General features: G+C 36.2%; 2 protein-coding genes and 1 pseudogene across 12 annotated transcripts in view; 2 read left to right on the plus strand and 1 right to left on the minus strand.

Annotated features, from left to right (window-relative positions):
- FAM162B (family with sequence similarity 162 member B) overlaps window positions 1-5,746 on the plus strand; it is a 22,280-nt gene extending 16,534 nt beyond the window's left edge. For 3 of the 8 annotated variants that reach the window (XR_010749861.1, XR_010749862.1, XR_010749860.1), the window contains exons 3-5: window positions 1,619-1,727; window positions 4,907-5,396; window positions 5,539-5,604. Coding sequence is in view for 1 of the 8 variants with exons in the window: in XM_066371803.1 (XP_066227900.1) it covers window positions 1,619-1,727; window positions 4,907-5,005 (208 nt within the window). In the remaining 7 variants the exon portion in view is untranslated. The other 5 variants (XR_010749858.1, XR_010749857.1, XR_010749856.1 and 2 more) reach the window with 5 other exon arrangements.
- Window positions 5,747-8,609: 2,863 nt separating this feature from the next.
- On the plus strand, window positions 8,610-9,121 carry LOC136398149 (ribulose-phosphate 3-epimerase-like; annotated as a pseudogene).
- Window positions 9,122-14,144: 5,023 nt separating this feature from the next.
- KPNA5 (karyopherin subunit alpha 5) lies at window positions 14,145-58,957 on the minus strand. 4 transcript variants are annotated; one of them, XM_066373390.1, is made up of 14 exons: window positions 58,788-58,957; window positions 52,943-53,076; window positions 49,884-49,985; window positions 49,649-49,748; window positions 43,884-43,978; window positions 41,299-41,430; window positions 39,543-39,631; window positions 34,962-35,061; window positions 29,869-30,032; window positions 27,641-27,719; window positions 25,497-25,622; window positions 24,307-24,434; window positions 21,528-21,706; window positions 14,145-17,584 (listed from the first exon to the last, which is right to left on the minus strand). In XM_066373390.1, exons 1-14 carry the CDS (start codon window positions 58,789-58,791, stop codon window positions 17,397-17,399), a joined length of 1,620 nt encoding a protein of 539 aa, XP_066229487.1. In that variant the 5' UTR covers window positions 58,792-58,957; the 3' UTR covers window positions 14,145-17,396. The 4 variants fall into 4 exon arrangements, with proteins under 4 accessions (XP_066229487.1, XP_066229489.1, XP_066229488.1 ...); XM_066373392.1 differs by having other exon boundaries at window positions 58,784-58,957; XM_066373391.1 differs by lacking the exon at window positions 58,788-58,957 and adding an exon at window positions 53,883-53,929.
- Between the last annotated feature and the right edge of the window lie 1,991 nt (window positions 58,958-60,948).

Consider the following 60,948-nt stretch of genomic DNA (forward strand, 5'->3'; position numbering starts at 1 on the left):
CCTATAATTTTTTACCAGACACTAATGATATCTAATAATAACTATACTTTTTCTTGTCCTTTCAGTGCTAAACTAATTTGGTTTTAATAGATGAAAGCCAGATGGATGGGTAAAAAAAAAAAAGCAGATCTTTTAGGTTCCATCTGGAACAAAAGTCAACAATAAATAACTAATAATGTCTTCATATTCACCTGTTTGCAACTAATACCTTGAAACTTACCAGTACATTAATTTGCCTAAAAGCTAAGGCAAACAAGCTCAATATTGGTTTTCTGTGCTCTTCCAACTAGTGAGAAAGATTTTCACTTTTAAGAAAAATCACAACATCTTTTGGGTATTTTTTTAATGTAACTGCATTTTATTTAAATTTGACATCATATGAGAAAGAATACTGCTGAATACATTATCAAGAATCTTTTTAATTAATGTGTATTTATAAACTGCTACTTCATATTATTGTAAATTGTTAAAGTTGACTTCAATATAAAAGGACTACAGGCATGATTAACACTATGCAAGTAGTACATGTAAAATTTTGGACAACTTGCATATAACTTTATTAATGAATATGACTACCATTTTTTCAAGTAAGCATGTAACATTTTAGAATAATAATAAGAAAATGAAGGTATCTTTTCTCTTTTTCCTTAACAAATTATTGATTTTAATAATTTTTTTAAAAACTTCATGCAAAAGCCATGAAGAAAACACCTGTCCTCTATAGTTCTCACAAAAATATATAACAGTATAGTAAGTCATCCTCACAAAATGCGTAATAGTTTTTTTAACTGGGATAGGGTGGGAGGTGGCAAGAAGAGATTGGTAGCCCAATAAAAAAACAAAATTATGAAAAATTTAAAAACCAGCCTGTTTAAAACCGAAAACCAGGGCCTTACCAGGCAGTGGCGCAGTGGATAGAGCATCAACCTGGAGTGATGAGGACCCATGTTCAGAACCCCAAGGTCACCAGCTTGAGCACAGGTTGCTGGCTTGAGCATGGGATCATAAACATGACCCTACAGTCGCTGGCTTGAAGCCCAAGGTCACTGGCTTGAGCAAGGGGTCACTAGCTCAGCTGGAGCTCCGGGGATCAAGGCACGTATGAGAAAGCAATCAATGAACAACTAAATGCCGCAACAAGTTGATATTTCTCATCTCTCTCCCTTCCTGTCTGTCTGTCCTTGTATGTCTGTCTGTCTCTCTTGCTCTCTCTTGCTAAAACAAACAAAAACTTGAAAACAAGAACCACTTAATAACACAGGGACTAAATGAACATGAGTCATAGGACACAGAGGCTTTAACTCTTACCTTTACCCCCAATCAGTGAAGAAAAAAAAAAGGATGGAGAGTCAGGCCATAATCTCTACTAGTTGTATTTTGAACAATTAGAGACCAAATATTACACTGTGGTTTTGTAGTTAACATTATGTAACACTTAAATAAATCCTGTTAATTTGAAATTGGTCAGATAATGACCTGGCATTTCAAAGTCTTTCATATCTGCTGTTTGCTTTCAGGGAGATGTTTGGAATATGTACATTATAAATCATTGTCTGTTAAGCCAGTCAGATAATTATATTGCTTTAATATAATGAACAGAATACATGTCTTGATTTAGGCCGGAAATGATCGATGCTGCCAGGAACAAAGCCCGGGTGAAAGCTTGCTACATCATGATTGGACTCACAATTATCGCCTGCTTTGCAGTGATAGCATCAGCCAAAAGGGTGAGTACCTCTTTAAAAATAAAGACAGACAGAAGTGCAGTAGGTTTTCAACAGGAGTTTGGGCAAAAAACAGACCTGTAAATTTTAAGAAATATTATGAGCTTTGTTCTCAATTTGGAGGTTATTTCTGTTTTTTCAACGTAAGGACAGTTTTGACTTAGACACCTTGAGCTGCCCACGCATGTCTGTCTGTACCAGAAACAAACTTGTTCATGGAAATTTGAGCCAACAAATTACCTGAATGATAAATAAATAAAGCAGGAAGGATAAAGCTTGTTTCCATTGGTAAGATAAACAGAAACAAAACAAAAAACAATGTATTACCTGGCTAAAATTTGCACAAGAAGAAGTTTATTGTGTGAAAATCATCCATATTAGATCATTCTTTAAATTATGAACTTAATCAGCTATCGCATAGAATCATGAAGTAGTTAGAGATGCAGAAGTTGGAAGTGACCAGGAAGGCTAATTTGTATGCTGTATCTGAGCTCCTTTGTTGCTGTCCACAGTATGTGGCTTCCAGGGAGAAATTACGACCTAATTAATTACCATCTAATTTTGTTTCTTGCTTCTCCAAATCCTTCCATCTGCTGATCACTTTTCACCACGAATACTGGGAGATATCTAACACATCTCTGTGAGTCTTCTCCAGTCTTAATTACTCCATCTTTAAAAACTTCCCTCGATTTGGAGCTCTCCTGGGGGCACACTCCAGTTTATAAGTGCCTCTGATCATCATTGTGGCACGTGCAACCCACCGCATTAGAGTGTGATTTTAACTTTCTTGTTTATGAACATTGTGTTTTACTAGTGCAGTGAGAGTTGGAACTAGATTTTGATAGCCACGTTACACATAATAATTTGCTTAAATCTGTACATCTTCACTCTGGGCATGTTTAGCCACTGCCCAGAGAATACTAACTTAGAATGGTGATTTTGCCTACTTCTACCATTCTGTTCTTTACTTCCCAGGTTTTCAAGGGTATTTTAGCCTAGTAATTCACATATGGGGCAGGGCCTCTAAGTTTACTGATGTTATGTACAATATATATTCATTTCTATTATTTTATCTTGGCAAAAAAACTTAATGCTTTGAAATTATTCTCATCAAATGGAAATTTTTAAAAATATTTTCTGGGCTAAACACTTGAATATAGAAATAAAGAAATTTAGACATCTCTTGTTTCTGACCTACCCTAGATAAAATGACTGCCACCAAGTTGATGATTTTCTAGCTCCTAAACAACAGATTGGAGCCTGGCACTGTCTGGATCCTGTTTCATCCCATCTCCTCTATCCACACTAGTTCTTCTCTATTTTTTAATATACCAAACTCTTTCTCCTCTCTAGGCTTTCCTTTCTTCCCCTGTTCTTGCTACAGATGGCTTCTTCTCATTCTCCTCAGAGAAAGCTTTGCTGACCACCCCGCCTATAATGGGCTCTCCCAGGGGCTCACTATTTTATCATCCTTCCAGCTGTTCATGAATAAGTCCTTATACATCATCAATCCTGTTGTCTCTACTTTAAAATATATCCACAATTGGACCAGTCCTCACCATTTTTCCTGAGATCACCCTGGTCTGAGATAACGAATACCTGTGGCCTAGTTTGTTGCAGTATCTTCTAACCTGGTCTCACTGCTGTTCCTCTGGCTTTTCTCCATTTACCTTTCATTTTGAGTCATTAGCGCGTATACCTTTACTAACGTTAGGTGGAGGTGAAGAAAAGGTTAGCAATATGAAATAGGTTTGGGGAGGTACAAAAGAATAAAACTTTGTGAAAAGTTCAAAATGAGAAGAGCAGAGAGAAAAAACAAAAGAAGAGCAGAGAAAATGGAAAAAGGAAAACAGCCCAGGTTTTTTACTTGAACAGCAAGGTGGATGATGATGACATTGGTGAGATGTGTAAATCTTGAGAAAGAACTGGTAGGCATGACAGTCTATTTTGGATACATTAACTGTGAGATGCACATTAGACATCCACCAGTGTCAAATTTTTATTTATTCTGCTAAGGACACTGTACACTCTTCAGTCTGAGAACCTGTAGCTTTCCTCACTCCTGAAAAAAGTCTAATCTGTTGTAACTTCAAATATAGCCCTCCCTCCAGTTTATCTATTCTTTCTCCACCTATTGCAAAGATACATTGGAACTTCTAATTCTATTCTCCATGTCTCTTTAACTTCTCTTTTCTATTTTTTTGTATCTTTATCTCTGTGCTGCATTTAGATTCTTTCTTCAGATGTATTTTCTAGTTAGAGTTCTTACTTCCTAATTATGATGCTAATTTTCTTTTCATAGGTGATTTCTCCCTTTCACCCCCACCTTCAAACCAGATAAATGCCTACTTTTTCTTCCAGGCTGGTGAGAAGAGTTTTATTAATTTCATAAAGGGGTACCTTTTCCTAATACCTCCAGTTTTTTTATTGATAGCTCAGTTCTATGCCCAAGATCCAAATCCTGGACAAGCCTGTTGTTATAGAAGTTAGCGCCCAGACCACAGCTGTTGAAGCCAATATTTTTTCCTTTTGCCCCAGAATGAAACCTTTCCCTTCTGTTCCAGCTTCAGCTTTTCTCATTCCTCACCAACTCATGCCTTTTCAGTTATTTTCATTTCTGTTACGTGAGGATTTCCCTCTCTTTATTTTAGGCTAATATTTTTGTTATTTTTACCCAGCAAATACTATATTTCCCCAGGTATAAGATGCTCCCATGTGTAAGATGCACCTTAATTTTGAGGCCTGAAATTTGAAAAAAAATATATTCCATAAAGTTTTTGAACTCAAGTTTTATTCATCACAAAATTCATACAACTCATCTGCGTGAAAAAGCGGGAAATGCAAATAAAAAAAATCTACAACCACTGTGTACGACACACCTAATTTTTAGACCCCAAATTTTTCCCCAAAAGATGCATCTTATACTTGGGAAAATATGATATATCTATGTGTGCCATGAAAGAGTGGGGCGGATTTCTGACATCAGCTGCCCTGAAGACTGGAAGTCTAACAATATGAGCAATTTTTCTTCTATACCAAATGATCACTTTCTTGGATACTAATTGTGACAGATGTCTTAAATTACTTTTTCCTTTTCAGGAAATCTCTCCTCTATATTTCTATCTAAAACACAAAATATTTCCAGAAAGTTACAATGTTCTGCTTTACTTTTTATGTCCCAGGCTGTAGAAAGACATGAATCTTTAACAAGCTGGAACCTGGCAAAGAAAGCTAAGTGGCGCGAAGAAGCTGCATTGGCCGCACAGTCTAAGGCTAAATAATGCTCTAGTGATGAGAGTTAATCAAGAATATCCTCACTATTATCAGCAACAGTAGAAGATAAGTAAATAGAATATCTAACAAAATATTTGCCATGGGCATTTTTTGGTAACAAGAAACACAAAGTCTTTTCTATTTTTAGGAAACTTTTATTGTAATATGCTTTCTGAAAAGTACACAAAAGTGTATACAGCTTGATAGATTTTTTTATATACATATAATGAGCACCGCAGAGTAACCGCTGTGCAGGTGAGGATGTAGAACGTCAGCAGTGTGGAGGGAGTAAGCGCTGTGCAGGTCAGGATGTAGAACATCAGCAGCGCAGAGGCAGTAACCGCTGTGCAGGTCAGGATGTAGAACATCAGCAGCGTGGAGGCAGTAACCGCTGTGCAGGTCAGGATGTAGAACATCAGCAGCGCAGAGGCAGTAACCGCTGTGCGTCAGGGATGTAGAACATCAGCAGCGCAGAGGGAGTAAGCGCTGTGCGTCAGGGATGTAGAACATCAGCAGCGCGGAGGCAGTAACCGCTGTGCAGGTCAGGATGTAGAACATCAGCAGTGTGGAGGGAGTAAGCGCTGTGCAGGTCAGGATGTAGAATATCAGCAGCGCAGAGTAAGCGCTGTGCAGGTCAGGATGTAGAACATCAGCAGTGTGGAGGCAGTAAGCGCTGTGCAGGTCAGGATGTAGAACATCAGCAGTGTGGAGGGAGTAAGCGCTGTGCAGGTCAGGATGTAGAACATCAGCAGCGTGGAGGCAGTAACCGCTGTGCAGGTCAGGATGTAGAATATCAGCAGCGTGGAGGCAGTAACCGCTGTGCAGGTCAGGATGTAGAACATCAGCAGTGTGGAGGCAGTAAGCGCTGTGCAGGTCAGGATGTAGAACATCAGCAGCACAGCACGGCAGAGGTCTCCTCTTTGCCTTCTGTCAGTCATTACCGTCCCAAGGCAACCCTCACAATGGTGAGTTTTTTCATCATATATTAGTTTCTGAACTTTATATAAATGGAATCACACAATATGCACTTGTGAGCCTAGATTCTTATACTCAACATTATGTTGTTAGATTTATCCACAAATTGTGGGCATGAATTCATTTACTTTTAGTGTTATGATATTCCATCATATGAATATGTCACAATTTATCTGGCTGTTTGGTCCAGTTTTTGGCCATTATGGATAATTAAAATGAACACTGTGCATGTCATTAAAATGTTACTGAACTAAAATCACTCAGATCTCTTTATTTTTTATTTTTTAATGCAACAATTTTTATTTTTGTCAATGCTTTAGTTCTCAAGGAATGTTTTTGAAGTGTTTTTTAATGGAATTTATTGGGCTGTCACTGGTTAACAAAACTGTACAGGTTTCAGGTGTTCTGTTCTACAACACATCATCTATACACTCTATTGTGTGTGCACCATTGGTTAAGAACATCATATAAATTTCATTTATGTAACATCTGTATACTTTTTAAATCATAAATGTAAGTAGTTGAAATGGCATAATTTCTAGCTTATTGTATATTAAATATACATTACCTATATTTTTCATCATAACCATGAAGCAACATAGCTCACTCACTTTATGGAGAATGTCTGCTGTGTAATTTTAAGAAAAAAGCCATTGCTTCTTGTCAAACTGATGAGCCAAATCAGTTTGATTGCTTCTCATATGTGCCTTGATGGGGGGTGGCTACAGCACAGCGAGTGACCCCTTACTCAAGCCAGCAATCTTGGGTTCAAGCTGGCGAGCTGTGCTCAAACCAGATGAGCCTTTGAGACAAAGTCTTACTTTGATTTGAAAATGAAAATGTTAATATACATTCCTGCGATGATAATCTCACCTCTGAATTCAACCTCGGCTAGAGAGAGAAGGCAGGAGGCATTAAGAGTCCACCCGTTGGCCCTGGCCGGTTGGCTCAGTGGTGGAGCGTCGGCCTGGCGTGCGGGGGACCCGGGTTCGATTCCCGGCCAGGGCACATAGGAGAAGTGCCCATTTGCTTCTCCACCCCCCCTCCTTCCTCTCTGTCTCTCTCTTCCCCTCCCGCAGCCAAGGCTCCATTGGAGCAAAGATGGCCCGGGCGCTGGAGATGGCTCCTTGGCCTTTGCCCCAGGCACTAGAGTGGCTCTGGTTGAGCAAGAGCGATGCCCCGGAGGGGCAGAGCATCGCCCCCTGGTGGGCAGAGCGTTGCCCCTGGTGGGCGTGCCGGGTGGATCCTGGTCGGGCGCATGCGGGAGTCTGTCTGACTGTCTCTCCCCGTTTCCAGCTTCAGATTAAAAAAAAAAAAAAGAGTCCATCCGTTGGCTGAACCAAGGCATAGGCTGCTTTAACCTTTCACAAACCAACTCTCTTTGTCCTCATGGAACTCTTTCTCAGGAGCTATCCATTTGTCACTGAGGTTTTTGCACCACAGAAAAAAAACATAAGTAAGGTTCAAATGAAGTACCAAGGAGTTAAACCTATTGAATGCTGGCTGCTATTTGCCAAGGAGGCAGGCACCTGGCTATCCTTGGGGGTCATACACTAGGGAAACTGGCAAAAACATGAGCTGGGGTTCAGTGTTGACAGTGGTGTGCCTGTCACAATCAGGGTTCTACCACAGAAACAGAAGCAGAAGATAATTATATATGGAGAGAAAGAGAAGGGGAGAAAGGAGAATAGTTAGTCAAGTGAAAAAAAGTAAAAATGGTTAAACAAAAAAAATTTACTGTATATTTTTAAAGTATCTAATGTCTAACTTCTTTTTCTTTTTGTGACAGAGAGAGAGACAGAGAGAGGGACAGATAGACAGAAAGGGAGAGATACAAGAAGCATCAATTCATTGCAGCACCTTAGTTGTTCATTGCTTTCTCGTATGTGCCTTGACTGGGGGACTACAGCAGAGCAAGTGACCCCTTGCTCAAGAGAGCAATGTTAGCTCAAGCCAGCGACCTTGGGCTTCAAGCCAACATACCTTTAGACTCAAGCCAGCGACCGAGGGGTCATGTCTATGATCCCACACTCAAGCCAGCAACCCAGCGCTCAAGCTGGTAAGCTTGCACTCAAGCCAGATGAGCCTGCACTCAATAAAAGTAACTTCTGAATCAGAAAAAATATCTAACATGTAAATTGTAGAGTAAGATTCTTGCATTGATTGAGAGGAAGATAAATATGTCAATTAACTTTATTTTATATTTTTTGTTACAGAGACAGAGACAGAGAGAGGGACAGATAAGGACAGACAGGAAAGGAGAGAGGTGAGAAGCATCAATTCTTCGCTGCAGCACTTTAGTTGTTCATTGATTGCTTCTCATATGTGCCTTGATGGGGGGTGGCTACAGCAGAGCGAGTGACCCCTTACTCAAGCCAGCAATCTTGGGTTCAAGCTGGTGAGCTGTGCTCAAACCAGATGAGCCTGTGTTCAAGCCAGTGACCGACCTCGGGGTTTCCAACCTGCGTCCTCTGTGTCCCAATCCGACACTGTATCCACTGTGCCACCGCCTGGTCAGACTAAGTATATCAATTAACTTTAGATCTTAAGTTAAATATGTATGTTGAAATTCCTAGGATAACTTAGAAAAATATGAACTTTCAAACAAGTAGACACAGGACTTGTCCGAGCCCTTAGATGCAAGACTCCAGGGCTGAGTTTCTGCATTTGGATGCATTTTGTTCCCAGCATCACCTATGGTCACCCGTGACAGAAAGCTCCACAAGGAGCAGGCTTTGTCATACACATGACAGTGTTCAGGCTGAAACAGTGAGTAAAGCCAATGGCTCTATCAAGAATCAATCAATATACCTTTAATATCGAGGTTACTGAGAATTTGGGGCTTTAATTAAAGATAGTTGTGAGAACAAGATGAAGTTGACCTTGCCATCAAATCAAGAACTACAGGTGATCATTTGGCACCATGGGCTAACAGATAGAGACAGCCTTGGTTAGAACAATGGAGCCTGGGTTTGGAAAGCAGAAATTCATGGACGATAGGATGCTGAAGGTTCACGGGTTGATGGTGGAGTGTGTACTGACTCTGTCTGTAGATGTATAATCAGGAGGTAATACGACAACCTGGCAATGCCATTATGAGGAATGAAGACATATCTGTCATCAACATGTTAAAAAATGTTTGCTTATAGGCTGCTTAGAGTGTCTGTTATGAAAAACTCAAGAAAGAAGTGTTGGCGAGGATGTTGAAGAAAGGAAATCAGTCACTGTTGATAGGATTATAAATTGCTGCATCCATTATAGAAAACAGCATGAAGGCTCCTCAAAAAATTAACAATAGAACCATATGACCCTGAAATTCCACTTCAGGGCATTTATACAAAGATTCAAAAACACTAATTCAAAAAGATACATGCACCCTTATGTTCACTGCAGCATTATTAACATTCTTTACAGTGCCAAAATATGGAAGCAAGGTAGGTGTCGATGGATAGATGAATAAAGATGATATACAAAAACAGTATAATAGATATTACTCAGCAATAACAAACAATGAAATCTTGCCATTTGTGACAACATGGATGGACTTTGGGGCATTATGCTAGGTGAAATAACTCAGAGAAAGACATACTGTATTATTTCACTTCTATGTGAAATCTAAAGAAGCAAAAATGAACAAAGTCATATTCATAGAAACAGAGAACAAACTGATGGTTGACAGAGGGGAGATGGGTAAAGGGGAGGAATTTTTTTTTACTGTTTCCCCCTTTTTAAAGGAACCTGTATAATTTCCAATCCCTTAAAAAAGAAAAAAGGCCAATAAGCCAGAACTGTCAGTTATATGATACCACTTGAAAATCTCTTTCATATGAGAAAAAGTGGTTCATAGAAATCATCCTCAAGTTTCACACAGAAAAAAAGTGTTATGAGGCTCAAAGAAATTTTCCTAAAGGTATATACTCTAAAGCAGGGGTCCCCAAACTTTTTACACAGGGGGCCAGTTCACTGTCCCTTAGACTGTTGGAGGGCCAGACTATAAAAAAGAACTATGAACAAATCCCTATGCACACTGCACATATTTTAAAGTAAAAAAAAAACAAAACAGGAACAAATACAATATTTAAAATAAAGAACAAGTAAATTTAAATCAACAAACTGACCAGTATTTCAATGGGAACTATGCTCCTCTCACTGACTACCGATGAAAGAGGTGCCCCTTCCGGAAGTGCAGCGGGGGCCGGATAAATGGCCTCAGGGGGCCGCATGCGGCCCATAGTTTGGGGACCCCTGCTCTATAGTATCCCATATGGAAACATTATTCTTTGAAAAATGTAAACTATGATGCAAGTAGGAATATATGTCTATTTAAATATAGTAAGTTATGGCAAGGAAGAACTAAATACAACCGCTAGAAACACAGCAGTATTTTTTTACTTCACATTGATGTATTTTTTTTTTCTATTTGGAGTAAACCTAAAAGATGTGAATGATCTTTATGAATAAAATTGTAAAATTTTGTTGAAATATGATTAGGAAGATCTAAAGAAAGCATGAGCTGTAACTTGTTCATGGATTCAAGAGTTATCATTAAGATGTTAATTCCTCCAAAATTGTAAATTTAATTTCATCCAAAATCCCCATGGAGCTTTTCATGAAATTTCACAAGTGAATTCTACATTTATATGAAAAATGCAGACAGCAAAGACAATCCCGAAGAACAAGATAAAGAATGGCCCTACCAAATGTCATGGTGTAGCCACAAATAGAATGGTATACCGCAAAGAAAATAAAGGAACCACAGATATATTGTTGGGCAGATAAAATGTATTATGCTCACTTTGTTAAAGATGACGCTGCCCATGTGAGGCCGTCACCCAGGTGATATTAATGTGTGTTGAGAATCCTTGTAGCCTGGGGCTTGGTTTTGGGATTAAGCCTTTCCCACCCTTTTTGATGTGGGGTGGTACAATCCAATCATGCCTCAGAAAGTGACTTTGTATTAGAGACTTCCCTATTTTGTATATTGGTTTAAAGGTTTTGAATCTACACTATAAAATAGGGGCAGAAAGGGAGCTTGCTCTTGGTTCCTGAGATTATCATTAGAGGAGAGAGCAGAAAGAGGCCATGTGGCCAGGAGAAGCAGTCAAGTATTGAGTGAGAGGCCAGTTTGTGCAGTTTGACGCTGGAGAAGGAAGGAGATGGGGAACAGAGGTGAATAAGTCTGGTGAGCTAGAAACCTTTGATTCTAGGAAACTCGGATAAGTCAGTAGCTTTGTGAGCACTGAATGTGAGTGGGTTTTGGAACCCAGGGTGTGTTTTTACTTGCCCGCCGGGTGCAAGCTAGAATTAAAGATGACAGCCCATCAGTTCTTGGCTCCATTGTTTCTTTACCGACTGTCCGAATCCAATGCGAACCTGCATGAGCCAGGCTGCTGTGATAGTGACCCTGGTGGCCTTGGCTTCTGGCTTTACATATATGCATCAACATGAATGAAACTCAAAAAAGTTTAACAATGAGCTGAAAAGAATCACAGAATATATACAATATTCCATTTTATACACTTCAAAAACAGGCAATGAAGTTATATATTTTAAAAATACACGACATGAAACAATGAAGCACAGAAATTCTGATAGATCAGCTAATGTAGCTAGGATTTATTAAGTAATCTGAGAATTGAAAAGAGATGAGGTAAGACAGGCAGACATGGGCAGATCACATACCCTTAGCAGTTGTATGACAGTTACACTCTATCACTATCAAAGAGATTAAGTGAACTACTAGTAAGTGGTGGTTTACCCGTGTTGGGAACCCACTTAGACTCTGTCAGCTCTCAACCACTGCACTGTTTCATTTGGTGGGGACAGCAGAATCAAAGAATAAGGTTTGAATCCCTCACACAACACTGATATTACCAGAAATAAAATTATTCTAAATTGCATCTTCAAAAAAGCACAGAAATTATTAATAAAGTCCAGAGTAATGGTTACATGGGTCTGATAATTAAAATGGATGAATACACAGGTGTTCATTTTATTATTTAATCTGCCTTCTTACACATTATTGTGTACATTTTATAATAAAACAATATAAAAAGATGGAATGCTCAGAAAACAGTGAGTCATGTTGATGCCCTAAATAAAGAGTATATTAAATATCACCATGCTTTTTTTTGAGAGAGAGGGGTACAGATGGGGACATATAGGAGGGGAGAGAAATGAGAAGCATCAACTCATAGTTGTGGCACCTCAGTTGTTCATTGATTGCTTTCTCATATATGTCTTGATTGGGGGGGTTTCAGCCAAGCCAGTAACCCCTTGCTCAAGCCAGTGGCCTTAGGCTTCAAGCCAGTAACCTTTGGGCTCAAGGCAGCAATCACAGGGTCATGTCTATGATCCCACGCTCAAGCTGGCAACCCCACACTCAAACTAGTGAGCCCACCCTCAACCCAGCAACCTCAGGGCTTCAACCCTGGGTCTTCCACATCCCAGGCTGACGCTCTATCCATTGCATCACTGCCTGGTCAGGCTCACCAAGCTATTTATAAAAACATGTTAACTATAACTGAATGGGAACAAGAAGGATCCTTTGAAAGTCAAGTTTTCCTCAAGTTTAAAACATTCCATTTTTAAATAACAGGCCTTTTTGGGTATTACATATTAAATTCCCTAAACTGTCTGTTTCCAAGTCAAAATCTACATTAACTACTGAGCATTCAAGTTCTTTAGTTGGTAGGATTGCCCCACCGGTTAACATCTTAGTGCTGGTGGTGCTATACAGCATTGCTTGCCAGTACAATTATTTTAAATTTTTATTTCATAACAGAATGGAAAACTGAAATGATAGTGATAATAATGATAGATATGTCTCCTAAGACTATTGAAACAGCATAAAAATCATTAGATGTGCAAAAAGGATCATGTGCTTATTGAACTTCGTCAACTTTTCAAATATGAAGGATTAAAGAACATATATAAAATTAAGCAAACACATCATTAAAGGGTATACTAAGAGATTTCTGGGAAGTTGAACTCCACAGCTTGCTGAAGTCTATTTTTTGACCCATACATTGCATTTTCATACATTTTAAGTAATTTGCCAGTAAATTACAGACTGCTTTACTAGAAACAATGTACCCCGAAAAATAACTGATCCAATCACTTTCACTACTCTGTGATTAAACAGTTTCAAACACTGAAGAAAATAAAGCCAGCTTGGCCTGACTTATGGTGGCGCAGTGGATAAAGCGTCGACCTGGAAATGCTGAGGTCGCCGGTTCAAAACCCTGGGCTTGCCTGGTCAAGGCACATATGGGAGTTGATGCTTCCAGCTCCTCCCCCTTCTCTCTCTCTCTGTTTCTCTCTCTCCCTCTCTAAAAATAAATAAATAAAATTTAAAAAAAAAGAAAGAAAATAAAGTCAGCCAAAGCAAAGAACATAGGGGCAAAATAAGAAAACAAAAACACTAGGTTAGTAGGGGCCTAAGCCTGGCCACTGTGCGACCTTACGTTTCAGAGTACATTAAGAAAGTTAAACCCTCTGATTTCTATTTATTAGGCTTACTCCTTAAATAAATGCATTGTACTGCATTAAATGAAAAGAAAAAATAATCTCAATTAACATATTAATCTTCACTAATTGCCAAGGTTTAAAATACAAAGATAAATTACTAGACATTTTCCCTATTATACTGAAATATATACCGTATTTCCCCATGTATAAGACGCTCCCATGCATAAGATGTACCTTAATTCTAGGGCCTGAAATTTGGAAAAACAAAAATGCATTACATAAAGTTATTGAACTCGTTTTATTCATCATAAAATTCATACAACTCCTCATCACTGTAAAAACTCCCATCCATTAGTTTGTCTTTATCTGCGATTGATGACAAATCAGTCTTCAACAAGGAGCGCAAAAACAAGTGCAAAAAAGAGGGAAATGCAAGTAAAAAAATCTACAACTGTATAAGACATATTCAGTGTTTAGACCCCAAATTTTTCGAAAAAAGATGAATCTTATACGTGGGGAAATATGGTAGATTCTAAAATAAAAACAACATACTAAACTATTGATACTTTAGATAAGCTACAAACAAAACTTATTGATTTTAGAAAGTAGATGGAATTTTAATCAATGAAGGCATCTGTTTTTGCTCTGCTAGGAATATACATACAATCTAAGTGAGAACAATGAATTAGACACACATATAAATGCAATTGTAAAATAGTGTTTTATTTTTAACAGAGTGCTGTAACATTTCATAACACTGCATACTGCTCAAATATTGGTTTATTTAGTTAGGCAACAATATCCCCCCTTCATCCCACTCCCCAACCAGACCTTAAAGATGCATTATCCTTTTAGGGCCCTACCATATTGGCTCCTAATATGTCACATTTCATAAAACAGTAATGCTATGAACTAAAATGAGTAAAGGCTAACAACACTTTGATTTCAGTTTCACAAAGCAGCCAGTACATTGCTGAATTTAGAACATCAACAAAGCTCCACTAAGACTTTATATTATAGTTACTTTTTCCATAATGCTCCTTCTTAAGAGAAAAAAAATAGGAAGGCAAAGGTAATGCTTCTTTTAGTCCTTTATCAAACAAATCATGCTTTAACCACTAATGGGCTTTACAGTTACCAAATGTCCATAATATGTTATTTCTGTGCCAGCACATTTATTAGTTTTTTTTCTTTTCTTTTCTTTTTTTTTTTTTTTTTTTTTTGCTTTTTTGTTCTGGTGCTACCAGTAATGAACAAAATGACATTAAGAATTAAGTTCCAGGAATACCTTTCGAAAAAAAAACTTACAGTAAAAAAAAAAGAAGAAGAAAAAAGAAATTAAACAAACAAAAAAATAGTCTAGTAAGTGAAGTACTTACAAATATAAAACTAGCACAATTGCATAGATTAATTAGTAAAATTTCAAAATCAGACCAAAAACCCCCCACCAGATTTACTTAAATCTATGTAAAGAGCTCTTTCAAGTATTTTTTTTTATTTTAGCATAAATGTTGCATGTGTTCCCCTTCACAACCTGTTTTCATTTATTTTTGGCACAGTTTCTCTTGGATTTAAATATAATGAATGTTAGGGAGGCAAGTTAAAAGCATTTTTTGCCCCACAAAGGTCAGTGCAGATTAACAAAAATGCATTTTGGAGCATTTTAAATAGTACATTTGAAAGAAATAGTCATATTGAAAAAAAATTCAAGAACAAAGTACTTGCTAGTCTTTGTTCATTAAAGTCATCATCACACCAACAACTGATCCCAACTGTTAGTGTCCCTTCCTTTCAAAAAGAATCAAATTAATAACCCAACCTACAGATCTATGAAATTAATTTTATATTTAAATGATTAAAATATGTTAATATCTATACTTAGCGATATAATGTTTATTTCACTGGCAAACATTTAAGAATCTTTCCCTCACAGATCATTTTATATATGTGTGCGTGTACACAAACATATGTATTATTTTTCCTTCTATAAGAACTATTTTGTTCGAAAGAATATGCTTAAAGATTTGACTACAGAGTCCTCAAAATAAAAGCAGGCACAGCTGGCTAGTTTATGAATTATGCTGCATTATTAAGTTCAATTGAATAGAAAGCGTGGAATACCCTGTCACCTTCTACTTAGAACCATTTTACCACAAAAAAGTGTTTATCTGATAAATTCACCATCAATTTGCTAATCCTTAATAGCTACCCTGTTCTTTTGAACATACATAATGCAATGGAAACGTTTTATACCACATAATTTTCACTACAATAAAAAGGGCACAGATATAATCTCTACTTAATATCAATATAAAAGAGGTTTGGCGGATACAGTCAGCATAACAGACACCATTTAAACCTGTATTTTATAGTTGTAGATTTTAAATGTCTTGCAGAAAGCTTAGTTTCATGATAGATAATTTACAAAGTGTCATACTCCTCAAAAGTACTCATATATATATACATTCTCTTCTTGGAACATGCCTCTGATTCCCAGCAGAAACATAAATGCTATCATAAGTGAAATCTTTCCTTACAGAATAGACTATGAATCATATCAAAATGCTTTAGTTGCCATCTTAAAACAGTTGTAAACTAATTTTAAAATAAATATTTTGGTTATATAAATGGAAATGCACATAGCCTGCATATAACTATAAATGAAAAAACTGGGTTCAACAGTACCATATCTGCTTAGAAAATTCTACCTAGTATAGTACTGTGAGAATAACAGGCACACACATATATATATGTATCCATAAATAAATATATATAATTTTTCTATTGAAACATTTTTAAAGTTTCAGTTTGAAGAGATGTTGTCTTTAATACATAAAACACATATATTATATTGACCAATCTGATACAAATGTAATTTAATACCCTGATTGATAACAAACAGCAGTATGACCCATACCAAAAGAGAAATCCTAATAATAGATTTCAACCATTAATATCTCTTAGTGTCCAAATATTAAGTATATTTAATAAACTTTAGTACCTAAGAAGGTGACTTATTCAGGATAATTTTGTGACTCAAGTACCCAAATTCATTATTACTAAAAGGAAAATGAAACTTTTTAATTACTGCTCTGAAAAATCAGAAAGAATGACAGTATTATTTTTGATATGCAGCACTACTTTAGATTCATGATGGTATCCCTAAAATGATGCTTTTTAAAATGAAGAGTGAAATATTATAAAACACTATTTCAAAATGGTAGCACATTTGGCCAAAATATAAAATACACTAATATAATAGCATTTATATGCTAAAAACACAAATATTTAATGTTGTGTAATCACTTTAATGTGCTTAACATGAAGAACAGCTTCTCTCTTCACAACTGCCACATTTTAATTATCAGTATAATACTTCTGTGTTTTATACATAAATTTTATATTTTTCTGTTGTAATTTTTTGCAAAGTATAACCTACAGCACAGTGATTTATAATTTAAGATAATAAATTATTTTCACATTCTAATTTAGCTTTAACACTATTTAATGCTTCTGAAGCTTTTTTTGTTTATTTTTGCTTCAAGAGAGAGGTAGATTTAGTCGACTGGGCCTGACAGACTTACTGCCAAAATGCAATTATAAATATGCAGCTTCCAAAAATGCTAGGAAAAAAAATCAGAACCATATGTAATACATTTTGCCAAAGTTCTCTTTTTCAAGCTTAAGTTATTAAATAATTTCATAATGTAGTTAACTGTTCATAAACAGATTAAGAACTAGATAAAACAATAAGACATAAATATAGGCACAACAAAATAAAAACAAAACTATACTAAAAGGTTGCAGCTGAATGGAAACTTTTGTTTTGCTTTAAAAAGTGCATCAACTCTCTTTTTTACATAAAAACACATCAAGCATTCTTACTGACAGGGTAACAAAGAGAAGATATCTGAAACTACCCTTTCTAGCCATTACTTTCTTCCTCCAACCAAGTTAAAGTTGGAACCCTTCCATTGGTGCTTCCTGCTGCTGAAATACAAACTGTTGTTGGTTTTCATCCACCTGAGGTACAATGCTAGGGTCATCGTCTTCTACACCAAAGTAATGTTCAATCAGATCAAAAGCCTTTTGGTAAATTTCTTGATTTTCATGGCTTTGCAGAAATTCAATTTTATCCAGACCTATTATTCAAAGCATATATATAAAAAATTGTTACTCAAATTTCAACAACTGTTTAAATAAAATAATGAATTAATAACATCCATCAGTCCACTAGCAATGTGACTCTTATTTTTATCTAATTTTTGCACATACTGATAGCCAACACCTATGCCTTTTACTTCAAAAATCAAGAGTATAAGGGAGTGCGTCAAGAGGAAGTAGCACAGGCCTGAGAGGAAGAAGATCCCAGACCCCACTCTGCTAGCTGTGTGATCTTGCCCAAGGAAGTTTGGTTCCTCAGTACTTTAGTCTCTCAATTTCAAAATGACAGTTTATATAACTCCTCAGGTCTTTTCCAGAGTAATTATGCTAAATAAAAAGCATAACAAGGGAAAACAACAAAACAAATACAAATGAAAAAAAGTAAAACGTGTGCAAACACACACATTCTCTCATAGAATTAGCTAGTGAGTATCAATATGTAATAAATGGGTACTGTTTGCAAATCCAATATAGGCTACTGTATAATTTACAAACAGTACAACCTATAAGTGAAACTGATATGAGAATCTATAGCTCACAAGAAAAAAATCTGCACATAAGTCTGGGTGATGCTGGAGATATTTTCATATAATTACAGATAAACATCTTCAATTATATTATTGCAGGATGGAAAGAATTAACAAAGTAATCATATCTATAAACAATCACAGACTAGCCCAAACTCAGGTCAAAATAACTATAGTAAATAAATAATTTCAAATCAGTGATTAATATCTTACAATTATATAATGTGTTAACCAGTCACATTATATAATTTAAATAAAGACAAAGTACTATCCCAGGCTAGGTTTAAGAATCATAAATAAAAGCTTGACTCAACAATATAATATAATGGAACTTAAGACAGACATAAATATTTAATATATTCATTAAAAGAAAAAAATCAACTTAGATTTATGCCTTATCCTAAAATAGAGTCCATGTGAGTTAAGTTGAATGTTTTAAAAATCTAATTAGAAATAGCTAGTCAATAAAGCAAAATTCATCAAATCTCTATATGGGCAATGACTTTGTAAACTTCGCAGGGACAGGAGATTAATGCATTTATTAAATATTAATAAACATGGTTTATCTTATTAAAATAAAAAGGTAAAAAATGGGAGAAAAGCCAATTTAAACAATCATAAAATGAAATTAATGAAATTGCTATGATAATAAAATTAAGGGTAACTTTGTTCTTCTTTTCTTTTCCAAGTGAGAGGAGGGAAGATAGAGAGAGACTCCCTCATGCACCCTAACCAGGATCCACCTGGCAACCCCTGTCTGAGGCCAATGCTCTGCCCATCTGGGGCCATGCTCACAATTGAGCTATTTTTAGTGCCTGAGCTATTTTTGGAAGCCATCCTCAGTGCCCAGGGCTGATGCACTCAAACCAATAGAGCCATAGCTGCAGGAAGAGAAGAGAAAGGGGGGGGGGGGGGAGGCAGATGATGACTTCTTCTGTGTGCCCTTACTGGGAATCAAACCCAGGACATCCACATGCTGGCCAACACTCTACCACTCACCAACCAGACAGAGCAAAAATTTAAGGATAACTTTTAAAAAATATTTTTATAAAACTGGAGGGGGAAAATGTCTATGGAAGATAATTAAGAACTGACTAACTCTCAACAAACTGGGTACAAAGGGAATGTACCTCAACATAATAGAGGCCATATATGACAAGCCCACAGCTAACATCATACTCAACAGTGGGAAACTGAAAGCTTTTCCTCTAAGATCAGGAATAAGACAAGGGTATCCATTCTTACCACTTTAATTCAACATAGTATTGGAAGTCCTAGCCAAAGCAATTAGGCAATTAAAAAGAAAAAGACATCCAATTCAGAAAGAAAGAAGCAAAACTGTCAATGTTTGAAGATGATATAATATGATATACAGAAAATCCTAAAGATGTCACTAAAACACTGTTAGAACTACTCAATGAATTCAGTAAAGGTTCAGGATACAAAATAAATATGCAAAAATGTGTTATATTTCTATACACTAATAAACTATTAGAAAAAGTAATTATGAGAACAATCTCATCTATAATTGCATCCAATATCTAGGGATACATTTAAACAAGGAAATGAAAGACATGTACACTGAAAACTATGATAAAAGAAACTAAAAGACACAAATAAATGGAAAGCTATTCTGTGATCATGAATTGAAAGAATTGTTAAGGTGTCCACAGAACCCAAAGCAATCTACAAATTCAGTTCAATCCCTATAAAAATTCCAATGGCATTTTTCACAGAAATAGAACAAGCAATTCTAAAATTTTTATGAAAACACAAAAGATACCAACTAGCCAAAGCAATCCTCAGGGGGAAAAAGGCACTCTAATTTCAAATTATATAACAAAGCTATAATAATCAAAACAGTATGGTACTGGCGGAAAACAAACCAATGGAACAGACTAGAAAGCACAAGAATAAATCCACATATATGACAAGTTAATTTACAACAAAGAAGCTTAGAATATACAATGGGGGAAAACATTGTATACAATGGGCCCCGCGTTCGGCGCGACGTTCAATTAACAGTGCTGAAAAAACTGTACAGCCACGTTAAAAACAAATAAATAAATAAACTGGACCACTATAATTCACCATACAGAAAAACTAACTCTAAATGGGTTCAAGACTTGAACATAAGACTTGAAATCATAAAACTCCTAGAAGAAAATATAGATGGTGAGCTCCTTGACATTGGTCGTGGGTGTGATTTTTTTGTATTTGACACCAAAAGCAAAGGCTACAAAGCAAAAATAAACAAGTGAAGCTACATCAAATGAAAAAGCTTCTGCACAGCAATAGAAACCATTGAAAATATGAAAAGACAACCTACAGGAGAAAATATTTGCAAATCACACAAAATATATAAAGAATTCATACAACTCAAAAGTGAAGAACAAACATATAAGAAACCAAATTAAAAATGGGCAGAAGAGCTGAAAAGACATTTATCCAAAACAGACATAATGGTACATAAAAGGTGGTACATCACTAAACACCAGGGAAATACAAATCAAAATCACAATGAGGTATCACCTCAGACCTGTAAGAATGCCTATTATCAAAAAGACAAGAGGTAAGTGTTGGTAAGGATATGGAGAAAGCAAAACCTGTGCACTGTTGGTGAACTGGTGCTCTAGTGGGAAACAGCATGAAGATTCCTCCGAAAAACTAAAAACAGAACTACCATATATAATCCAGCAATTCCATTTCTGGGTATTTTTCTGAGGGAACAAAAATACTAATTCAAAAAGATATATTCATCCCCATGTTCAGTGCAGCACTATTTAATATAGCTAAGACCTGGAAGCAACTTAAGTGTACATTGATGGATGGATGAATAAAATGTGATGTATTTTTACATGAAATATTATTCAGCCATAAAAAAGATAAGGAAATCTTGCCATCTGTGATAATATGAATGGACCTCGAGTATTCTGCTAAGTGAAATAAATCACATAAAGACAAATACTTTCTCGCTAGTATGGAATCTAAAGGAAAAGCAAACAAACTGAGGTTATAGATACAGAGAATAGACTGGTGGTTGGCAGAGGTTTGGGGTGCAGGGTGGGCAAAGTGGGTGAAGGGAGCCAAAGGATACAAACTTCCAGTTATAAATGAGTAAGTCACAAGATGTACTGTGCAGAATGGGGGCTTACAGTTAACAACACTGTATATTTTAAGGTTGCTGAGAGTAAATCTTAAAAGTTCGTATCACACAAAAAAATTTTTATAGTCATGTATAGTGACAGATGTTAACTAGACTTACTGTGGTGATCATTTCACAGTATATACAAATATTGAGTTATGTTGTACATACCTAAAATCAATATATGTCAATTATAACTCAATTTTAAAAAAATTAATTACAATTATAAAATTTTAACTGACTGCTTACCATATGCTTCTTCAATAAGAGCACAGTACGGATTAATACCCATCCCATTCTGCTTCGATTCTTGTTCTCCAAGACGTAAAATATTTTCAAGTCCATTTAAAGCCACTTGGACTATTTTAGAGTCCATAACAGTCAATAGGTCACAAAGTGGTTTGATGCAGCCTAAGGCTACCAAATACCTTCAGAGTAATTTAAAAAAAAGAAAAAGGTGGGAAGAAATAACATTGAAAAAGACTGAAATATTGTTTTTATAGCAACATAAAAGTATTCTTCAATGAAATGCTATGCAAACAATTAAGTATTCCTAAAAACCCAAACATTAAAAACAATTAAATATTCACTTACATAGAACCTGAAAACATTTTTTACTCTCCTGTTCTCATAATTTAACATAATTAGTAATAAATGATATTACAAATATTACAAAAATGTGCATGGAAGACATGCAAGCAAACTGGTATTTGGGCATATTTTTGCAGGTCATGTCAACACTAAGTGGGTTAGAGGATTGTTTTGGGGGGTTGTTTTTTTTAAAGGGTGGGTCCATGTATACACATAGGGGTCATATGTGGGGGTAGGTGGAAATGGAGAGGAAGGAGGGACAAGCAAATCAAACTTTAGGAAATTTCTCACAAAAACAATCATAGCTAATGTTCTGAACATGTATTTGTTTCAGAAACATAGACGACTTCTAGGAGTAACACAGGCCATGTTATGAATAATTTTAATAAATGTTCACAAAAGTTAATTATTTTTATAATGCTTTGTTTTTACTATAGTTCTTTTTTTAATTTTTTATTTATTCATTTTAGAGAGGAGAGGGAGAGACAGAGAGAGAGAGAGAGAGAGAGAGAGAGAGGAGAGACAGAGAGAGAGAAGGGGGAGGAGCTGGAAGCATCAACTCCCATATGTGCCTTGACCAGGCAAGCCCAGGTTTCGAACTGGCGACCTCAGCATTTCCAAGTCGACGCTTTATCCACTGCGCCACCACAGGTCAGGCTTCTACTATAGTTCTTATTAGCTCTTTTTCCATTTTCTATAATGTAAATAAAGTAACTAGTTTGTTCATTTGGCAAAAAGTCCACATTAAGCCACACTAAGCATAAAGGAAAAAAAAAAAACATGCTCTAAAATCAGACTGCAAAGCTTCAAATCCCAATTTCACTCCTTTTGTGTGACTTTGACTAACTGCTCTGTGCCTCAGTCACTTAATCTTAAAATGGAGATAATAGTGCCAAACTCATAGGGTTGCTTGAGAATACAGTAGCATTCAATAAAAGCTGCCATCCCCCTTTAAAAAAAATGTGTATTCCTTTACTTGGAGCACTCACTTGCCATATACTATATAATTTATCAAATACAATTCATTTGTTGAATGAATAACTATCTCACAAAGTTATAACAGTAAAGGACATAAAAGATGAGAAAGCATTGGATTCACTACTGGTGCTCAATAACTGAAATGACTTAACAAAACTGGCAACATCAGACACTACAATACCAGTGATATGCACACTAAACCTGATCTGAGATCAAGAGATGTCTTTCCACGTAGACATAAAATATTTTTTATTTTGATGAGAGTGAGAGAGAGAGAAACATCAATTCGTTGTTCCATTTATTTATGCATTCATTGGTTCATTATTGTATGTGCCCTGACCAGGGATCAAACTCGCAACTTTGATGAATCAGGATGATGATCTAACCAGCTGAGTTACTGAGCCAGGGCCATATATGTAGACTTAATGAAACAGTGAAAATTATTAGAAAAATGATAATCTTAGTTTAGGTACTTGTCTCATAGTAATAAATTTAAGAAGTAATATATAGAATAGACATAATGATAAAAACAAGTTGAAAATACAATTGTTTATAGGTGAACAAACCTTGGGTCCCAAAGCAGATAAAAATAATAACATTGGCATTAAAAAAAATACAGGCTAGAATAAAGAAAATACCTTGTTTTATTACTGCCTGTATTCATGTCACAAATGAAATGAAAATATCGATTAAAGTAAAGAGGTAATACAGAAAATAAAAGCAAAGAAAGACGTCATTAACATGTATCAAAGATACGAATCCAAGAGAGCAAGATAATAGTACAAATGAATAAAAGACAATGATTTCATAATAGGTAGATTTCAAAATCCTGTGATTTGTAAAATAGTATAGTAGCTTGACTACTTCCTTTATAAATTAAGAAATAAATCAAATACTCATTAGAAAATACTATACTTTTTATGTTGTTAGCAAAGCAAACAAGCGAATAAACAATGAAAGGGCTGGATTTAAAAAGCCATTATAAAAAAGAAAACTACTAGAGAAAAATAAAAGATCCTATCTACAAGTAAGGCTAACAGTGATTAGAAGAGCATTGTTATATAAACAAATGTCTGTTTCAATTTTTTTTAAATAAGTTCATATACAAATTTATTAATCATTTCTACATAGTAAAGTTACATGTAGATTATTTTAATGGTCTAAAATATTTAATACCCATGACAGTATATTTTGCATTCTTTTTCAGATTTTTAATCTCTGGTTTTTCATAAATAGTCTGCCAAGGAGAATAAGGTTAATCATACTCTATATGAAAAAAGTAAGCCACTGTAAATTGTAAAAAATAATATAACTGATACAACAAATGCTGTCTTCAGAAATGCTTATTAAATCACATCAGAAATGCTTATGAAATGGACAGAAATAATGTCAGTGTCATCAACAAATAAAAAGTCCCAATTTACATTTAAAAAACAACTTTAAAAAACCTGTATCACACCTTATTTGTTCCAGAGTACCTCCTGATGTTGCGTTAGTTATAGCCCAAGCTGCTTCTTTTCTGGTGCGGAACTCTGCTTTCTGAAGAATCTCAATTAAAACAGGAAAAATATTTGCATCGATAACAGCCTGAAGAGAGTAAATGATATAGCATAATCAATGTATCCTTTTTTTTTCTTCATTTATTACTATTTTTTCCTTGCAAATACAGTTTTAAATATATCAGTAAGTAGAGGAATCTTGAAACACAATGGCTATAAAATGTCAGGCATTTTGGAAATATTTTATTTATAATCTATCAACAAATATTCACACACTTTCTTGCAAGACTGGAGAATGTATTAGCAGAATATAAATTTTAAAAATTATAAAACATGAGTATATGACCAATGAAGTAATTGCTGACAAGAGCTTTGATAGGGCCTCACTAAATCAGTATTTAATAGTTTTGAGAGGAAGATCATTGCCGACCTTTTTTAAAACTAAGAAAAATCAATTCCTTTCTAAAGACTAACCATTATATGTCAGGCACTGTGATAGACAATTTTATATATTTTACATATTTTTATATATTTTATTCCTCATTAGAACACTATAGTATTATTTTAGAGGAGGAAAGGCTATGTTCTTAAAATACTTTTCAAGAAACTTTTTCAGTAACTCACTAAAAAACATCACTCATGCCCTGGCCGGTTGGCTCAGCGGTAGAGCGTCGGCCTAGCGTGCGGAGGACCCGGGTTCGATTCCCGGCCAGGGCACACAGGAGAAGCGCCCATTTGCTTCTCCACCCCTCCGCCGCGCTTTCCTCTCTGTCTCTCTCTTCCCCTCCCGCAGCCAAGGCTCCACTGGAGCAAAGATGGCCCGGGCGCTGGGGATGGCTCCTCGGCCTCTGCCCCAGGCGCTAGAGTGGCTCTGGTCACAATATGGCGACGCCCAGGATGGGCAGAGCATCGCCCCCTGGTGGGCAGAGCGCCGCCCCATGGTGGGCAGAGCGCCGCCCCATGGTGGGCGTGCCGGGTGGATCCCGGTCGGGCGCATGCGGGAGTCTGTCTGACTGTCTCTCCCTGTTTCCAGCTTCAGAAAAATGAAAAAAAAAAAAAAAAAAAAAAAAACATCACTCATAAAATGCTGACTTTTTTCCAAACTAACTTCTAAGATCTTCCTGTTTTCTCAGATCTGAAAGGTATTTACCTGAATCTGAGCTCTATTTCCAGCAGTAATATTAGAAACAGTCCAGCAAGCTTCTTTTCTGATTGACTCCTTTGGACTACTCAGTAAATGTAAGAGACAGGGTAATGCAGAGCAATTCAATATTACCTAAAACAAAAGTTAAAAATGAAAATGAAGTTTTCTAGCAAGAAAAAACTAAACAAAAATATACTAATGAATTCTTTAGAAATACAAAAAGCATTCTGAGGCCCTGGCCACTAAGCTCAGTTGGTTAGAGCACCAAGGTTGCAGTTTTGATCCCTGGTCACATATGAGAATTAACCAATAAATGCATAAATAAGTAGAACAAATCTCTCTTTCTCTCTCTTTCCTCTAAAATCAATAAATAAAAAGTTCAAAAAACATTCTGAAAAATTAACGAAAAAGAAATTCCTCTCAGTAAAACTTGGCTGTCTTCTACCCTCCCCCTTTGCCAAAACCTCTCTAATGTTGGTATAGTGAAGTGCCCTGTTCTCAATGTACTAAGCAGGACACTCAATGCTGTGTCCTTCACATTTACAAATGCACTCAGAGTTCAACTGGTCAGGACTCATTCTCTCATTTTGCCAAACAAATTGATACACACACACACACACACACACACACACACACACACACTTTGAAAGTATCTAATTCCACAAATGTTAAGAAACCTTAATATGTACAAAATAAATTATTAGTTTCATAAAAATTTTTACTGTTCCACTTTTTTTTTTTGGAATGTATATTATTTGTTCCTTTACATTTCTTGTTCCATGGCAAGATTAAGTTCTGCTTTTCAAAATACCCACAATGATTTATATTAAATGTACTTGGTGAAGAATGTATGAAGCAGAGTACCAAAATTCTGTTGAAAACAGTATATGTTTAGAAGGGCATTTTCATTGAAAGAGCTATTTTAAATTAATATCTATCAATTACTATTTTATATTAATATCTATAAATTAACTGTTTAATAATTAAGGTATCTAAATAGAACATTTAAAGATGAAAAATGAAACAAAAGCCTGACCAGGTGGTGGCGCAGTGGATAGAGTGTCGGACTAGGATGTGAAGGAACCAGGTTCGAGACCCCGAGGTCGCCAGCTTGAGCGCGGGCTTATCTGGTTTGAGCAAGGCTCACCAGCTTGAGCCCAAGGTTGCTGGCTCGAGCAAGGGGTCACTCAGTCTGCTGTAGCCCCCCTGGTCAAGGCACATATGAGAAAGCAATCAATGAACAACTAAGGAGCTGCAACAAGGAATTGATGTTTCTCATCTCTCTTCCTTCCCGTCTATCTGTCCCTCTCTCTCTCTCTGCCACACACACAAAAAAATGAAACAAAATATATAGATTAGAATAAAAAGTTTATAATGTTGGCAAACAAGAGAATCTACTGTGTTAACAGAGTTAAGTTTCTTGAAAGACTACCCCAGATCTGACATCAATCTTGATATCACACCTATTTGGATATCTCACACACACAGTTAGTTTCCAATTTGCAAAGTGTTTTCTTGCTATTTTTCCTTTCATTCTCATAATCTAGCTCATGAATCTACTATAAAAGGACTTTCCATTTCTAATCCCACTTCCAATAATCCCACCATTTATAATCAATCATCCTCTCACTAACAGTTTCTTTTCCTGTCAAGTTTAATGCGTCTTAAACATATCTCATACATGTGTGGCAAATCTTCTAATCTGCTTGAGTTCTTTTTTACTTTTAAGATCTAGCTTTAGTTCCAACTCCTTTATGGAATCTGCAACAATTTCTTAGCAGAGTAATTTCTTTTTTAAACTTTTATAGCATTTACTGATAATCAACTCTCAGTAAACATATACTAAGATAATTTACTTTGTTTTAATTTATATTTTCTCTCCAATTGAATTGTAAATCCCTCAAGAGCCAAACTCCTATCTTGTACAGGTACTTCCTCACATTGATATAAGTCTAAGATAGTGCTTTCACATAGATATATCTGAGTATGATCACTTATTACCAAGAATATGCTTATTGTCACATTATAGATGTCTATTAATTATGTTAACTAATGCTAAATTCTTGATTAACATGTAATCCAGTTGTATAAACATGATAAACTTCTTAAAATCCTTTATGTCAACTGAACACATTAAAGTCTGAACTCACCTGTGTTTGAATATCATCACCAGTCACAATATTACCAACTGCTCTTAATGCAGGTGATACAACTTTATAATCATTGTGCCTAAAATAATAAAAATATGAATTTATATACTATATAAGAATTTAAAATGTATAGAAAATTCGCAAAAATATAAAAGTAATACAAAAAATCTCACATATAATTATCCTATTATCACCCCCATAATAAAGAATCTAATTCAAAATGTGTTGCACCCAGTTGTCATGCCTTTCCATTCTCTTTCAATTCAAAACAGTTACTTGATGGTCCTTGATTTTATAATCATGACATTTTTGATAATCACAAGCCCATTATTTGGTTTTGTCCCATGTTTCCTCATGATTTGAGACCCAAGTGATATACTCTGGCTGGGATAACACAAATGCTATCGTCTTTTCATTACTAGTATTGGATAGCATATGGTATCTGTTGTGTCCATTATAGTGGCACTGAACTCTTGGCCACTTAAGATAGTGTCTGTCAGATTTCTCTACTTTGTCATTACTATTTTTCCCTTTATTATTCATACTTCATGAGGAAATAAATACTTTAGATTATGTAAAATCCTATCCCTTAAGCCACTTTCACCAATAGTGTTAGCATCTCTTGATGTTTAGTGTCTGAATTATTAATGTTGTTTCCAATGATAATTTTTCTAATATTATCATTCCAAATACATGCCTTTTCTATCTATTATTTATCTACTTATTTTAGTGTGGACTCATGGGTTCCTATTTTACTCCTATTTTGTAAATTGTATTACTATAATTTATTTTTCTTTAATGTTTTATTTTACTGATTTTAGACAAAGAAGGGAGCAAGGGAGAGAGACAGGAACATTGATCTGTTCTTGTATATGCCAGGACAAGGGGTCGAACCAAAAACCTCTGTGCTTCGGGATGATGCTCTAACCAACTGAGCTATCCATCCAGGGCAACAATTTATTTCAATGCTCAAATTATCCCAGGTTTAAACAGTAAGAGTTCCATCAGGTGGGCTTCTGAGTTGTTTTAACATTTATCCATTCTCTGAGAACTCAGTACATCTTATTTTTTATCAGTCTCAGCCCTGAAGTCAACCATTTCTCCAAGAATCCTGGTTCCTATTGAAGAGCAGTGTTTAAAAACCCACACCTGAGCATTTCGTGTGCTCAGCTTCTTAGTATAAATGTGTCACTGCTCCCACGCCCTTGAAGAGGACATAAATACACGCACACATACACACAGACACATTTACATATATATTTGTTTGCAGATTTATCTTTAATGTTTAAAGCTATGAGTTCACATTGATACCTCCCAATTCTAATTTAATATCAAGATTGTTCTGGCTTTCTTCTTTTCTATTTCTAAATGCATTCTCTGAGAATAAAAAACTGGCTTCTATTATCCAACTCTCCCCATCGATGACCCTGGCTGTGATCCAGCTAGGCTGCCTGCCACCGTGTGCTGGCTCCCACCTGCTCCGGCCTGTTTGTCTCTCCGCGCTAGCTTTTTGTTTGTCATCGCCCTCTGCACCTGCCGCCCAGCCTCCTCAGATGCTGTCCTATGCTGGGCCACAACCCCTTATCAGACCTCTCTCTTCCTTGTGCCATCTAACTTGTTCTGTATACTTAATGTTTCTTTTATTAAAGAAAGGAAGAAAGGAAGATAATATATTTTTTAAAAAGAAAGGGATGAAGAAATTAAACTTTTTTAAACAGTTTTCTTAAAAGTTTTTAACTTCTTTGTATCAAAATTCTGTTCTTTTTAAAGAACGTAGCAATAATAGCTCAGAACAGAGAAATATATTATCTTCAATACAAGTGAAATATTAAATAATTTTCACTATGTGATCTTTTACACAAATTATTGTAATGAACAATTAACTGGTTCTGTGAGGGCAGGAACTATGTCCTATATACTTCATTAACAGTCATTTGCACAACACTGTAGCAGGTAACAGGCATATCATACATACTTGTTAAGTCCCTCTTATTCATGAAGAGATTAAAACTAATGAAATTCACCAACAAAATGCTTATTCCCAACTAGAGGATGTAAGATACAAGTTTAAGGGTCAACTTTTCAGTATTATAGCTATCCTGCAAAGTAAGGTTAAAGGTTAATAGCTCTTCAACCCTTCCTGTAGTGACTCTCGAGATGTTTATGAAGCTATTTCTCTACCTGCTAAACTCACAATCATATAATTATTAATTATAAATTATAGTTACATCAAAAGTTCCACCAATCTTCGACAGACTCCAGAATCGATGACTGCTTGAATTTCATCATTTGGTCCATCAGAAAGATAAGAAAGGGCCCAACACACATCTGCTAATACATCTGAGTCACTACTAAACAACAATCGTGATAGGACATTTAAGCAAGGTGAAACCTGTAAGGGAAGAAAAAAGCAATATTTAAAATTTTTCTCTACCTAAAACCAAGTTTCTTTAGAAAAATATAGAAGTTTGCTTTAAAAAAATTTAATGCTACAAAAAAATACTAGAGAAATTAAATTCCACTGTTTTAAAATTATGATCAGATATAAACATAACACTGATTATGACCCCTATTAGTCTTACACGAGTGAAGTATGTGGTAACTTCAAGTATTTTTAAATAATGAAGCATGTGGCCCTGGCCGGTTGGCTCAGCGGTAGAGCGTTGGCCTGGCGTGCGGGGGACCCGGGTTCGATTCCAGGCCAGGGCACATAGGAGAAGCGCCCATTTGCTTCTCCACGCCCCCCCCCCTTCCTCTCTGTTTCTCTCTTCCCCTCCCGCAGCCAAGGCTCCATTGGAGCAAAGATGGCCCAGGCGCTGGGGATGGCTCCTTGGCCTCTGCCCCAGGTGCTAGAGTGGCTCTGGTCTCGGCGGAGCGACGCCCCGGAGGGGCAGAGCATCGCCCCCTGGTGGGCAGAGCTTTGCCCCTGGTGGGCGTGTCGGGTGGATCCCGGTTGGGCGCATGCGGAAGTCTGTCTGACTGTCTCTCCCCGTTTCCAGCTTCAGAAAAATACAAAAAAAAAAAAATAATGAAGCATGTATTTGGGATCCCCTGTCTATGTCTAAATCATACACATACACCCCAAAAATGGCAGCCCAATGAGAAATACAAATGTTTCTGTTGTTTAATATAATGATCATGGAATATGATCCAACTTAAATAAATCCCACTTATATGTACATTATTGGAAGTAATTCTAATAATCAGTTGAGTAAAGATGTAAAAAATACAAAAAGAAATATGAAGGGTTTTTAAATGGTAGTCACTAATAAAACTATACCTCTTAAGGTACTGAAACCCTAAATCTTCAATTAAAAGAACACACACATACAACAATAGAAAATTTTTTTAATTAGTGATTTTAGGGAGAGAAGAAAGGAAAGAAAGAGAAAGACATCAATTTGTTGCACCACTTATTTATGCACTTATTGGTTGATTCTTGTATGTGCCCTCACCAGGGATCGAACCTGCAACATTGGCATATCAAGATGATATGCTCTAACCAACTGAGCTACCCAGCCAGGGCAAGACAATAGCAATTTTTTTGTCTTTCTAGAATAAATACTACAACTATGACCAATTCGTTGTGAGGCAAGTAAGTCACTTCTTCTGAGACTCACATTTTTAAATCTATGAAACAAAGAGGCTGAATTAGGTAAATTTTATGATCCTTCCTCTAAAATTAGATCTACATTCAAACTAGCTGTGTGACCATGGGCAAATAACCTAGAATCTCTAAACCTCAATGTTTTCATTTATAAATCAGGATAACACGGTACTGTTAAATTAGTACGAAAGGATGTCGCATCGCATTTTACAACAGTGCCTGGCATACATATAAGCACTGAGATGTTGGCTCTTTTTACTACCATACTCAGTACTACTGACTCTATATTCCTTAACATTCTTTTAAAAAACCAGCAACCTAACCTATCCCTTAGTCTCTCTTCTTAGATAAGGGTTGTATGTTAAATGCCACAAGTAAAAAGTGATGACACCTTTTTACATTCTAATATTTTAAGGTTCTCTTCATCCCTATTTTAAATATTGCCAGTACATACACTGTAACCTTCCGAAAATACTTATCTTTCCTGCTGGGCCCTTGCTGTAAGGAGGCCCAGGAACATAATAGAATCTGCACAACTGGATCCTACCCCAACAATCATGCTTTCACCCTTGCTGACCAACACCTCTTCCTTGAACAGAGAAACATGAGAATTAGTTCTTTAAAAGCAAATATAAATGTTTAAATTAAAAAAATTAGTGTACCTGATAAGTATCTTTTAACTTATTTAAAAAGCAATAAAGTGTTTCAGATTTCTATTTTTAGAAAGCAAAATAAAAATATTTCTGCCCTGCTGTCTTCTCACAAAAAAGAAAAATATAGAAATACAGGGAATAGTTGGGTAGATACAACGTAATGTTGTAGGCCAGTGGTTCTCCAAGTGGGATCCATGGACCCTGAGGGATTCTTGAAACCTCTGGAGGTCTTTTGTGCCAAAACTATTTTCATAATTATACTAACACATACCTTGGTATTTCTCATTTTGTTGACACTGCACGAAAAGGACAAAAGCAATGGTGGATAATATTATCAGCACCTTAGCACAAAATCAGTGCAGTGGTACAAAATACAGCACAGATCTTTGTATTTTCCACCTCCTTACACACAGTAAAAAAGGGAGGGGAAGCCAGCCTCATTTAAAAATTACCTTGAAGAATCAGTAAAGATTCCTAATTTTATTAAATCTCAATACTTGAATACATCTTTTGAATATATTTAGATAAAATGAGAAATTTGCAGTTAGAGCACTTCTGTATACCAAAGTGTGGTGGTCTACAGGAAAAGCACTCCTTTGAGTTACAAACTGATATAGTCATTCTTTCTCCAAAGGGACACCATTTTTTACTTGAAAGACAGTTAACTTTATTCAGTATTAGGTCTTTCGCAGACTTTTTAAAAAATAAAGTAAGCTTATCATTTTAAGGAAAAAACTGACAGTATTTGTTGTCAATGATACATTTTGAGATTTCAAACAAATTTTAGGATTTTGGAAATCTTGTTACCACTATTAAGTCTGAGAGCTTCCAAATAAGCTACCATCTCATGGTGGTAAATGTTGACATTCGGAAGTGCTATATAATCCTGTGAATCACGTATTCTAAATGACCAAAATCATGCATGAGAAAAAGATTTAAAGTGCAAGAGAGACCAATGTATTTTAATGTAACACAGTACAAAAAGTTCAATATGATTTCAGATTCTTTAATACAACTAACCTTTAAATAAGATACCAGCTCAAGCTGGCACCCTCACGGTTTCAAACCTGGGTCCTCAGCATCCCAGGCCAACATTCTATCCACTGCATCACCACCTGGTCAGGCTGGATCCCCACTATTTTTAAGAGTAAAAAAGGGGCCTTAGATAAAAAAATTTGTTCTATGTGGAAGAAACAGCTAGAGCAAAAGCAAGAGCATGCTTAGAGAGTCTGAGAAACTATAAACAGGCCAGTTGGCTGGAGTGAAATGAGAAGGAGAACAGTAGAATATGAGTAAGAGAGATAATAGAAGGGCAAGATTTTAAAAATTCTTGTAGGGTATTTAACAATTTTCTTTTACTGTGAATAAAATACAGGGAGCCCTGGCAAGGTTCTGAACAGAGACCTGGTATGAACCAACATTTTAATAGATCATCCTGGCCACTAACTTGAGTATGAAATTGATGGGTGGGCAAAGAGAAAAGCAAGACTTGTTAGGAGGCTACAGTAATAACCAAGGCAATAGACAGAAAGTAGCACGGACCAGGTGGTATCAAGGGAGGTGATATATTTCCTTTCTCAATATACAATATTATTTTGAAAAATTCCAAACCCACATAAAATTTACAAAAGAAGTACAATAAATATTCATATGCTACTTATTTAGATTCACCAGTTACCATTTTGCTACATTTGCTATCTCCCCACCTTCATATACACGTAAAATATATTTTTTAAGAATTTCCAGCCCTGGACAGCTTGCTCAGTGGATAGTGTCAGCCCAGTGTGTGAACGTCCCAGGTTCGATTCCCAGTCAAAGCACATAGGAGAAGCAAGCCTCTGCTTCTCCCCTCTTCCCCCTCCCCCTTCTCTCCCTCTTCCCTTCCTGCAGCCAGAGGCTCGACTGGTTCCAGCATCACCCCAGGTACTGAGGATAGCTCATTGGTCCAAGGTCAACCTCAGGCACTAAAAATAACTTGGTTGATTCGCACATTGGCCCCAAACGAGAGTTTCCAGGTGGATCCCTGTCAGGGCACATGCAGGAGTCTGTCTCACTATCTCCTCTCCTCTCACCTAAAATAATAATAATAATAAAAAATTTGTTGCCCCTTTTATTTTTAGCATACTTTACAATGTCTTAAACCAGCTCCTTAGTCATATTATGTATTTGTCAATAAACAAAGAACAGAATAGGCATGGAAGGTTATAGAAGAATTTTATAACTATGAGTAAACCCATAACATGCTACAGAGTGTGGTAAAAGACCAAAAGACAATGAGATTTTCAAGTCATGTTGGCAATTCAGATAAAATATGCTTAAATCATGAATTCTTAAACCTGCAATGGTGAAAGTATAACGGGAAGGCATACTACCTCATGTACCATCCTTTTTGATTTAAGAATTCATTATTTTTGCTTCCAGAAACTACATCACTAGATTTTTACTAGATTTTAAGCTTCTCTTAGTACAGTAGTCACTGTTTCCCTTTAATTCACAAAGATATTAAATTCAAAAAGGGTGAAATGGTATTCCCCAAATTTATCCACATTCTACCTTTCTAAGAACATCTTACTGGTAAGACAAACAACTAGATTGGGAATTTAAAAGTAACCTATTCTTTTAGCAGCAGAATATGAATAGATGGGGGAAAGGTATTCTAACAGACAAAAGGCACAATGTGAAAGCACAAGCCACTCTGGACTAGTTAATTTTCCCATTTTATAATAATGCACCAGATGAATTACCTTAGTCTTTTGTGGGGCTTCAGTTTCCTAAATGACTAGAACCAGAGTAGAAGATTTCTAAAGTCAACTCTAAGATAAATAAACAACTAGTGATGGTGGTTGCCTCTGAGGAGAGGCAATCAAAGGTATGGTTAGGGTAGAAAGGAAAACTTTCACTATATAGATCTTGATTTTGTATATGTGCAAATATTTTCCAATCAATAAGAAAAATAATTACTAAAATAAGAATAAAGTCCCTTCAATCTCTAAAAATCTATTACGAGGAAACTTAAATTTTTATGTAGACAGATTCCTTAATTTGAGTATTTTATTCTTACCTTACTAAAGTTTGGAGGAGGGTTTTTGCCTCTACATAAATTTGACAGGGCCCATACAGCATTTCTGGTTGTTGTAAGTCTGTTTGAATTTGTTAATAACCTGCCAAGAAAAAAAAAAGGAATTGTCATTCTACTTTCATTTTACCTCTTCAGCTATTTTCTATCATAACATAAAAGTTCTCAATATATTTTATAAGGTCTTCAAAATGAACTGGTAAAATAGAAAAGGGAGTCTTTAAAATTCATATTTTCATAAACAAAAATAAACATAGCACAGCTGTATATGTTTAAAATTTTGAATCTAAGATCTGAGTGGATTTTCACAAGACATAAAACATGTTCAAAATAAATAGTATCATGGAAAATTGACTTATCTCTATAAACATACTTTAAACAAAGTATTAGATTACTTTTTAACCATGAAACTAATACATTATACAAATTCAGTAAACAAAGAATGTAGGGGTAAACTGAATGGAGATCAACTGTTGAGGGTTTTCTTTTTAAATAAATTGTCTACCTTAATATTTTCTATCTCAAACCTGCTAGAAGTATAGAGAACCTAAGTTTAAAAAAAATCACTATTCTGCAGTGATATCAGCAAAAACAATGGAGAAGGAAACTCTTGGGTCCAACCCTCCCCAGAGACAAAAAAAAACAACACCTAAGTCCTGTCAGAATCAACTATTTCTGAACTCTCAAAGATAGTTAAAAGTTTACAGTAACCAAGAAAACTTTTAACCAGGAGAGTTGAAATATAGCAGGAGAGCTTTCTAGCAGTATAACTTAATCTTGCCCAATCCCCTCCCCAGTCTGACAACAGTACTAGACACAAAAGTTGGAGTTCCCACTGAGAGTTCCTGGTTCCAAAAGGAACTAAGAAGACTTTGTTTTCAAGGAATTGTGTTCATCTGTTTTGACCTGTCTGGTGCTCCCTGAAGAACTAAGGCAAGAGTCTTGCCTTTGTTTTGACTAATTGGGAACTCTCTCATTAAGAGCAATAGCTATAAAAAAATGGAGAGGCCCTGGCCGGTTGGCTCAGCGGTAGAGCGTCGGCCTGGCATGTGGGGGACCCGGGTTCGATTCCCGGCCAGGGCACATAGGAGAAGCGCCCATTTGCTTCTCCACCACCCCCCCTCCTTCCTCTCTGTCTCTCTCTTCCCCTCCTGCAGCCAAGGCTCCATTGGAGCAAAGATGGCCCGGGCGCTGGGGATGGCTCCTTGGCCTCTGCCCCAGGCGCTAGAGTGGCTCTGGTCATGGCAGAGCGACGCCCCGGAGGGGCAGAGCGTTGCCCCTAGTGGGCGTGCCGGGTGGATCCCGGTCGGGCGCATGCGGGAGTCTGTCTGACTGTCTCCCCGTTTCCAGCTTCAGAAAAATACAAAAAAAAAATGGAGAAAGTAAGAATCCCAGAACAATAATGCTAAAGAAATTCATCACTAGATCTGCTTTGGGTTGAAATGAAAAGACAATAAACAATAACTCAAAACCATAAGAAGAAAATAAAGAACACTTCTAAAAATAACTACGCAGTAAATATAAAAGGCACAAATACTGTATTTCTGGTTTGTAATTCTTCTTTATTTCTATATGAATTGAAGGCAAATACATAAAGAAATAATTATAAATCTAAATGGGAACATAATGTATAATCATGTAATTTGTGAATAACAATTTAATGGAAGTTAGACAGAAATGTACAGGAATTTTGTATAATATTGAGATTAAATTGGTATTAATTCAAACAAGGTTGTTATAAATTTAAAATGTTAATTATACTTCCTAGATTAACCTGCAAGAAAATAACCAAAAAATACACAGAAAACAGAAAGGGAAGGAAATCAGTATAGTATATTTTAAAAAATCAATTAAACCAAAACAAGATAATAAATTGAGAAAAATAAAGATATAAAATATATAGACAGAAATCCTTCCTCATCAGTAAATACATTGAATGTAAATAAACTCTCAAAAGCCAATGCCAGATGCATTAAGAAAACAAAAATAAACAAACAATCCATAAGCCATCTATAATACACTCTATAAGACACTAACTGTAGATTCAAAGACACAAACAGGTTGAAAGTTAAAGAACAGAAAAGAAAAGGATTTCCCAGGAAAATAGTAACCCCAAATCAGGGTAGCTATGTTAATATCAAATAGACTTTAAGTCAAAAATTGTTGTAAGAAACAAAGAACATTATATATTGATAAAAAGTGACCCCATCATGAAGATATAACAAATAAACTATAAGGTCTTACAACACAGCAAAATACAAAATACAAAAATTGACAGAAAGGGAGTTGTACAGCTATAGTTAGAAACTTCAATACACCATTTTCAATAATGGATAGAACACTTAGCTAGAATATCAATAAGAAAAATAGAGGACTTCAATAACTCTATAAACCAACTAAATACAACAGATACCTATACAATCCACCCTCAATAACAGCAGAATATACTATATTCTTCTCAAGTGCACATAGAACATTCTCAAAGATATACCATATGTTATAGAAAAAGCAAATCCGATACATTTTGAAAGATTGAAATCATACAAAGTATATTCTATAACCACAAACAAAAAAACTAAAAATTACTAACTGAAGGACAACTGGAAAATTTACAAATATATGGAAATTAAGTAACATACTCTTAACCAATGGGACAAAAAAAAGTAAAAGATTATAAAATACTTTGAAATAAATTCAAATGAAATCAACATACAGGATGCAGTGAAAGCAATTCTCAGAAGGTAATTTACAGCTGGAAACATCTAGATTAAAAAGATCTCAAATCAAAACCTAATAATCATCTTAAGAAACTAAAAAAATTAGAGCAAGAAAATGAAGCATGCTTGTATATTAAAAAGATTTCTCAGCCCTGGGCAGTTTGCTTAGTGGTAGAGCATTGGCTTGGAGTATGGATGCCCCAGGTTCGATTCCCAGTCAGGACACACAGGAGAGGCGACCATCTGTTTCATCACCTCTCCCCCTCTCCCATCTCTCTCTCTCTCTTCCCAGGTATGGAGGATGGCTACATGGAGCCTCCACCTCAGGCACTAAAAATAGCTCAATTGCGAACATGGCCCCAGATGGGCAGAGCATCGCCAAGACAGGGTTACCAAGTGGATCCCAGTTGGGGCTCATGAGGGAGTCTTTCTCTCTATCTCTCCTTGTCTCACTTGGAAAAGAAGGGAGAAAAAAAGATTTCTTATGTTCATGGATGAAAGATTTAATATTGTTAAGATAGCAATACTGCCCAAAGTAATGTATAGTTCAACGCAGTCCTTAATGAAAATGCCAGATGCCTTTTTATAGAAATGGAAAAGTCGAACCTCAGATTCATATGGAACTGTGAGGAGCCCTGAATAGCTAAAATAATCTTGAAAACAAACAAACAAAAGAATGTGCAGTACTCACACCTGCTTTTTTCTCTGAACATTTCAAAATCAAATATAAAAACATGAAATCATAAATACACTATCTGTTCATGTATTAAAGATTCCTTGCTTCAGCAACATTAACATTTTTATTGTATTAAAAACTGTAATAGCCTGACCAGGTGGTGGCGCAGTGGATAGAGCATCGGACTGGAATGCAGAGGACCCAGGTTTGAGACCCCGAGGTCGCCAGCTTGAGCACGGGCTCATCTGGTTTGAGCAAAGCTCACCAGCTTGGACCCAAGGTTGCTGGCTTGAGTGAGGGGTTACTAAGTCTGTTGTAGCCCCACGGTCAAAGCACATATGAGAAAGCAATCAATGAACAACTAAGGTGTCACAACAAAAAACTGATGATTGATGCTTCTCATCTCTCTCCATTCCTGGAGAGCAGAGCAAATATGTCCCTATCTATCCCTCTCTCTGACTCTCTGTCTCTGTAAAAAAACCAAAAAACCAAAAAAAAAAAAAAACCTGTAATATACCATTCTGGCCAGTTGGTTCAGCTGTAGAGCATCGGTAGAGCATCGGCCCAGCATGCGGAAGTCCTGTGTTCGATTCCCGGTCAGGGCACATAGGAGAAGCACCCATCTGCTTCTCCAGCCTTCCCCTCTCCTTCCTCTCTGTTTCTCTCTTCCCCTCCCACAGCCAAGGGTCCAGTGGGGCAAAGTTGGCCCGGGAACTGAGGATGGCTTCATGGCCTCCACTTCAGGTGCTAGAATGGCTCCAATTGCAGTGGAGCAACACCCCAGAGGGGCCGAGCATCGCCCCCTGGTGGGCATGCCGGGTGGATCCCCATCGGGACTCGTGGGAGTCTGACTGTCTCCACACTTCTAACTTTGGAAAAATACAAAAAAAACCCTGTAATATACCCCTTTTTTGTAAATTACTTTAACACAATAAACATAAAGTAAGCAATGGTCACTGTGAAGTATGGCTTAAGAGAACAATAAAGGACAGATATGGTACAATTGAAAATGTTTTCTAATATTTTCAAGCCATTGCAGGCATGGCTAAACATAAGCCAAATTTATTAAAAACTCACTTAAGAATTTAATTATGCACACAGAAATAATAGTGTAGAATACAGTTTTCTTTTCCAAATGTATTATTTTAATTGTGATACATTTAAAGTACTTACTCTAAAAGAGGTGGAAGTATTTCACAATTCAAAACAAAATCTCTGCATTCTGCATTGTCACCAGCAATATTACCAAGTGCCCAAACAGCCTTAGAAAAATAAGAAAAAAAAATGGTTACCACAACATCTTAAATAAGATGCTCCGTCTTAAGATGAGATCTTAGTACAGAATGAACAAAATTTTCAAGATGTTAAAAAAAATGCTAATAGGACATTAAGAAAGAAAACTTTAAAAGTGCTATTTAATAATATTTTTAATAAAACTGAAGGATAGTACATTTTCAAAAATTTCCTTACATACTACTTAAATGTTTATTCTGTTCAATAAAGAAAAATACTGTATTTTGAAGGAAAGACAAAATATATTTATTTAGTGAATTTTCCAATTACCTATACTAGAGGTTTGCTCCTATGCCAAGGAATCCACTCACTGGGAAGGGACTGATTTGTAAAAGAAGGGAAAGAAAGACAAAGCATAGAGAAGTTAGGTAAAGCTAATATGAGACGTGGCTTGGATCGATCCTTGAAAGTAAATTTAGAATTAGTCCAGGTTCATTCTATTTTTTTAAAATGCATGGCAGTAAAAGATCAAATTATTCACCTATTAAATTTCAATTAGATGAGAAATTATTCAAATGCAAATTATCATTTTATTATATTCTTATTTCAAATTCTTCATATTAAGTACAAAAGTAAACTAACTTTTTAATGGGGAGAATTTTATTTTAATGTTTAAAGTATAAGTTAATATTCTTAACATCTACTCTAGACCTAAGTTTATTTTCTATATTTTTAAGAGAATTTTTTTAAGGTAATGACATTTTTCCCTCTGTAAAGTCTAATATTCTGTTGGTGCAGATATCAGTTAATATTTGGAGGTCAACTTTGAAATATGCAGTAAGAACTTAAAAATTTTTTCTTTGAGAGGGTAAAATCATTTTTCCCTAATGAAATAATCAAGAGGCACATGAACACTAATAATGATGTTATCATAATATTATTAATAACACTAATAAACTAGAAAACCTCTAGTGTAAAACAATTGAGGAACAGAAAAATTATGATCATTCTTGAATGGATAATGAGTAATCAGTAAGATTTTCTTGGAATATAATTAATGCCATAAAAAAGGGCTCCCAATATTAATGCTTATATATTAGTGTATATATACATCACTTTAATAGGAAAATATAAATATATATATAATTTTTAATGTATATATAAAACAGAGCAATTTTCATTAAAATGATTCAAAACAAAATACCAGAACATTTGATTTTTGGGAAGATAGTACAAATTATATGTTTAAATTTTCCCTCTGACAACTCTGAGAATTCATTCATAAAATTTATTTTAAAATGGTTCTATATAAAATTATATAATATTTTTAAAAGTTAAAAAAATATTCTACATATATGCAAAGAACAAGGAGTCAGAACAGACCCTGTTTAAAATCTGGTTCAGCCATTCACTCAGACTTTGGGTCAATTACTAACATTTCTGGGTCTCAGTGTGCTCTGATAAATGGCTACAGTACTTCCTTAGAGCTGAGATCTCACTTATAAACAACCCAGGATGATGCCTGAGAAAGTTCATTCTTCCTTCCTTCTAATTTGAAACAATAGAAATTACTATATTTTAACAAATGCAATACACAGGCAATTTGGTTAAAATAAATTTCAAATCCTAATGACAAATGATACTTTCATGAGAAAATTAAAATCTAGTAAATATAACAGTTCAAACAGAAACTTACCTGCTCTTGAACGTCTTCATGCTCTGAATTAAGAAGTTTGATAAAAATTGGAACAGCCCCAGTTTCAATCACTACCTTGGTATGCAGAAAAGTCCCAGATGCTATATTAGTTAATGCCCATGCAGCCTCAAACTAAAGAAAAATAGAAGTAGAATAAATGAAAGCACCAAAGAAATGTCAGAAAAAAGAAAGAAGGGAAGAAGGGAGGGACTACAGACTCAGCTAGACAAGTCTGAGATAAAGACTGCCTTGTATTTAATAAGATTCAATGTAAAATCAGATTTCATAGATAAAAGTCCGTTATTTTTTTTTTTATTTTTTTTTTTCATTTTTCTGAAGCTGGAAACAGGGAGAGACAGTCAGACAGACTCCCGCATGCGCCCGACGGGGATCCACCCGGCACACCCACCAATGGGGCAACGCTCTGCCCACCAGGGGGCGATGCTCTGCCCATCCTGGGTGTCGCCATGTTGCGACCAGAGCCACTCTAGCGCCTGAGGCAGAGGCCACAGAGCCATCCCCAGCGCCCGGGCCATCTTTGCTCCAATGGAGCCTTGGCTGCGGGAGGGGAAGAGAGAGACAGAGAGGAAAGCGCGGCAGAGGGGTGGAGAAGCAAATGGGCGCTTCTCCTGTGTGCCCTGGCCGGGAATCCAACCCGGGTCCTCCGCACGCTAGGCCGACGCTCTACCGCTGAGCCAACCGGCCAGGGCCCGTTATTTTTTTTAAAAAGAACTCTTTACTTGAAAAATAAGAACTGAGAAGAATATAATAAAAATTTTCAAAATCAGGAACAATAAATGAACACATTTGAATTCATAATTCACAAAACTCCTAACGTCTACTATTAGAAAACCAGGTGTTCTAAAGCAAGCAGTTTAAAATTAATGATATACCACTTAATAGAGTAACAGTATATTTATGGAACTTAGAATCACAAAAGGTAGTTTTGGTTCCCTATGGGCCCTCTAGTCCAGTGGTTCTCAACCTTTCTAATGCCGTGACTCCTCAATACAGTTCCTCATGTTGCGGTGACCCCAAACCAAAAAATAATTTTGGTGGCTACTTCATAACTGTAAGTTTGCTACAGTTATGATCTGGAATGTAAATACCTGATATGCATTATGTATTTTCCAATGGCTTTAGGCGACCCCGCTAGGGTCGCGACCCACAGGTTGAGAACCACTGCTCTAGTCCCAAGCTCCTCATTTAAGAAATAAGAAAATTAGAAGTCCAGGTAATTAGGTGATTTATTTAAGGTCAGAGTCCACTATTTGCAGAGCCAAAAGGACATGTACTGTAGTCTTTAAGGAGCAGAGTCTCTGGGAAATTAGTTGTATCAATTCAATCAGAATTTGGATATACTTACATGTGATGGATTTTTAACAGAAGCAACTGAGAAAATTAAACCTGTCTTCCAAACAATAAACTAAAATGACCTGCAAATCTACAGGCAAACTAAGGAGTAGTACAGCTTTAAAAATATTTGGCATAGACAACTTTTCACATTAAGGTGGCTAGCATTATGGTTAATAAAACAAAAATCCATCTAAAAGCATTACTAAAAGGTATGAGAAGTACAGCTACTATTTTGTGGGAGATTAAGAAAAAATTTTAAGGGAGGAATTTATATTTTTTAAAAATAGAGAACACAGTCCTAACCAATTATAGAAATAACTGGTTAACAAAATCAACTAAATGACAATTAAAAGGTTATTCCATTAAAAATCTCCTAGGTATAGCTGAGGAAAGGCATTAGTGAAAAGTGGTGAATTCACAAGTATAAAATACATAACATAAAAACTGTCACAAGCAAGTGGTGAACAGCGAACTGGAGAGCATGGCTGTGATGTCTGAAACAGGAAGGAAAAGAAGAGCAGAGCGTCTGTCCAGGTCCACTAGATCTTCACTATGTGACAGCAATGCCATCTCTTCTGATTTGTCAAAGCAGCCAAAAATCTAGATTTTAATTTAAAATTTTCCAACTTTTTAAAGTCCAATATCTAATTCACATCTTTTAAAACATGTGCAGGCCGAACAAAAGTTATTTGTGGGCTAAAATGGCCTGTAGATAATATGGCACAGCAGATAGCTGTCCCAAGACCACACTGTAGAACTTCATTAGGTTTTAGTTATGATTGATAGATGCTCAAGTCCCTAATTTTGTTCTTGAATACTCCATGCTCTATGCACATGCTATTCTCACAACCTGAAATTAACTTTCCTCTTTTCAGCCTGCCAAACTCTTATTTATCCTTAAGATTAGCTATGTAACTACCTTTGTGAAGTCTTCCTTGAGTCCTCCTAAACAGATGTTATTACTAAAGACTGACACCTAAAAAATTTTTTACCATTAAAAATGACTTTATAAACTTTTCCCAAAATTAATAACAGTTCCTAGAAGAAACTAGCACTGCAGCCATGACCGTGGCAAGACAAGTGACACTACCTTTCCTTGAATTGCCACGTATTCACTGAAGCTTACAATATATTCAATATTGCAGAAGTTGCTTTCAGTAAAAACTTTAATCATGTCATTTCTGGAAAGCAATTAAAAAAAAAACAAGGAAGAAAACTACAGAACTCACTTGCAAAGTACAATTTTCATTTCTTTCAAGAAATTTCACAAATCTCTGTACAACTCCTGGTTTCTGTATAACTTGATCAATTGGTGGATTAGGTTCTAAAAATTTAAGAACAATTAAGTCATTACATAGACACAAAAAGACAATGAACTGGTATCTCTGCCAATTAACAGGCACACAAAACAACTCTTTCTTAAGTTTCATTGACCAAGTTTAAAACTCTTAGCCAGATGTAGCTGAAGAAAACAGATGTTCTTATAATTGCAATGTTTACTGCAAAGCAAATTCTTTTTCAATAACCATACTGACAAAATTTCAAAATACTTACATGTACAAATATTTAAATTTCGTAAGTTGAAGGCTATTTAATAGGTCACTTTCACAAGAGAACTATTTCAATTAAAAAACAACTGAAGAGTAATGTTCCCACTAATTGTTTAAAACTATACCCCAATTTCCAGGGATGCCTCCTTCACTATCAGCCATGAATTGCCTAATGTCTCTCATTTTATCAGGGTATTATTTATTATTTACAGAAATGCTTCTGGACTATCTATAATTCTTGATAAATTTTCGTGAAATGCAGAAAGCTTTTACAAATCATAAAATCTCTAAGAAATTTTAAGACAAAGACATTCATTAAAATAAAGATATTTCAACTACTGCAGTCTAAGTATCCAGAACTTTCTGCCTTGGCTTCAGCAAAAAGTATACTCCTAGGGTTCTCCAGGAACTTCTCTGTTGACACTCCTTTGGGTTAGTTTTCTCCCTCCCTGTTGTTCTCTTTATAGAAAATTTATCTCTTTTGCTAATTCACTTGTTACTTATGATTATCATTTGTGATAATTCACAAATCTAACACCCATAACTGAATTCTGCTCTCTTAGATTGTAGACCACATTTTTAAGTGTCTACTGGCCACATTTTTAGTAACAGGTTCCTTAAAACCTGTGGCATAAGCAAAACCAAACTCATAGTATCACCATGTTTATCCCTTCCCCCTGCCTTGTACCCACTACTGAACTTTGTCTAGTACTTAGTAATCTCATAGGAGAAAAACCTCATTTCCCACTTTTTAATTAAAAAATTTTTTTTTAATTTATTGATTTGTTTTTAGAGAAGGAGGGAGAGAGAAACATCGATTTGGTTGTTCTACTTATTTGCATTGTTTTGACTCTTCTTTTTCTTCTTAATTCTTCTGTTTGTGTTACTGATCACAAATAACATATATATATATATATATATGTTAATATATTGTATTTATTCAGTAGAATGGATAAATGAAGAATAACCATAGAAGATCTGTATAAATCCTGTCTTTCATTATATATAAAAACCTTATTAAGTTTTAAATCAGTTTAAACCTTAGCAATCATGTTCTCAATTGTTAAGAAAAGTTTATTTAGAAATGGACTTTCTTCCTTTTTCAACAAATCTGCTGTTCTAATTTGCTCAAAAATTAGATTATGTCTACAATGTTACTAAAGCTGTACACATAAAGTTTTCTCTAGGTCTTCTAAATGAAAAGTTTAAATTCTTCAAAATGTAAATTAATTATTATTAATGCCTTTACCCTAATCTTTTAAAAAAAATTTAAAAAATTATGTTTGTAGTTACCACCTTCACCTCATCAATTTTTTTCTTGTTTCAAAAAAAAAATTCTAAATCTACTCTCCTATTGTTTTTAAAGGGACAAAATTTTTGTCTTAGACTTTTTTATATGAGGGGAGAGAAAGGAGAGGTTGAGAGAAGAAACAGGGTTTTCTTGCCCTGGCCAGATAGCTCAGCTGGTTAGAGCATCGTCCCGAAGCACAGAAGTTGCCAGTTTGATCCCCAGTCAGGGCAGATATAGGAACAGAGATCCATGTTCTTGTCTCTCTCTTTCTCTCTCTCTCTCTCTCCCTCTCTCTCTCTCCTTCACTCTCTCACTAAAATCAATAAATAAACATGAAAAAAAAATTTTTAAAAGAAAGGAAACAAGGTTTTCTGGTTATAGGGTGTGAAAAGTGGGTTGTATATAAATAAATATATAGATAGAATATATACAGATATAGATATAATACAGACAGATATAGATTTAAAAACATAAATATGGTCTTTTCCTGGAAAACTGCTTTATCATCATTTTCATCTAAAAGAAAGCAATTAAAGTACACTTGGATCATCAGCTAAACTAACAAGTATCCTGAAGTATTATTAACTCTTACATTGGTATTATATTAATTAATAGAATAACAGCCTACATTATCTTACACAGGCAAACAATTGTTATAAAGAAGACTTTAATTATGGCAATATAAACATAAGTATAATAGGAGTTACTTACTCTAGCACTTAAAACTAAAGAGTCTTCCAAGACAAAAAAACTTTGGAGAAATTTCTACAAAACTGAGATTTAAGAAAGAACAAGTTTTGATTGCACCTACAACAATGGTCCCCAACCATTTTTGGGCCATGGACCGGTTTAATGTCAGAAAATATTTTCACAGACTGGCCTTTAGAGTGGGACGGATAAATGTATCACGTGACCGAGACAAGCGTCAAGAGTGAGTCTTGGATGTAACAGAGGAAATCTGATCATTTTTTAAAAATAAAACATCGTTCAGACTTAAATATAAATAAAATGGAAATAATGTAAGTTATTTATTCTTTCTCTGCGGACCGGTACCGGTCCGCGGCCCGGGGATTGGGGACCACTGATCTACAAGAGTGGGCATGATAGGGAAGTAAACAGGAGATTCTAGCAAAATGTCACTATCACAACTTTAATCAAAGGAGTTCTAGTTCTAACTCCTTTACTATGTTTCCTACACTGTTGGATCAAGGACAGCTATGGTAAGTCTAATATTTGTCTAAGCCTTAAAGATCTGGCAGGAAGTCAGAGCAATCAGTAAAAGAAAGCATCTCTAATTCCTGCTGTGTGCCCAATTTGGGAAAGCATAATCCCACTACAAAGAAACAGGAAAAAAAATCATCGACTCTTTGAAAAAGATACTACAATTTAAAAGAAACAGAATACCATGAGGAATTAGGGCAAGTAAGGATAAAATCTTAAGACTAAAGAATTGAATAGGGAAGTTGCGTTATAAAAATATTGGTTGCATACGCTAACATTCGTAAACAGAACTAAATCTAAATGAATCCTACTAATTGGTTATAATATAATACATATATGGAAAAGAAATCTTAAAAGAGAATAGTGTAAAAAACCTCTTAAATATTAGCCTGATTCAAAAAATAACCCTAATTTCAAAAAAACCTGTGGCATATGCTGAGAAAGAGGAAGAAATTCTTGATTATATAAGGATTCCCTAATATTTCTAAGCTACATTAACTTGGAAGAAATGGATAACAAAAGTTAAATGCATTTATAAACAATAACTACAGTAAGCAAAGGCAAAAGCCTTGCTGACCTAAACACAGGACTTCTTTCACTCCTCATGTGTTACTAAATTCTCTCTCTTAGTAAAATAAGGCACCTAGCCAAAATTCTAATTACCAATTCTATAAATTACATATATGAAACACAAGATGGACGATGAGTTATGTACTCAATATAAAATTAAACCAGTAACAGGCAAATTACAAAAGTCAATAATTAAAGAAAAATATTCAACTTCAGTACTCAAAATATGTCACAATGAGCTACTATTAATAAGCATGTTTTTCTTTTTTATAGAGTTATGTTGTTAAGAATATAGTAAAATACTTGTACAAACTGAAGATAGAAGTAAATACACTTTATTCCCTTTAACCCACGATTTCACTTTATAAATTTATTCTAAGGAAATTTTAGGTTGTATAGGATTTATGGAGCTTCATGAAAATCAAAAATTGAAAAAAATTAAATGTCTGATTAATTGATAAATAATATTTTATTCATACTGTAATGTTATGCTGCCATTTAAGAAAAATTGTGTCTGAAAAATATTTCTACAGGAATTTAAAAATATTTTTTTGGCCCTGGCCGGTTCGCTCAGTGGCAATGCTGGCCCAGCGTGTGGATATCTCAGGTTTGATTCCTGGTCAGGGCACACAGGAGAAGCAACATCTGCTTCTTCCATGCCCCCTCCCTCTTCTCTCTTCCTTTCTCTTTCTCTCTCTCTCTCTTTCTCACCTCCTACTGAGCCATGGCTCAACTGCTTCAAGTGCATGGGCCCTGGGCACTGAGGATAGCTCCATGGAGGCTCTGCCTCAGGCCCTAAATATAGCTTGGTTGCAAGCTTGGCCCCAGATGGACAGAGCATAAGCCCCAGAAAGGTGTTACTGGGTGGATCCTGGTCAGGGTGCATGCAGTAGTCTCTATCTCCCCTCCACTCACTTGGAAAAAAAAGAAAAGAAAAATTAAAAATATATTTCTATAACTCTCTTTCTTAGCAACAGAAATAATGATTTCCTTTTGTGTGTGTGTATGTGTGTGTGTATGTGTGTGTGTTTTTCCAAAATGAGAAGCAGGGTGGAGGGGGCAGATAGACAGACTCTCTCATGCGCCTGACTGGGATCCATCTGGCATGCCCACCAGGGGACGATTCTCAGCCCCTCTGGGGCATTGCTCTGCTGCAGTCAGAGCCATTCTAGTGCCTGAGGTGGAGGCCATGGAGCCATCTTCAGCTCCAGGCCAACTTTGCTTCCATAGAGCTTTGTCTGTGGGAGGAGAAGAGAGAAATAGAGAAAAAGGAGAGGGGGGAAGGTGTAGAAGCAGATGGGTGCTTCTCCTGTGTGCCCGGGCCGGGAATCAAACCCGTGACTTCCACATGTAGGGATGACGCTCTACCGCTGAGCCAACCAACCAGGGCCAGAAGTAATGATTTCTATATTTGCTTCTTTAAGTTTATATTTGCAAATATTCTATAAAATTAACACATATTACTTTAATAATATAATGTTTAATAATTGATGCTATTTAAATATATAAATATATATTCTTGTTTTTGTTTTTTTGTATATTTCTGAAGTTGGAAACGGGGAGGCAGTCAGACAGACTCCCGCATGCGCCTGACTGGAATCTACCCGGCATGCCCACCAGGGGACGATGCTCTGCCCATCTGGGGCACTGCTCTGTTGCAACCAGAGCCATTCTAGCACCTGAGACAGAGGCCATGGAGCCATCCTCAGCGCCCGGGCCAACTTTGCTCCAATGGAGCCTTGGCTGCGGGAGGGGAAGAGAGAGACAGAGAGGAAGGAGGAGGAGGTGGAGAGGCAGATGGGCGCCTCTCCTGTGTGCCCTGGCCAGGAATTGAGCCCGAGACTCCTGCACGCCAGGCCGATGCTCTACCACTGAGCAAACCAGCCAGGGCCAAAAATATATTTTATTTTCCTTTTTAGCAATCATCAAGATTTAATTTTTTAAATTTAATTTGGAAATTAAATTTAATTGGTTGACAATGCTCCACAGGAGCACATAGCTTTCAGGCGTACATTTCCAAAGCATGTGAATTATTCGTTGCATTGTGTGCCCATCACCCAAAGTCAAACCATTTTTCATCACCATATATTTAGCCCCCTTTACTCTCCTCCTCTGTAACCATTTCACTTTCATCTATGTCTATGAGTCTGTTTTATATCTCACCTATGCGTGAAATCATCTAGTTCTTAGCATTTTCTGATTTACTTATTTCATTTAGCATAATATTCTTCATCCATAAGGTCCATCCACAACCCTCATAGCAAAAAAAAAAAATGTATTTCAACATAAAAAATACATCATAAATAAAACACTATTGCAGAATGTCACAATATCAAATAAGCATACTGAAAATAATTCTTGCCTTTAGAAAGCAGCTTTCTAAATTTCTGTGTTGCAGTTAGTTGTTGATCAGCATCATTAGAAAAAATCATCTGAACCATATCTGCAGTAATAACATCTTCCTAAAATACAGAAAATATTAATTATTTAAATACTTTATATTGATAATATTTGCTTTATCTACTAATTCTGAAATACTGCTAAAGTATTATTTGGAATAGATTTTGGCAAATAGATTATTTGAAATAGATTTCTACCTCTGGAATGGGTACAGTGGAACTGATGTCCGGATCCTGGATAGGACTTTCTAGCATAGATTCATCATTTCTGGGCAAAGAGACATTTCTGCGTTTGAATAGCTGCAATAAAAGAGAAATCACTCTAAACATTGAGTTTTCCACAGAATAATGAATTCCCATGGAATGATATTTTTCACATACCTGAAAGCAAGCTAAAATTTTTATCATTTAAAATTCTAAATATTTTAGTATTTCCCAATCACTATACCATGAAGACCTAAATTATCTATAAGAAGTTACTTTCTGAGCTAGGTTAGCTCTTGTCCTGTAGACTTCTTCGGGTCATTCTTAATCTCAGGTGTTTTACCAAAAGCCAGTCCCATTAGTAGAATTCACATTTACAGCATTTGAAAATGCCCATACTTAAGAGATGCCTAAGAATTTTTTCAAGAAAATCTGATTTAAAAAGTAAATCTGTTACATGGGAGAGATAATGTAGTATATTAACAGAGTTAGTATATCAGATTAACAAGGAATAGAGAACTCCTCTCAGGAAAGATGGCCCTATGCTTATTAATTCGGGAATGAATAAAAATAAAGAAAAAGAAGAGAAGAGATATGGTCACTAAGGGAGATTTAAAGGTACATTTCATGGGTCAGCTCATCACAAAAGAACCCCAGAAATAACACAGGCAGTGTTTTATCCTTCTCTGTCAGATGGCAAGTTGAGACACGGCAAGTTGATTCAGTTTGTTCAACATCACATACAGAATGAAGGTTGAGCTGAAAGTAAAACCCAGTTATTCAGGCTCCAAAATCTTTGCTCTTTTTACTCCAGCACACTAACTTCATGCTGTGCCATCCTGATTATGGTGCTGTCCTCTTGCTCTCCTTTTCTTCTACTCTCCTCTCCTCTTTATCCCTTCTCTTCCTGCCCCTTCTTCCTCATTCTAGTCTCTATTTCTCATTCTTTGCCTTCTTTTTATTCTCCTCTCCCCTCTCCTGTCATTTATATTATTCTGCTTAAAATTTATAACTAGACTGACATTGGCTAGCTGAGAGAAGACCTCCTTGATCAAACTGTCCCTGCTTTAGTGGTCTGAATCAGCAGGGATGTGAATTTCAAAGAGGTATATTGTAGAAGAAGGATTCTACTTATACATTATAAACCAGGATGTGTAGGATATCTGGGTTGGATTGGAACTTGAGTCATTCTGGTTTTTCCACTGAGCAGGTGATCTCCCTCAGTCCTAATATTCAAGCCTATGAGGAGCAGAAAGGTCTGACAGCCAAGGCAGCAAAGAACACCTTCCATGGGAAAAGAGCAAGAGAGAAGAACGGGTTTTTGTAAACTGACGGCTCTTGCAAACAGTCCCAATGTTGTTTTCTGTCTGCTCCTGCCCATTTCTGGGAGAATCAGAGCAAAACAAGACCAACTAGGAACAAATGTGTATGAAGTATAACAAACTGTGTATGTACACGTGTGAGACACAGATGATACATGAAGGACTTTATTGCTGGTGATCTGCCATTATAGTCTTGGAAGAATTGCTGGGAAGGGGAGAATGAACAGAAGTCACTTTAAGCACAATATTTCTATTTTTCTTTTCTAAACACGAAATAATAAACCTTTCATTTCCTTTGCCTATTTTGTTAATGCCTCTTCATAATAAAGCACTTGTTGAGATTTGTATTGGAAACTATTTTTGGAAATAACCAGAGCACGCAATCACTTGAGTAACATACCGAACATTTAGTCCCCATCTCTCCAGAGCTCTAGAATTGTCCCTTTTGGTATTTGCAACTCATCTACCCATGTGTGCATCCGGTCCCCAAAGACCAATGGAAAGCCAAAAAGAAAAAAAAAATTTTTGGAAGTTTTAGGCTTTTGAACATTAAAACCACTGGCTCTGGGGTCAGGACAATTCTGGATTCTGAGTCCAAGATCTGCCTTTAGTACTCTGTGACCTTGAGGAAAAACCACTTGATTTTTCTGCAATGTTCTAATTGGCCATGTAAAGAGATTGAACTAGGACAAAATTTTACCAGCATGTCTTTATGTTACTGTAGGAGTTGTCTGTGTTTCTAAAACCCTGAAATGACAAAGGAAATGCAGTGGGCCACTTGTAGATGGAAATCACTTTCTGGATTATCTTTCATTGACTTTTACAATAACATTATAATGGAACCGATATTTCTGACATTTAATGAACAATTGATATAAATTACCATAATAATGTTGCTTTACTATTTTCATCCTGGTTCTTTAAATACTAATCCTCTTTAATCTGTACACAGTTCTCTTTCTAATCATTTATTCAACAGAGTTCTCTCTCTCTTTTTTTGAGTATCTATTATAAAACAGCAGGACTGTGCTAGATGCTATAGATAGGAAGATGACAAATCATATTTTTAAAACAGGCCTTTTTCTCTACTTTCTTCATTGCTAGTCTTTTTCACACCTAAGTTTTAATTCATGTATGTGAGGCCTACATCCTCTTTATTATTTATAAATACTTGTAAACTTAAGTATATCTTGGAATGAAAAATGTTGAGATGTACTCTTTTAAAAGATATTTCAATTCCTTATGTTATATGAACAACATTCCAACAGAGAAGGCTAAGAGATCTGGATAATGAGTATAGGAGGAACAGTATGAAGAGCTTAGGAAAAAGACTATAATTAACTTAAGGCTAAGTTATATGAAAATCACAAAGCAACAAATGAATATAATTAATGTTTTTTTAGAAGGCAAAGTCTACAATGACAAATGCAAGTGATCTAAATAGGCTCAAGAGTAAAAATTTCTTAGCACTGGGGTAGAAATATAATTAACAAAATATTTATCTATAAAACAGAAAAGCTATTTCTGTCAATGATTAAAAATAGCACAGGATTCTGATTCATGAATTTGCTTTTTCCTGAAGTCCTATAAATTAAAGAATAAATTTATCAACATCCAATTTTCTAAGACATTTTTTCTTTTAAAATTATCTAAAAATTAGCAATAATAATTCTTCTAAAATCTGTATATAATATTTTTGAGTTAAACAATTAATTATTTTAAAACACCTACCTGTTCTTCCCTTTTTTGTTTTCGAAGCTGTATTCCTTCTTCTTCTCTTCGTCTACGCATCTCTTGGGGATTTAGGGCTTTATTCTTATAACTTTTCATTCTATAGTTATCTTTCCCTGGACTAGCCATGGCATCTTAAGATTAGGAGAGAAAAAAAAAGAATACTGATAACTCTCAAACTACATGAGATATTCAGGATCACTAATTAAATAAGCAAGCAAAACCCATTCTGAAAATTATGTACAAAGAAAGAACACATTCCCACACTTCCATATCAAATTGGAACAAAATGACCTAATATTTTAGGACTAAATTATCAAACAAATAACCACTTCCAGTCTAAACACGACAGAGTCATTACCCTAGTTTCACTGATTTTAAGGTGCATCCCCCCGTCCATGGGATTTCAACCTCTCTGCGGTGCAAAGCATAAGGCTTCAATCAGCACACCTCAAATATGTACTGGGGTCTGGCTTCTTTCACTTACTTAAGGCACTGCTCAAGGACTAAGGCCACACAGCCATGACTTCAGTCATGACTACAGTACCAGATTTCACAACTACTGTATAATTAGTCCTTCTTAAATACTGAATACTGTATCTTTTATGTGAAACAGTTTTATTGCAAATATTTTTAAAAACATTAATACTTACATAAACATTTTATTAGCATAAATTATTTATTTTATATAAACATAAAATCTTATATTTGAAATATATATAATAGTTTTACTTATAAAAAAGTTATAAACACTTTTTAATAATAATATTATTATATTGTCATTTTGATATCAGAAATGAATACTAAATTACCGATAGTATAACCTACCCTTGATTTACACATAAAAAATGAGTCTAATGCAGGGCTTCAACTTGAATTTAACATGACAGATAATTAATGCCTGCTTCAAATGTTATTCTGATAAATTCTGAGAACATACCCATATCCTACCAGAGAAAATGTAGTAGTCAATTAACACTTGTGAAGTAAACACAGTGGTTGACATTCATTTTCCATCCCTGATGTCGAAAAGACATAGTAATGAACTGGCAAATTATATTGTAAGTAGTAAAGTACAGTAAAACATATGCATTAAATCCTGTGGGAACACAGACGACACAGCAACAAACTGCGTTAGGGAGCTCTAAAGTACTCACTGTTATCCCTCTTAAAGGATAAGCAAGGATTTCCGAGGAAAGGAGGTGAAATGGGAAAAGGGCAGGGACAAGCATCTCAAGCACAGGGAATATGTGTAAAGGCAGAGTTCCTGAAGAAGCCTGGCATAAACACAAAACAGGAAGAAATTGAGTGTGCCTGAACAAGAGAACAAATGGGAGAGGGGCAGGATAAAAAGTGAGGAAGGTAGGAAAGAACATATGTGTGGTTCCTGAAATCTAGAGACATTTCGAATTAAAGAACTTTAAGAGTAGGTTGTTTCAAACCCTGATGCTGAAGACCTGAACTAAATTAGTAGTTGCACTGGTAGTATAAAAGACAGGGTTGATTCCAGAAATATTTTGGAAATTGATTCAATAATTCAAGGTCAAATGAAAATAAAGAATATGTGGTAAGGAAGAAAAGGGAGCTGAGGATAACTCTATGGTTTTTAGCTTGAGCTATTTCAGTATGATCAAAAAATAACCCAATACAGGGACTATACAGATGGAGAGCGAGAGTGGCGGTTCTGTTTGCTTGCCTGCTTGTTTTTAAGACAAAAATGATGAATTTGACTTTTTATTTTTTAATTTATATATAGTAAAAATCACTCTTTTGATATACAGTTATATGAATTTGACAAATGAACATTTATATCATTATCACAATCAAGATAGACGCAGGCGTCCCCAAGGCGGTCCCCTGAGGCCATTTATCCAGCCCCCACTGCACTTCTGGAAGGGGCACCTCTTTCACTGGTGGTCAGTGAGAGGAGCACTGTATGTGGCGGCCCTCCAACGGTCTGAGGGACAGTGAACTGGCCCCCTGTGTAAAAAGTTTGGGGACCCCTGAGATAGAGAATAGATCTGTCACCCAAAAAAAGTTCATTAAGCTGCTCCTATTAGCTCTTTTCTGACTCTTAACACCTGGCAAACAATGATTTGTTCTCCATCTTCAGAGTTCTGCCTTTTCCTGATTTCACATAAATGGAATAATAACAGTATATAATCTTAAAATGGCTTCTAATTACATAGTGTATTTGTGAGTCGTCCATATTGGGGACATATACCAATAGTTTATTTCTTCTTACTGTTGAGTAGTTTTCTATTGTATGGATATACCACAATATATTTATCCATTCATTAGTTGAATAACATTTAGGTTATCTCTAGATAAGGCCAGTTATGAATCAATTTGTTATAATTAGTCATATACAGGTTTTTGTGTAAATACAAGTTTTCACTATTCTTGGGTAAATACATAGGAGTAGGAATGATAGATGATGGTTTGGCAAGTATATGCTTCACATTTTATAACAAGCTACCAAACTGCAAAGTAACTACCATTTTAAATTCTCATCAGCAATGTATAAAAGTTCCTGTTGTTTGCATTCTGTCTATACTTGGTATTGTCAGAATTTTGTTTTTGTTCTATTGTAGCCATTCTAATAGATATATATAGAGAGATGTTCACTATAAACATGTTATAGTTAAAGTACTTAGGGCATATGTAGGTTTTGATCTATAGATGTTTAGAAAATATAGGTAAAAACTCAGAAGAGTCTTGATTGATCATCCAACATCATATAGAGCTATAAAAGATGACCAAAGGAGTAATCTTGAGACTGTTCATATTTTATTGGAAAAAAGCAAAGGGAGCCTGACCAGGAGGTGGCGCAGTGGATAGAGCCTCGGACTGGGATGCGGAAGGACCCGGGTTCGAGACCCCGAGGTCGCCAGCTTGAGTGCAGACTCATCTGGTTTGAGCAAAGCTCACCAGCTTGGACCCAAGGTCGCTAGCTCAAGCAAGGGGTTACTCGGTCTGCTGAAGGCCCGCTGAAGGCCCGCAGTCAAGGCACATATGAGAAAGCAATCAATGAACAACTAAGGTGTTGCAACGCGCAATGGAAAAACTAATGATTGATGCTTCTCATCTCTCTCCATTCCTGTCTGTCTATCCCTCTCTCTGACTCACTCTCTGTCTCTGTAAAAAATAAATAAATAAATAAATATATTTAAAAAAAAAAAAAAAAAAGCAAAGGGAACCAAAAAAGAAATGTCATAAGAATCAAGAGAAAAGAAGAGTCATGAGAGAAAAGAGGATTCAAAAGATAAAGGAGTATTTCATTTATGGTAGCATTAAAAACAGGCCTCTCTATGCATTCACTGATTATACAGCAATAAGCCAAGTACCATATGAAACATCAGATTTGATAATCAGGTCACTGGTAAAGAAAGTGAAAGAAATTTCATTAGTGGTGGAGCTAAAAGTAGAATAGAATGGGCTGAGGACCAGGAATGATTTAAAAGGTACTTTGCATCTTTAAACTTACCATGTCAATTGAACTATATTCATAACCCTCTTTAAAATATTTAATAAATTGATCTCAGCAATACTTTGTGTACCAACAAATATCTGTCATTAGAAATAGCTCAATCAAGCTTTATTAATAATAACAATGTTTAGCACTGTTACTGAATTATCTCATATATAAACATTTGTCTTATTAATAGCTTAGTATCTTAACAAACTGAGCTTCAACATTAGTTGTTGAGTTACAGGGTGGATAAAAAGTGAGTTTACAGTTGTTCATATGGAAAATAATACAATAATTAATAAATAATACAAGAATAAATTCTTGTATTTCATGTACTCACAACTGTAAATCTACTTTGACTCACCCTGTATGCTCAATAAGTATAAAATATTTTAGCGGAATGAAATGTTCACAGCAATAATCCTCTTAAAAATATTTATCACCTAGGCATTAGGCATTATCTAGGTAGGTCGTTGAACTCTTAACTTTCTTGATCACGTATCCTTACATATACAAAACATATTTGCACATTTCCTCAATATGCTAATTTATATACACATATTAGTAGCCTAATAAACTATCCCACTGTAAAATTCATAAACAGGAAAATATTTTTAAGTAAGTTTTAAAAGGCAGGCTAATAGAAGTTCTAATGCTTTCTCCCTACATCTGATTAAATCACCTTGTCCTCCCCAACCCATACTCTAGACCAGTGGTCCCCAACCCCCGGGCCGCAGACCGGTACCAGTCCATGGGCCATTTGGTACCGGTCCACAGAGAAAGAATAAATAACTTACATTATTTACGTTTTATTTATATTTAAGCCTGAACGATGTTTTGTTTTTAAAAAATTACCAGATTCCCTCTGTTACATTCGTCTAAGACTCACTCTTGACGCTTGTCTCGGTCACGTGATACATTTATGCGTCCCACCCTAAAGGCCCGTCAGTGAAAATGTTTTCTGACATTAAACCGGTCCCTGGCCCAAAAAAGGTTGGGGACCACTGCTCTAGACACTATCCCTAAGACCACTAATCAAGGCGATCACATTTAAACCTTTTTATATAACTATGTTAAGCAAATAAAATCTAGCCCCAACAACTGATACATCATTTGTTCCTTTTTCTTCTCCCGTACTAACTTCTTGCTTGCATCTTCACTGCAGTTGCTTTATAGAGGACCTAAGTTCTAAGTAAGATTATCTCTAAAGGTTCCTACCCAATGAGATTGTTTCATTCTCTGGAAAATAACTTTGAAGACTCTGCTTTAAAGGCTGCTGTCTCGTAAGTTATTTCAAATATAAGAAATGCTATTTAAACAAGGCAACTTTAAAGTTGCAAAACAGGAATTTCTTCAGTCATAAGCTTATTTTTGACTCAGCTATTTGGAAACCTGTGTTAAAACTGAACAAATAACTGGAATCTAAACTGTTTCTTCCAATGTAATTTCTCATACCTGTAAAGCCTCCATTTCTATGGGTTTGGGTGCCTCCTAGTAAAACTACAGGATCGGTACAGAGGGGATAGCGGGCCGGCTACAGCCCCTACAATCGAACAAACAGTACTTCAAGATCTAAAGGACAGGGCTTTTTGTCTTGTTTACCTAGAAACTAGGTCACTTCCCTACGGAATGTGAATTATTAAATGTTGTAATGAAGTGACATCAAGTCAGAAGTGTGTTTTTAATGTATTCACAAAGTTCAGTGGTAAATGACAATGGCATAGTCTTTTAAAGTATCACTATCCCATTTCACAGCTTTCAGATCCTATCACCTCTTACGTATTATCTAGGAAACACTATTAAATTTTCGTGCCGGGAGTTGACACACTAGTAGAGAGAGGCATCGAACCCACGCTTGCTGCGTCGGCACCGAGCCCTCCCAGACACCCACACCCACGCGGAGGAGGGCGGCTGGCGGACGCAGAGGGTGCGACACGAAGGTCCCCAAGACCGAGCCTGCTTCTTTCTGGCCACTACGGCACTTCTGACAAACTGCCGGGAACAGACAAAGGCTGCGTCCCTGGAGTGAGTGGCAACGATTGCAAGCCCAAGACCGAGAAGAGGAACTACCGAGAAGGAGCGGAGCGGCGAGAGGGTGAGACTGGCCGCCACACGCGCCCTCCCAGGACAAGCCCGCTGTCTACGAGCAGCTACACTCGCCGCGCCTTCGCATCCGCAGAAGGGGAAGGTCCGGCTGCCACGCCCCCGCCACCGAAGTCTCCCTCGGGGGAGCCTGAGAAAACCCCGGCATGGCCTGGTTCTCAACCCTTCGCTCGCAATGGGGTAAATAAAACAGCCCCAGAAAAGAGTAGTTCCCAAAGGGACCAAGCCCGAGGCTCTGCCACATGGCCTGTGTCACTCCCACTTACCTACCCATGAATGTGGCCGTAGCCGGCGCCCTGACTTCCAGCCCGCAGCTGCGGCGTCTGCTGCGGGTAACAGTGGAGTTGCCACTCCGCCCCTAGCGTTGAACGTAGTGACCAGGTTCGCAACTCAAGATGGCGGCCACCTGCGCCCCTTCCCCGAGACCCCGAGGCTCGTCTCCCAGAAGCCCTTGCACGCGGCGGCGGCGGCGGCACGGGGACCCGGAGAGCGGTGGAGAGGAGGCGCGCCCCAGACGCACCACCGAAGGAGAAGCTGGCGTGTGCACCCACACGGGGACTTTAAACCCGCACGGTCTCTGTAGCAGGACTGAGTCCTACTGCCCTGGTTCATCGTGCGAGTTCTCATTCACTCACTCGTCAGTCGGTGCATCCATCCATCCATCCATCCGTCCGTCCCAACAATGTATTGATAGAGGGCCTAAGCAGTGCCAGACACTTTTTAGAAATTGGAGCTACAACAATGTACACAACGGATTTAGAAATTGGAGCTACAACAATGTACACAACGGATTTAGAAATTGGAACTACAACAATGTACACAACGGATAAAAATCCCAACCTCATGGATCTTTACAGACGCTCTTTCCTTCTTTAGCTGCATTAACTTCTTCCTCTGTGCTCCTCTTTGTTCCAAGCTTTTCAGTTTGAGATTCAATAAATTTGGATTACTGACCAAAAAAAAGTCACTGCCAATGAAATAAATAACTCCGGATAAAGTATTCTATATTGTTATTATAACACATGTACACATATACATACAGCCTTGTAAACCATTCTGAAGTTCAACAAACAATATTGAAAACAGACTTTTCTGGACACAGTGCTGGGCACAGAATACACAAAATAAAACATGATTCCTACCACTAAGAAGCTCCTGTTTTCCATCCCTTGTTCTTTTTATTTAATGAGGAATTTTTTTGGTTATCTTTTATCTCTCTATTGATTATATGTATTCCTGCTATTGTATATTTTTAATCCCAAAAGTTATTTCCTATTTTTGAATTAGGGATTAAGTATCTTTTCTTGTCTCTCTGAAGACATTAACTGTAGTTTTTTTGAAGTATTGTTTTCTCGTTTATTCATTGTCTGTTTCTTCAAAGTCTATTGTTTTGATCATTTTGGTTTTCATCTTTCCCGCTACAGGCTGTACTCCAATGCCTGGTGATTCTTTTTTTTCTTTTCTTTTTTTTTTAAATTTATTGATTTGAGAGAGAGATGAGAGAGACTGTTGTTCCATTGGCATATTCAGGTGATGCTCCAACCAACTGAGCTAACCAACCAGGGCCCTGCTGATTATCCATATTTGGATAATATCTTGAATATCCATATTTAAGAATGAGACACTAAAGAAACTTATTGGAAGCCTGTGTATTAGTGGGGCTTGTTTACTCACTGATTCCTGTCTCCCTACACAGTGATAAAATGATATCTTGTCTGTTTCATTGGAGAATTTTCTAAAAATCATTACCTGTAGGTTTTTTTCTCTGGACCAATGATTTTTCCTAGAGAAGAATTCTTCAACTCCCTGACTTGGAGGCACTAATCAGACATCAGAATGTGGTGGGATAAAATGGTGAGGGGCCTCATTAGTAGGTATCAGTTTTCATTATTGTCCCCCCCTTGATCCCCAGCCTTAGCTGTGCATTTCTGACTTTGTAGCTTCTCTGGTTCATTTTCTTCAGAAACTAAACCTGTAGTATTCTGTCTGGGAGGAAAACGTGAGCCACTTAGCAACTTCATGATGGAGGACATCTGGAGGTAGAGTTCTCACTGCTCCTTATTCAGAACTTCAGCAAAATGTTCTTCTTTTCAGGCCCAAATTTAACATCTTTCTCAGAAGTATCTGGTCTTTAATTTCTGAACATCTCCAGAGTTGTGGCATACAAATTAACTTATTTTTTGTGGACTTCTGTACTTAGCTAAGTTAATTACTACTCATCTATCCTTTTTCTAGCTTTCAAATTTTGTTAAAAGCTGATTAGCATTTTTATTTTATAAGATTTTGTTAAAATCTTATTTGCATATTTATTGTTATTTTTATTCTTTTGTCATTTTAGATTTTAAGAGGCAAGGAATATAAATGAACATATTCAACTTGCTATGTTTAATTACTCAACACCTAGAATGATGTTTAAAATATATATGTTGTG

This window comes from Saccopteryx leptura, chromosome 3 (assembly GCF_036850995.1).
Source record: "Saccopteryx leptura isolate mSacLep1 chromosome 3, mSacLep1_pri_phased_curated, whole genome shotgun sequence".
Classification (NCBI taxonomy): Eukaryota; Metazoa; Chordata; class Mammalia; order Chiroptera; family Emballonuridae; genus Saccopteryx; species Saccopteryx leptura.

Bases quoted from the DNA above. Each gene is read 5' to 3' on its own strand.
- KPNA5 (XM_066373390.1), bottom strand. The intron at 49,749-49,883 runs GTAGAAATCTAT...TCTGTATTTTAG, and splicing joins CCACTGTACCCATTCCAGAG to GAAGATGTTATTACTGCAGA. The intron at 25,623-27,640 runs GTGAGTTCAGAC...CTTTTGTTTTAG, and splicing joins GTGATGATATTCAAACACAG to GTAATATTGAATTGCTCTGC.